Consider the following 55,000-nt stretch of genomic DNA (forward strand, 5'->3'; position numbering starts at 1 on the left):
GAGAGTATCCCTGGGGATAGGGGAGAAAGAATACTTCCCACGCATTCCTCGCGTGTCGTAGAAGGCGACTAGAGGGGACGGGAGCGGGAGGCCAGAAATCCTCCCCTCCTTGCATTTTAAATTTCTAAAATGGGAAACAGAAGAAGGAGTCACGCGGGGAGTGCTCATCCTCCTCGTAGGCTCAGATTGGGGTGTCTAAATGTGTGTGGATGTAACCAAGATGTGAAGAAAGGAGAGATAGGTAGTATGTTTGAGGAAAGGAACCTGGATGTTTTGGCTCTGAGTGAAACGAAGCTCTATGGTAAAGGGGAAGAGTGGTTTGGGAATGTCTTGGGAGTAAAGTCAGGGGTTAGTGAGAGGACAAGAGCAAGGGAAAGAGTAGCACTACTCCTGAATCAGGAGTTGTGAGAGTATGTGATAGAGTATAAGAAAGTAAATTCTAGATTAATATGGGTAAAACTGAAAGTTGATGGAGAGAGATGGGTGATTATTGGTGCATATACACCTGGGCATGAGAAGAAAGATCATGAGAGGCAAGTGTTTTGGGAGCAGCTGAATGAGTGTGTTAGTGGTTTTGATGCACGAGACCGGGTTATAGTTATGGGTGATTTGAATGCAAAGGTGAGTAAGGTCGCAGTTGAGGGAATAATTGGTATACATGGGGTGTCCAGTGTTGTAAATGGAAATGGTGAAGAGCTTGTAGATTTATGTGCTGAAAAAGGAGTGGTAATTGGGAATACCTGGTTTAAAAAGCGAGATATACATAAGTATACGTATGTAAGTAGGAGAGATGGCCAGAGAGCGTTATTGGATTACGTGTTAATTGACAGGCGCGCGAAAGAGAGACTTTTGGATGTTAATGTGCTGAGAGGTGCAACTGGACGGATGTCTGATCAATATCTTGTGGAGGCGAAGGTGAAGACTGGTATGGGTTTTCAGAAAAGAAGAGAGAATGTTGGGGTGAAGAGAGTGGTGAGAGTAAGTGAGCTTGGGAAGGAGACTTGTGTCAGGAAGTACCAGGAGAGACTGAGTACAGAATGGAGAAAGGTTAGAACAAAGGAGGTAATGGGAGTGGGGGAGGAATGGATGTATTTAGGGAAGCAGTGATGGCTTACGCAAAAGATGCTTGTAGCATGAGAAGCGTGGGAGGTGGGTTGATTAGAAAGGGTAGTGAGTGGTGGGATGAAGAAGTAAGATTATTAGTGAATGAGAAGCGAAAGGCATTTGGACGATCTTTGCAGGGAAAAAATGCAAATGAGTGGGAGATGTATAAAAGAAAGAGACAGGAGGTGCAAGAGGTGAAACAGAGGGCAAATGAGAGTTGGGGTGACAGAGTATCATTAAATCTTACGGAGAATAAAAAGATGTTCTGGAAGGAGGTTAATAAAGTGCGTAAGACAAGGGAGCAAATGGGAACTTCAGTGAAGGGCGCTAATGGGGAAGTGATAACAAGTAGTGGTGATGTGAGAAGGAGATGGAGTGAGTATTTTGAAGGCTTGTTGAATGTGTTTGATGATAGAGTGGCAGATATAGGTGTGTTGTGGTCGAGGTGGTGTGCAAAGTGAGAGGGTTAGGGAAAATGATTCGGTAAACAGAGAAGAGGTAGTAAAAGCTTTGCGGAAGATGAAAGCCGGCAAGGCAGTGGGTTTGGATGGTATTGCAGTGGAATTTATCAAAAAAGGGGGTGACTGTATTGTTGACTGGTTGGTAAGGTTATTTAATGTATTCATGATTCATGGTAAGGTGCCTGAGGATTGGCGGAATGCGTGCATAGTGCCATTGTATAAAGGCAAAGTGGATAAGAGTGAGTGCTCAAATTACAGAGGTATAAGTTTGTTGAGTATTCCTGGTAAATTATATGGGAGGATATTGATTGAGAGGGTGAAGGCAGGTACAGAGCATCAGATTGGGGAAGAGCAGTGTGGTTTCAGAAGTGGTTGAGGATGTGTGGATCAGGTGTTTGCTTTCAAGAATGTATGTGAAATACTTAGAAAAGCAAATGGATTTGTATGTAGCATTTATGGATCTGGAGAAGGCATATGATAGAGTTGATAGAGATGCTCTGTGGAAGGTACTAAGAATATATGGTGTGGGAGGCAAGTTGTTAGAAGCAGTGAAAAGTTTTTATCGAGGATGTAAGGCATGTGTACGTGTAGGAAGAGAAAGAAAGTGATTGGTTCTCAGTGAATGTGAGCTTACGGCAGGGGTGTGTGATGTCTCAATGGTTGTTTAATTTGTTTATGGATGGGATTGTTAGGGAGGTGAATGCAAGAGTTTTGGAAAGATGTGCAAGTATGCAGTCTGTTGTGGATGAGAGAGCTTGGGAAGTGAGTCAGTTGTTGTTCGCTGATGATACATCGCTGGTGGCTGATTCGGATGAGAAACTGCAGAAGCTGGTGACTGAGTTTGGTAAAGTGTGTGAAAGAAGAAAGTTAAGATTAAATGTGAATAAGAGCAAGGTTATTAGGTACAGTAGGGTTGAGGGACAAGTCAATTGGGAGGTAAGTTTGAATGGAGAATAACTGGAGGAAGTAAAGTGTTTTAGATATCTGGGAGTGGATCTGGAAGCGGATGTAACCTTGGAAGCGGAAGTGAATCATAGGGTGGGGGAGGGGGCGAAAATCCTGGGAGCCTTGAGGAATGTGTGGAAGTCGAGAACATTATCTCCGAAAGCAAAAATGGCTATGTTTGAAGGAATAGTGGTTCCAACAATGTTGTATGGTTGCGAGGCGTGGGCTATGGATAGAGTTGTGCGCAGGAGGGTGGATGTGCTGGAAATGAGATGTTTGAGGACAATATGTGGTGTGAGGTGGTTTGATCGAGTAAGTAACGTAAGGGTAAGAGAGATTTGTGGAAATAGAGAAAAGCGTGGTTGAGAGGGCAGAAGAGGGTGTTTTGAAATGGTTTGGGCACATGGAGAGAATGAGTGAGGAAAGACTGACCAAGAGGATATATGTGTCGGAGGTGGAAGGAACGAGAAGTGGGAGACCAAATTGGAGGTAGAAAGATGGAGTGAAAAAGATTTTGTGTGATCGGGGCCTGAACATGCAGGAGGGTGAAAGGCGGGCAAGGAATAGAGTGAATTAGATCGATGTGGTATACCGGGGTCGACGTGCTGTCAATGGATTGAATCAGGGCATGTGAAGCGTCTGGGGTAAACCATGGAAAGTTGTGTGGGGCCTGGATGTGGAAAGGGAGCTGTGGTTTCGGGCATTATTGCATGACAGCTAGAACGAATGGGGCCTTTGTTGTCTTTTCCTAGCGCTACCTCGCACACATGAGGGGGAAGGAGGGTGTTATTCCATGTGTGGCGAGGTGGCGATGGAAATGAATGAAGGCAGACAGTGTGAATTGTGTGCATGTGTATATATGTATATGTCTGTGTGTGTATATATATGTGTACACTGAGATGTATGGCTATGTATATTTGCGTGTGGGGACGTGTATGTATATACATATGTATGGGGGTGGGTTGGGCCATTTCTTTCGTCTGTTTCCTTGCGCTACCTTACAAACGCGGGAGACAGCGACAAAGCAAAATAAATAATAAATATATATATATATATATATATATATATATATATATATATATATATATATATATATATATATATATATATATATATATATATATATATATATATACATATATATATATATATATATATATATATATATATATATATATATATATATATATATATATATATATATATATATATATATATATATATATATATATATATATCCATAGAGTGTAAGAAAGTAAACTCTAGATTGATATGGGTAAAACTGAAAGTGGATGGAGAGAGGTGGGTGGTTATTGGTGCATATGCACCTGGCCATGAGAAGAAAGATCATGAGAGGCAAGTGATTTGGGAGCAGCTAAGTGAGTGTGTTAGTAGTTTTGATGCACGAGACCAGGTTATAGTGATGGGTGATTTGAATGCAAAGGTGAGTAATGTCGCAGTTGAGGGAAAAATTGGTGTATATGGAGCGTTCAGTGTTGTAAATGGAAATGGTGAAGAGCTTGTAGATTTATGTGCTGAAAAAGGACTGGTAATTGGGAATACCTGGTTTAAAAAGAGATATACATAAGTATACGTATGTAAGTAGGGGAGATGGCCAGAGAGCGTTATTGGATTACGTGTTAATTGACAGGCGCGCGAAAGAGACACTTTTGGATGTTAATGTGCTGAGAGGTGCAACTGGAGGGATATCTAATCACCATTTTGTGGAGGCGAAGGTGAAGATTTGTAGAAGTTTTCAGAAAAGAAGAGAGAATGTTGGGGTGAAGAGAATGGTGAAAGTAAGTGAGCTTGGGAAGGAGATTTGTGTGAGGAAGTACCAAGAGAGACTGAGTACAGAATGGAAAAAGGTGAGAAAAAAAAGACGTCAGGAGAGTGGGGGAGGAATGGGATGTGTTTAGGGAAGCAGTGATGGCTTGCGCAAAAGATGCTTGTGGCATGAGAAGCGTGGGAGGTGGGTTGATTAGAAAGGGTAATGAGTGGTGGGATGAAGAAGTAAGATTGTTATTGAAAGAGAAGAGAGAGGCATTTCGACGATTTTTGCAGGGAAATAATGCAAATGAGTGGGAGATGTATAAAAGAAAGAGGCAGGAGGTTAAGAGAAAGGTGCAAGAGGTGAAAAAGAGGGCAAATGAGAGTTAGGGTGAGAGAATATCATTAAATTTTAGGGAGAATAAAAAGATGTTTTGGAAGGAGGTAAATAAAGTGCGTAAGACAAGGAAATCAATGGGAACTGCAGTGAAGGGGGCTAATGGGGAGGTGATCACAAGTAGGGGTGATGTGAGAAGGAGATGGAGTAAGTATTTTGAAGGTTTGTTGAATGTGTTTGATGATAGAGTGGCAGATATAGGGTGCTTTGGTAAAGGTGGTGTGCAAAGTGAGAGGGTTAGGGAGAATGATTTGGTAAACAGAGAAGAGGTAGTAAAAGCTTTACAGAAGATGAAAGCCGGCAAGGCAGCGGGTTTGTATGGTATTGCAGTGGAATTTATTAAAAAAGGGGGTGACAGTATTTTTAAGTGGTTGGTAAGATTATTTAATGTATGTATGACTCATGGTGAGGTGCCTGAAGACTGGCGGAATGCTTGCATTGTGCCATTGTACAAAGGCAAAGGGGATAAAAGTGAGTGCTCAAATTACAGAGGTATAAGTTTGCTGAGTATTCCTGGGAAATTATATGGGAGGGTATTGATCAAGAGGGTGAAGGAATGTACAGAGCATCAGATTGGGGAAGAGCAGCGTGGTTTCTGAAGTTGTAGAGGATGAGTGGATCAGGTGTTTGCTTTGAAGAATGTATGTGAGAAATACTTAGAAAAGCAAATGGATTTGTATGAAGCATTTATGGATTTGGAGAAGGCATACAATAGAGTTGATGGAGATGCGCTGTGAAGGCATTAAGAATATATGGTGTGGGAGGCAAGTTGTTAGAAGCAGTGAAAAGTTTTTATCGAGGATGTAAGGCATGTGTACGTGTAGGAAGAGAAGAAAGTGATTGGTTCTCAGTGAATGTAGGCTTACGGCAGGGGTGTGTGATGTCTCAATGGTTGTTTAATTTGTTTATGGATGGGATTGTTAGGGAGGTGAATGCAAGAGTTTTGGAAAGATTTGCAAGTATGCAGTCTGTTGTGGATGAGAGAGCTTGGGAAGTGAGTCAGTTGTTGTTCGCTGATGATACAGCGCTGGTGGCTGATTCGTGTGAGAAGCTGCAGAAGCTGGTGACTGAGTTTGGTAAAGTGTGTGAAAGAAGAAAGCTGAGAGTAAATGTGAATAAGAGCAAGGTTATTAGGTACAGTAGTGTTGAGGGACAAGTCAATTGGGAGGTAAGTTTGAATGGAGAAAAACTGGAGGAAGTGAAGTGTTTTAGATATCTGGCAGTGGATTTGGTAGCGGATGGAACCATGGAAGCGGAAGTGAATCATAGGGTGGGGGAGGGGGCGAAAGTTCTGGGAGCGTTGAAGAATGTGTGAAAGTCGAGAACATTATCTCGGAAAGCAAAAATGGGTATGTTTGAAGGAATAGTGGTTCCAGTAATGTTATATGGTTGCGAGTCGTGGGCTATAGATAGAGTTGTGTGCAGGAGGGTGGATGTGCTGGAAATAAGATGTTTGAGGACAATATGTGGTGTGAGGTGGTTTGATCGAGTAAGTAATAATAGGGTAAGAGGGATGTGTGGTAATACAAAGAGTGTAGTTGAGTGAGCAGAAGAGGGTATATATATATATATATATATATATATATATATATATATATATATATATATATATATATATATATATATATATATATATATATATATATATATATATATATATATATATATATATTTTTCTTTTTTTTTTTTCTTTCAAACTATTCGCCATTTCCCGCGTTAGCAAGGAAGCGTTAAGAACAGAGGACTGGGCCTCTGAGGGAATATCCTAACCTGGCCCCCTTCTCCGTTCCTTCTTTTGGAAAACTAAAAAAAAAAACAAGAGGGGAGGATTTCCAGCCCCCCGCTCCCTCCCCTTTTAGTTGCCTTCTACGACACGCAGGGAATACGTGGGAAGTATTCTTTCTCCCCTATCCCCAGGGATAATATATACGTGTATATATATATATATATATATATATATATATATATTGTTACGGACTCAACACTTATTATCGCAAGGTCGCCAGTAACATATATATGTTACAAATACTCTACTGGTCCTCGCCTTTGCAAGGACGGTAGATTTGTAATATAGCACAACTCAGGATAACGCTATCTTAACGTTATAGGGTTAAAACAAACACCAAGGTTAGAATTACTTATAATGAAAAGAATTCAAATGTACAAGGTGAACACATAAATCAGGCACGAATCATTTACGTTAACACTGAACATGAGTTTAACATTGAACATATGTTAACATTCCAGATAAGATTTCAAACCAGGAGATCTCTTTCCGTTGACACTGTTCGATAGCATTACATTCAGTTAGATTCTGACGTGACACAGTAAACATAGTCGTTGCACTTAGCTAACCTGACGCAACACAGTAACATCATTGTTATGCTTAGTTAAGGTTGACTTGACACAGTAACATATCATTACACATAGTTAAGCTTGGAATGACACATCGTCGTTACACTTAGTTAAACTTGACTTGACACAGTAAACATCTTACAACCTAGTTAAACTTGACGGGACACAGTAACATCTTACAACCTAGGGCAGCGGTGGCTACGGGGTTCGAGACAGGGAAAGCCTACATTACCTTGCTGGGCGCGAGACTGGTGAAGGAATCAAGGTCTCAGACGATCGTCTGAGCTTTTATCTGAATGACCAGCAAGGCAAGAACAGCTGGCCACGCCTCGACCCGCCACCTAGTTCTACTATAGGTCACAATGACACAATTGCCCTTGATAGGTCAAGAGACTGGCTGACACGCCCTCTTCTCGACTTGATTGGCCGAAGGAGGCCTAAGGTCCGGCCTACATATGTGGCGTGCATCCAAAATCCTCTGTTCCTTTGTCCACGCCGGCAGCGAGCGCACGTGACGACATACCGTAGCAGTTCCCATGGTTGGACCTGACGCCGTTGACCTAACGTTTGGGTGCTAGAGGTCCGGTCAAGATCTGGGTCAAAACATGATTACTAAGGCAATCAACACGGTCAGGGAGGGTGAGATCCGAGATGATAGTAGCCGCTCCCTACACCCAGGCACGCCATACACAGAGATACACCAAGACACATATACGAACATGTGGACACAAACACACGTGTTCGTAACACCCCCCTCCTTAAAGTAGAAAATTCCTAGAAGAGGAATTTTCTAGCGTTAAGAGCGGGATAAACAATCAGCCAACACATTATGTGCGCCAGCAATATGGTGAATGTCTAAACTGTACTCTTGAAAAAGAAAAACAAGGCCCACCTGATTAATATCTGACTCCGATCCCATAACTTAACATTTTGAAAGAGGTTGGTAGTCAGTACACTCTAAACTGATTGCCTGAAGGACACAAATACATAAAGTGTTATAACATAAATAACAGACAAAGGTTCCTTCTCCATGGTGGCTATCTGCTTGGGCTCAACCCTCTCTCTGTCCTCCTGCATGAGGACCTCACCAGCGTCAGCATCGCTGGCATTCACAGCTAATCTGGTTGGAGCCTACAAAATATAACAGTTAAAAAAAGTAGTGTTCCTAATTGATGAGAGAGACTGTCTCACACTGCTCATTCCAAACATCAATAACTCTGTCAGAGGGGTTGCGAGTGTTGCAAAATTTACAATGACATCCTACAGTACCCAACCATATCCGAGTAACACTTCAGTTCTCTAACGCCTCCGCCCGGGTCCCAGGTCTCCGAGACACTCGCAGCTACGTCGTCGACTTCCTCACACACGGCGGCCGCTGGACGTAAGATGATGCAGACTGGCACCGTCGGTTCCAAGGGGAGAGGTTCACGACTGAAACATGGCTCAGGCATGTTGATGTGGCATAATCTCCAACCTCTGCGCCTGTCGGGGATAGAGACAAGGTAATTTGAGTGTCCTACACTCCAGATAATGGTGTAGGAACCCTGAACACGGGCAACCAAGGGTTGACCTGGCTGCGGTAGTTGAAGTAACACCTCGTCGCCCGCCTCAAACCTTCTCAAACGAGATCGTTTGTCAGGCCATGTTGTCCTCCGTTTCTGAGTCTCCCCTGAATGGGTGCGAGACAAATCCTCAGTCTCATCCACTGATTTTTGCACAGACTCAGAACCAGCACGGGAGGTGTCACACATCTTCTCGTCACTCATTTCATCCTCAGGGAGAATCTTCTCTCTTGAATGGGAGCGAGACAAGTCCTCAGTCTTACCCACTGAATCTCGTTCGGGCTCGAAACTAGCACAGGAGGTATCACACATCTTCTCACTAATTTTGTCCTCAAGGAGAATCTTCTCTCTTGAATGGGAGCGAGACAAACTCTCAGTCTCACCTATCGAATCTCGTTCGGGCTCGAAACTAGCACAGGAGGCATCACACAGCTTCTCCTCACTAATTTCATCCTCATGGAGAGTCTTCTCTCTTGAATGGGAGCGAGACAAATTCTTATTCTCAACGGAGTCTACACCAGGGGAGAGAGTATCACTCAGCTCCCTCTCACTAGACTCACTCGTAGGGAGAGACTTCAATTCCTCCGTCTTAACGAAGTCTACACCAGGGGAGAGGGTGTCACACAGCTTCTTCTCGCTGGCCTCACTCTCATGAAGAGTCTTTAGGTCCCCTGTCTCAACGGAGGCTAAACCAGGGGAGAGGGTATCACACAACTTCCTCTCGCTGGCCTCACTCTCATGAAGAGTCTTTAAGTCCGCTGTCTCAACGGAAGCTACACCAGGGGAGAGGGTATCACACAGCTTCTTCTCGCTGGCCTCACTCTCATGAAGAGTCTTTAGGTCCCCTGTCTCAACGGAGGCTACACCAGGAGAGAGCGTATCACACAGCTTCCTCTTGCTGGCCTCACTCTCATGAAGAGTCTTTAAGTCCGCCGTCTCAACGGAGTCTACACCAGGGGAGAGGGTATCACACAGCTTCCTCTCACTGGCCTCACTCGCATGCAGAGTCTTTAGGTCCCCTGTCTCAACGGAGGCTATACCAGGAGAGAGGGTATCACACAGCTTCTCACTGATTTTACTCGCATGAAGAGTCTTTAAATCCACTGTCTTAACAGAGTCTACAACAGGGGAGAGGGTATCACACATCTTCCTCTCGCTGGCCTCACTCGCATGCAGAGTCTTTAAGTCTGCTGTCTCAACGGAATCTACACCAGGGGTGAGGGTATCACACAGCTTCCTCTCACTGGCCTCACTCTCGGGCAGTGACTGTAGTTTTCGCACCTCACGCTCTGTCTCCTGGGGCTTGCAACTTGCTTTCGTAGCGGACATGGACTGGGTAACTGCGCACACGGGGAATAGGTCTGGTACCTCTTCCTCAAGTTGCACTGCCTCCGTGGACTCCACCGGGCCCGTAGGCAACACCGGCACTGGGTTCATCTTCCCACCCGCTAGGTCACTGCCTAACACAACGTCCACGTCTAAGACAGGTAACTTATCTACAGTCCCTACAAGGGCATGGTCCGTAAAGAGATCTGTTCCTACTCTCACATCAACTAGTGGAGCTTCCTTGGAACCCGACTGTCCATCTGGCAAGACTCGGTCTCCAAACTCTTCTCGCGGCACCAAGCCATCCAACATCGAGGACTGCAGCGCACCAGAATCCCGTAATACGGTCACTTTTCGTCGTACACCACATCTACTGACACAACCCTCAGACAGGAACGCATTGTAGTTCCCACAGGACGGATCTTTAACTACTTGATTAACACTCTCGCAACCCCTTACTTTCCTAAGAGCAGGGACAGCCTTACCTACTTTATTAAGTAGGCCTAAAGCCGAGAAGAGACTTATCGGCCTACCTTTGGTAAAGTCTCTGGATTCCTTCGCTCGAGCCCAGCAATCCCTCACCTGGTGCCCAGCCTTGCCACAATAATAACAACTCTTAACTCTGTTGGAGTATTTCCCCTGACTTCTATGAGTTACCGGCAAGGTAGCAGATTCAGGTGGGATTACATTATCATTGGTCCTCCCTCTGTCGTCAAACCCCTTTGAACGTCTGTCCACGTCAAGTTTACTGACCTTTGGTACGAGATTAAGTTACCCAATTGGGACGACTCTGGTCCTGATTGTGAAGCGTTAAGTCCAAGTCTTTCACGTTCGCGAGCGATCCACTCCCTTTGCTTTTGTGCATTGATCTTAGCTATCTCTAGCTGCTTTCGCCAATAATTGAGATCAAACCACCTCACACCACATATTGTCCTCAGACATCTCATTTTCAGCACATCCACCCTCCTGCGCACACCTCTATCCATAGCCCACGCCTCGCAACCATACAACATTGTTGGAACCACTATTCCTTCAAACATACCCATTTTTGCTTTCCGAGATAATGTTCTCGACTTCCAAACATTCTTCAAGGCTCCCAGAATTTTCGCCCCCTCCCCCACCCTATGATTCACCTCCGCTTCCATGGTTCCATCCGCTGCCAGATCCACTCTAGCCCAGCGAGGTAAGTGGTCCACCCCTGCTGTAAGTCCTGCTGTGTTGTAAGCCTGTAAGCCCTGCTGTGTTATAAGCCCGTTACCTGAGAGTTGTGCTGTAAGCCCGTTATAATTATCAGTGTAATGTTATCGAAGAACTGTCATAGAGGAAAGAGAACTCCTGGCTTGAAATCTTATCTGGAATGTTATCTTATGTTCAATGTTACCTCATGTTCAATGTTAACTCTTATGTTCAGTGTTAACGTAATGTTTCATGCTTGATTTATGTGCCTATCTTTGTACACTTGAATTCTTTCATTATAAGTAGATTTAATGTAATGCTGGTCTTTAATTCAATCCCATAACTTTATTATTGTGTTATCCTGAGTTGTGCAACTTAACAAATCTATAACGTCCTTGCAAGACAAGGAACAGTAGTATTTGTAACATATGTTACTGGCGACCTTGCCTGAATAAGTGTTGAGGTTGTAACATATAAATTGACGACCTTGCCAGGATATTTCTTGCCTTAACGGAATCTCTTTCCTTTTCGTTAATCATGCCGTTGACCAGCAACGCTGACGTTGACCAGTTTTGTCGATCTGAGCCCTCTCACGAGGACATCACATCTTTAACAAAGCATGAGTTGAAGCTTATTGCAAATAGGTTAAAACTGAACTATGACCGGAAAGCTAGTAAAGTACAGTTGGAGACCTTAGTCATAAATCATTTTGCTAGTGAACAGATAGTAGATGCTGCGCCTGATGATGAAATTAGTGTCGACAATACCGCTCCATCAGTGACGTCGGCCGAAGCCTCGATCCCTCCCAATATCCCTAGTGATGTTAATGTTGATCCCGAGTACTGGCGAATTCAACTAGAGATAGCTAAGATCAATGCACAAGTACAGAAGGAGCAGACTGAACAAGCTAGGTTAGCCCTCGAACGTGAACAACTTAGACTTAACGCTTCACCATCAGAACCAGTGTCGTCTCGGTTGGGAGACTTACATCTCGTACCTAAGTTCGATGAAGATAACGTGGCTTCCTTTTTCCTTAAATTTGAACAGACTGCCCGTGACTGCTCTTGGCCGAAGTCAGCCTGGGTGACAGTTTTGCGGCCCCTTCTTTTTGGCAAAGCTGAATCCACATACACCGCGTTGAACGATGACCAGTGTGGTGATTATGAGGTCGTTAAGCAGGCAGTGATAAATTCTTATCATTTAAGTCCGGAAGCACACCGACCCAGATTTCGAACTAAGCATAAGCGCCCTGATCAAACCTACCTAGATCACTTTTGTGAGAAGTACAAGTTAGGCGCGCGGTGGGTACGTTCCGCGGGAGCTTATATAGATGCTGAATCGGTCCTGAAACTATTTGTGTTCGAGAAATGTAAGGACGGTCTACCCCGTGATGTACGGCAGTACGTAATAACTAAATCAGCGAAGGATTTTGAGGAGGCTGGGAAACTAGCAGATGAGTACATGTTAGATGTCAAACTTGACGCGGGCAGGCATTCAAAGGGCTACGACGGCAGAGGGAGGACCAATGATTATGTAATCCCACCTGAATCTGCTACCTTGTCGGTAACTCATGAAAGTAAGGGGAAATACTCCAACAGAGTCAAGAGTTGTTTTTATTGTGGCAAGGCTGGGCACCAGGTGAGGGATTGCTGGGCTCGAGAGAAGGAATTCAGAGATTCTACCAAGAGTAGACCGGTGAATCTCGTCTCAACTTTAGGGCCACTTAGTAAAGTAGGTGAGGCTGTCCCTGCTCTTAGGAAAAAGAGGGGTTGCGAGAGTGTAGTTAAGGATCCGTTCTGTGGGAACTACAATGCGTTACTGTCTGAGGGCTATGTTAGTAGATGTGGTGTACGACGAAAAGTGACCGTATTCCGGGATTCTGGTTCTCTGCAGTCCCTGATGTTGGATGGCTTGGTGCCGCGAGGAGAGTTTGGAGACCGAGTCTTGCTAGATGGACTGTCAGGTCCCAAGGAAGCTCCACTAGTCGATGTGAGGGTAGAAACAGATCTCTTCACGAGCCATGCTCTCATAGGGGTTGTAGATAGGTTACCTGTCTCAGGTGTGGACTTTGTGTTAGGAAATGACCTAGCGGGTGGGAAGATGAACCCAGTGCTGGTGTTGCCAACGGGCCCGGTGGAGTCCACGGAGGCAGTGCAGCTTGATGAAGAAGTACCAGAGTCTCCAACCACGATGATGCCAGGTCTATGACAGCTGGCACGGCAGGCCGTGTGCCTGAGGACATAGCCGTTGAAACGGAGGAAGTGAAGACCAGCGAGAGGAGGCTGTGTGATACCCTCTCCCCTGGTATAGACTGCGTTGAAACGCAGGAAGTTAAGACTCTCCCCCCGACTGAGACCAGCGAGAGGAAACTGTGTGTTACCCTCTCCCCTGGTGTAGCCTCCGTTGAGACAGTGGACTTAAAGACGCTTCATGAGAGTGAGGCCAGCGAGAAGAGGCTGTGTGTTACCCTCTCCCCTGGTGTAACCTCAGTTGAGACAGTGGACTTAAAGACGCTTCATGAGAGTGAGGCCAGACTCGTTAAGACGGAGGAAGTTAAGTCTCTCCCTACGAGTGAGTCTAGTGAGAGGAAGCTGTGTGATACCCTCTCCCCTGGTGTAGACTCCGTTGAGACTGAGGGTTTGTCTCATGCCCATTCAAGAGAGAAGACTCTCCCTGAGGATGAAATTAGTGAAGAGAAGCTGTGTGATACCTCCTGTGCTGTTTACGAGTCCGCACAAGAGTCAGTGGGTGAGACTGAGGATTTGTCTCGCGCCCATTCAAGAGAGACTCAGGAAGGAAGGACCGTATGGTATGACAAACGATCTCGTTCAAGAAGGTTTGAGGCGGACGACGAGGTGTTGCTTCTACTACAGCAGTCAGGTCAACCCTTGGCTGTCCGTTCTCAGGGTTCCTGCACCATTATCTGGAGTATAGGAGACTCATATTACCTTGTCTCTACCCCCGATAGGCGCAGAGGTCGGAGATTATGCCACGTCAACATGCCTAAGCCATATTTCAGTCGTGATCCTCCACCCTTGGAACCGACGGTGCCAGTCTGCATCATCTTACGTCCAGCAGTAGCCGTGTGTGACGAAGTCGACGACGTAGCTGCGTGTGCCTCGAGGACTTGGGACCCGGGCGGAGGCGTAAGGGAACTGAAGTGTTCCTTGTATATAGTTGGGTACTATACGATGTTCATTGTAAATTTTGCAACAGTCGTAACCCCTCTGACAGATTTATTGAAGAATATCAGATGTTTGGAATGAGCAGTGTGAGACAGTCTCTCTTAATAGTTAGGAACCCTACTTTTCAACTGTTTTATTTTGCAGGCTCTAACCAGATTAGCTGTGAATGCCGCCAGTGTTGTAAAGGCTGGTGAGGTCCCCATGCAGGAGGACAGAGAGAACCATGTTGAGCCCAAACAGACAGCCCCATCATGAAGAGGGATCTTTTGTTTTGCTATTTGTATTGTAGCACTTGGTGTATGTGTTCTTCAGGCAATCACTAGAAGTGACCTTTGTTTTCCTATTTGTATTATAACACTGTATATTTGTATTCTTCAGCCAATCAGTTTAGAGTGTACTGACTACCAAACCTTTCAAAATGTTCACAAGTTATGGGAACGGAGTCAGAAATTAAATAGGTGGGCCTTGTTATATTATGGATAATTTTTACGTTACATTATTTTCAGCACATCTCATGTGTTAACAGATTGTGTTAGCTGATTGTTTATCCCGCTCTTAAGAAAATTCCTCTTCCAGGAATTTTCTCCTTTAAGGAGGGGGGTGTTACGGGACACGTGTGTTTGTGCTCACATGTTCGTGTATATAACGTGTGTGTGTCCTTGTGTATGTTATTTCTTATCAGGACGAGGATTAAGGCCTCCCTCTGAGACGTCCTCCGAGCTTCAGTTCACACCAAGCATTAGGCGTAATAATTTAATTTTAATTTAATTTTGAAACCAGATGGTCATTTGTCCTTGAGCACCCCGACCCTTCTCCGAGGCGGGGGGGGGGATTAAGTTGTCATCAGCTGCGGAATACTTCACCACCGTACTGGACATGTCATCCCTGTAGGCTTACCAGAGGGAGGGTGATCTACGCAGTTTGTGTAACTGTTCCTCCAACCAATCAGAATGTAACTGAAGCTCATAGCCAATCAAAATGTAAGGTTGTATAGCTAGCAGGGAACGCTTATATACCCATGACACCCGCTGAGTCTCGCTCTTTCTAGCCCAGCGAGGTAAGTGGTCCACCCCTTGCTGTAAGTCCTGCTGTGTTGTAAGCCTGTAAGCCCTGCTGTGTAATAAGCCCATTACCCAAGTGTTGTGCTGTAAGCCCGTTATAATTATTAGTATAATGTTATCGAAGAACTGCCATAGAGGAAAGAGAACTCCTGGCTTGAAATCTTATCTGGAATGTTAAGTCATGTACAAATGTTATCCTATGTTCAATGTTAACTCTAATGTTCAGTGTTAACGTAATGTTTCATGCTTGATTTATGTGCCTATCTTTGTACACTTGAATTCTTTCATTATAAGTAGATTTAGTGTAATGCTGGTCTTTAATTCAATCCCATAACTTTATTATTGTGTTATCCTGAGTTGTGCAACTTAACAAATCTATAACGTCCTTGCAAGACAAGGAACAGTAGTATTTGTAACATATGTTACTAGCGACCTTGCCTGAATAAGTATTGAGGTTGTAACATATAAATTGGCGACCTTGCCAGGATATTTCTTGCCTTAACGGAATCTCTTTCCTTTTCGTTAATCATGCCGTTGACCAGCAACGCTGACGTTGACCAGTTCTGTCGATCTGAGCCCTCTCACGAGGACATCAAATCTTTAACAAAGCATGAGTTGAAGCTTATTGCAAATAGGTTAAAACTGAACTATGACCGGAAAGCTAGTAAAGTACAGTTGGAGACCTTAGTCATAAATCCTTTTGCTAGTGAACAGATAGTAGATGCTGCGCCTGATGATGAAATTAGTGTCGACAATACCGCTCCATCAGTGACGTCGGCCGAAGCCTCGATCCCTCCCAATATCCCTAGTGATGTTAATGTTGATCCCGAATACTGGCGAATTCAACTAGAGATAGCTAAGATCAATGCACAAGTACAGAAGGAGCAGACTGAACAAGCTCGGTTAGCCCTCGAACGTGAACAACTTAGACTTAACGCTTCACCATCAGGACCAGTGTCGTCTCGGTTGGGAGACTTACATCTCGTACCTAAGTTCGATGAAGATAATGTGGCTTCCTTTTTCCTTAAATTTGAACAGACTGCCCGTGACTGCTCTTGGCCGAAGTCAGCCTGGGTGACAGTTTTGCGGCCCCTTCTTTTTGGCCAAGCTGAATCCACATACACCGCGTTGAACGATGACCAGTGTGGTGATTATGAGGTCGTTAAGCAGGCAGTGATAAATTCTTATCATTTAAGTCCGGAAGCACACCGACTCAGATTTCGAGCTAAGCATAAGCGCCCTGATCAAACCTACCTAGATCACTTTTGTGAGAAGTACAAGTTAGGCGCGCAGTGGGTACGTTCCGCGGGAGCTTATATAGATGCTGAATCGGTCCTGAAACTATTTGTGTTCGAGAAATGTAAGGACGGTCTACCCCGTGATGTACGGCAGTACGTAATAACTAAATCAACGAAGGATTTTGAGGAGGCTGGGAAACTAGCAGATGAGTACATGTTAGATGTCAAACTTGACGCGGGCAGGCATTCAAAGGGCTACGACGGCAGAGGGAGGACCAATGATTATGTAATCCCACCTGAATCTGCTACCTTGTCGGTAACTCATGAAAGTAAGGGGAAATACTCCAACAGAGTTAAGAGTTGTTTTTATTGTGGCAAGGCTGGGCACCAGGTGAGGGATTGCTGGGCTCGAGAGAAGGAATCCAGAGATTCTACCATGAGTAGACCGGTGAATCTCGTCTCAACTTTAGGGCCACTTAGTAAAGTAGGTGAGGCTGTCCCTGCTCTTAGGAAAAAGAGGGGTTGCGAGAGTGTAGTTAAGGATCCGTTCTGTGGGAACTACAATGCGTTCCTGTCTGAGGGCTATGTTAGTAGATGTGGTGTACGACGAAAAGTGACCGTATTACGGGATTCTGGTTCTCTGCAGTCCCTGATGTTGGATGGCTTGGTGCCGCGAGGAGAGTTTGGAGACCGAGTCTTGCTAGATGGACTGTCAGGTCCCAAGGAAGCTCCACTAGTCGATGTGAGGGTAGAAACAGATCTCTTCACGAGCCATGCTCTCATAGGGGTTGTAGACACGTTACCTGTCTCAGGTGTGGACTTTGTGTTAGGAAATGACCTAGCGGGTGGGAAGATGAACCCAGTGCTGGTGTTGCCAACGGGCCCGGTGGAGTCCACGGAGGCAGTGCAGCTTGATGAAGAAGTACCAGAGTTAGTCTCCAACCACGATGATGCCAGGTCTATGACAGCTGGCACGGCAGGCCGTGTGCCTGAGGACATAGCCGTTGAAACGGAGGAAGTGAAGACCAGCGAGAGGAGGCTGTGTGATACCCTCTCCCCTGGTATAGACTGCGTTGAAACGCAGGAAGTTAAGACTCTCCCCCCGACTGAGACCAGCGAGAGGAAGCTGTGTGATACCCTCTCCCCTGGTGTAACCTCAGTTGAGACAGTGGACTTAAAGACGCTTCATGAGAGTGAAGCCAGCGAGAAGAGGCTGTGTGATACCCTCTCCCCTGGTGTAGACTTCGTTAAGACGGAGGAAGTTAAGTCTCTCCCTACGAGTGAGTCTAGTGAGAGGAAGCTGTGTGATACCCTCTCCCCTGGTGTAGACTCCGTTGAGACTGAGGGTTTGTCTCATGCCCATTCAAGAGAGAAGACTCTCCCTGAGGATGAAATTAGTGAAGAGAAGCTGTGTGATACCTCCTGTGCTGTTTACGAGTCCGAACTAGAGTCAGTGGGTGAGACTGAGGATTTGTCTCGCGCCCGTTCAAGAGAGACTCAGGAAGGAAGGACCGTATGGTATGACAAACGATCTCGTTCAAGAAGGTTTGAGGCGGGCGACGAGGTGTTGCTTCTACTACAGCAGTCAGGTCAACCCTTGGCTGTCCGTTCTCAGGGTTCCTGCACCATTATCTGGAGTGTAGGAGACTCATATTACCTTGTCTCTACCCCCGATAGGCGCAGAGGTCAGAGATTATGCCACGTCAACATGCCTAAGCCATATTTCAGTCGTGATCCTCCCCCTTGGAACCGACGGTGCCAGTCTGCATCATCTTACGTCCAGCAGTAGCCGTGTGTGACGAAGTCGACGACGTAGCTTCGTGTGCCTCGAAGACTTGGGACCCGGGCGGAGGCGTAAGGGAACTGAAGTGTTGCTTGTATATAGTTGGGTACTATACGATGTTCATTGTAAATTTTGCAACAGTCGTAACCCCTCTGACAGATTTATTGAAGAATATCAGATGTTTGGAGTGAGCAGTGTGAGACAGTCTCTCTTAATAGTTAGGAACCCTACTTTTCAACTGTTTTATTTTGCAGGCTCTAACCAGATTAGCTGTGAATGCCGCCAGTGTTGTAAAGGCTGGTGAGGTCCCCATGCAGGAGGACAGAGAGAACCATGTTGAGCCCAAACAGAAAGCCCCACCATGAAGAGGGATCTTTTGTTTTGCTATTTGTATTGTAGCACTTGGTGTATGTGTTCTTCAGGCAATCACTAGAAGTAACCTTTGTTTTCCTATTTGTATTATAACACTGTATATTTGTGTTCTTCAGCCAATCAGTTTAGAGTGTACTGACTACCAAACCTTTCAAAATGTTCACAAGTTATGGGAACGGAGTCAGAAATTAAATAGGTGGGCCTTGTTATATTATGGATAATTTTTACGTTACATTATTTTCAGCACATCTCATGTGTTAACAGATTGTGTTAGCTGATTGTTTATCCCGCTCTTAAGAAAATTCCTCTTCCAGGAATTTTCTCCTTTAAGGAGGGGGGTGTTACGGAACACGTGTGTTTGTGCTCACATGTTCGTGTATATAACGTGTGTGTCCTTGTGTATGTTATTTCTTATCAGGACGAGGATTAAGGCCTCCCTCTGAGACGTCCTCCGAGCTTCAGTTCACACCAAGCATTAGGCGTAATAATTTAATTTTGATTTAATTTTGAAACCAGATGGTCATTTGTCCTTGAGCACCCCGATCCTTCTCCGAGGCGGGGGGATCAAGTTGTCATCAGCTGCGGAATACTTCACCACCGTACTGGACATGTCATCCCTGTAGGCTTACAAGAGGGAGGGTGATCTACGCAGTTTTGTGTGACTGTCCCTCCAACCAATCAGAATATTTATGAGTCCCATAGCCAATCAAAATGTAAGGTTGTATAGCTAGCAGGGAACGCTTGTCTTGACTGTAATATATACACATGACACCCGCTGAGTTCTCTCTCTTTCTAGCCCAGCGAGGTAAGTGGTCCACCCCTGCTGTAAGTCCTGCTGTGTTGTAAGCCTGTAAGCCCTGCTGTGTTATAAGCCCGTTACCTGAGAGTTGTGCTGTAAGCCCGTTATAATTATCAGTGTAATGTTATCGAAGAACTGTCATAGAGGAAAGAGAACTCTTGGCTTGAAATGTTATCTGGAATGTTATCTTATGTTCAATGTTATCTCAAGTTCAATGTTAACTCTTATGTTCAGTGTTAACGTAATGTTTCATGCTTGATTTATGTGCCTATCTTTGTACACTTGAATTCTTTCATTATAAGTAGATTTAATGTAATGCTGGTCTTTAATTCAGTCCCATAACTTTATTATTGTGTTATCCTGAGTTGTGCAACTTAACAAATCTATAACGTCCTTGCAAGACAAGGAACAGTAGTATTTGTAACATATGTTACTGGCGACCTTGCCTGAATAAGTACTGAGATTGTAACAATATATATATATATATATATATATATATATATATATATATATATATATATATATATATATATATATATATATATATATGTGTGTGTGTGTGTGTGTGTGTGTGTGTGTGTGTAATAGGGGAAAGAGTTGCACGAGGAGAGATCTGATTGTGTGTACAGTTATCTGGTGCCCACGCCTCTAGCGGGCAGAAAGATAAGCTGCCATGGAATAAACAAGGGAGCGGATGGTTACCACTGTTCTCATTTGTGTCTAACTTGTATGATTGTTTAGTATTATTGACATACAGTTGTTATAAGTTATATTGAGAATATTATTACTTGCAAGTAAGCATATAGTATACAGTATCACATGTGCTGTTAAATGGGGGAAGCTACTGATTGTACCAGCCCTGTAGGGTCACGAGTGGTAAGGAGGGACGTGCTGTCATGCGCGAGGCTGACACCCACCCTGAAAACCCCACACTCACATCACTCCCACTTGGGGGAAGGGTGGGGGATAGATGACAATGACGTGTACTCTTGTACTCTTGTTTATCTAGTAAGGAGAGAATTATCATATTGTAAGAATAATGTAAGGAATTAGTACGTAAAAACTTGTTTACAGTTGTGTCCTAGCTACGTCTCTTCGTTGTACATCAACTGACTGTTATATTTCTCTCTTCTGTCTCCCCTGATGATGTGATTATTAAACGAAAGTGCACTTGGGAACTTATCGTGTTCATTTTTCCCCGTTTGTGTCACGGTTATCATTAGTGAACGGAGTGCAACACGTCATCTCTTGACTTGACCAAGGTCCGTGACTGTGATGTTTTGTGAGCAACATTGAAAACATTGAGAATAATTTGTAACAGTCAGTTCGCAGGTATTTGATGAGGAACAGGATTGGGCATACAGATGTGGATGATAATTGCATTGCCATTTATAATAATAATAATAATGTAGGCTTGTGAACACTGTTCATTCCACAAACAACAAAAATATGTCTTAATAACATCCAAAGGCTTGAAGGTAAACTTTTGGCATGAGTCAAACGTGAATCCAAGTGACAAACTAAGGTGTACATTTCTTGCATCACTTGACTGTGAATGATGACGATGATGGTGATAGATATATAAAAACAAGATAGTGGTTGAAGTGGCTTGTCCCGCTTAACAGTGAGAGACGATACGTGTTATCAGATGTGTTGTAATATAATTTATGAGTGTGTGTAAATATACATTTGGGTAAGTATGTACGTATGTCGCAAGGGTTAATACTTACACAAAGCCAGACAAGAGAGATGGACGGGGGAGATAGAGGAAGGTCAGTGTGCGTGTGTGTGTGTGTGGGGGGGGGGGGGGTAGAGGCTGTTTTGTGTGTGTGTGTGTGTGTGAGGTGGACCAGCATTGTCGCTGCCCACCTGACATATCCATCACGACTTCCCACACTCACGCCACAGTGAGGAACAGTGGATTACCGCCGTGCAGGTCTGTTTGTACGTGAGAGAATGATGACCCCCTCCCCAGGATGCGCCTGGGTATGTGAGGGTTGGGGGCGTCAGCTGAGGGGAACAGCGGCAACAAACAGGCCGGAGGACTGGACCAGATTGCAAGGGTTAACGAGCGTCGGTCGGTTTAACTTATGTGTGTAGTTTCTTCGTTTAGCATTTCACTTGGCAATAAACGTATGATTATCACTGATGTTTATTATGGAAATGAACGTTAGGGCAGCAGTTATTCATGACCGATCCCATTTTCTACAATGCAAATGTCACGGTGTAAATTGTCTACCGAATCTTGTTGCTCGTCGAATTCGACTACCATAATTCCATGCAGGTTTCTCATTGTCTTGATGTAGTAAGCTCAGCGTCAACATGCAGTTATAAGTGACGTCATACCTCTTGCTGAATAGATCTTATTTCACACATATATGATAACCGATCTCCTACGTCATCGCTCATGCTAGCGATAGTAATGCCTTTTGATTAGGACGTAACATTGGTTCTTCGCCTTACCGACAGAGGGAACCACAAACGGTTTGTGTGGTACATATATGTACATATTTAACAAGTGAGACAAGAGTTGACCAATCATGTGTCAGGATCTGCCAAGAATCAGGTGTTCTGTGCAGCGCATTTGCGGCGCTGATCCCCGTCTGTATTGATAGCCAGGCACAGTCAGCCAGACGCCGCTGTTGGCACAGTGGCCGCCAGGGTGTAAACCCCGCCCTCTGCTATAAGGAACGCCTCTTGGGACAACGTCGAAATGACCGACGATAGATGATTCAACCGTACGACAGCCAAGACCTGATCGATCGCCCGTGGCAGGTGGATGATGTCACTCATGCGATGCTCAGGAAGTTCCCGGGGCAGCCTAGCACTCCCAAAATAACCCGAGGGTTGGCGCTTCCCACGAACTTTGGCCAGTGCTGACTGACTGCACGATAGCAGGTGCCGTTGTGGGTAGTGAGCAAACGTCTCCTGCCAACCAGAGGACATGTTTAACCCGAAGGAGGGACGGTGCGTAAGGGAGAGCTCTGCTGTCTGTTCCGGAGGTGGGTCGCCATGCAGGCAGACCCAAGTCTTGGCCCACGAACCTCAGGATTGCTGCTACGGTAATACGTGCCGTCTGCTGCGGCAGACACCTCCCTCCTCACCCTTCATCCCGGAACCCCCACTCAGCGTGCGGCTGACCCCAGACCAAGTCCGGAGGCTATACAGCAGCCAGCAGGAGTGTTCCAGTACCTCGCAGCTCACCTCTGAACCCCCACTCACCGTCCAGCTGACCCCAGACCAAGTCCGGAGCCTGTACAGCAGCCAGCAACCAAGGATCGAGCCAAGGGGTCCACTGGAGGTAGCCCCACTGACCCCAGACTCATCCTTAAGCCGCTCACCAACCTACGGCAGCCACGTCCTTCAGCCCCACCGTCAGCAGTGGGATCCGTCGTCTGTCAGCGGGAGTGAGGGATACCGTGGAGAGGAGGTGGGTCCGCTGGTGCCGACGATGGACGACACTCCTCCCTCTTATGACTCGTTGTTCCCCAGGGATAATCCGGCTGGGAATCCGCCCCGGCCTTTATCATGGGGTTATGTCAATCGCGACCATCCGAACGAACCCGAACGCCAGTGAAGTATCACACGGAAGCCAACCAGAGCAACGCCACAGGCGTCCATGATAAGAACGTGTCATGCCGGGAAGATAAGGTGGCTGAGATCGAGATTAATGAAAAGACGAAGAGAACAGGTGAGGCCTCGTGCAGGAGACCAGTGGTTGACACAGACGTAGTCTTAGGTGACCCTAGTGGCTGGTGGGTGTACTACACTGTTCAATACATAACATGGAATGGATATAATGCTGGTGTTATTCGTCCTCATATCTCGTGGAGACTCCATTGTTGGTGGCTACTTTAGGGTTATCAGCCGTGCAATCATCCTATTGTGTCCTTATCATACACACACACACACACACACACACACTCTCTCTCTCTCTCTCTCTCTCTCTCTCTCTCTCTCTCTCTCTCTCTCTCTCTCTCTCTCTGGGGTGGGGTGGGGGGGGGGGGGGGAGTGTGTGTCCTGGAGTCAGTTGGAGAGAAAAAACATAATAACGCTCGTGAGCTCGAGCACCTGCACTGCCCTGCTACTGGCGGCAGAGCTGCTCTCCTGCAGTTGTATAACTAAGTTCTGAGATGGAAGATCTGATGGAACGTGGAACTCGAGTTAAGATAAAGAAAACGGAAAAAAAAAAAAAAATCCTTGTGGAGCGCTGGTATGTGGCCTGGTGGTGGGACCTGTGGCGGGTGCTACCGTCCAGATAGTGATGCTTCTGTCTTCGCCAAACGCACAGCAGTGGTTATCGTTGCGGTAATGGAAGCATTTATCCCCTCTTCCCCCAAGGCGACCTCTTCCTCCAGTCCCTGATTCAACCGCCCCTGTTCTGAGGCCACTCAGGCAAGGGATCAGGCATATCAGGCTGGAAAAACTCTCCTTCCTCTGGCTCCTAATCAGTATTTATCACTGCCAGTAATCATTACAAGCACGTTATCCGTGTGATAACCTCTCCTCGTCATCGACTGATAGGTATTTCTGGTCTTTAGCTAAGGGCATCTCGAACAACTTCTGTCGCTCTACCTTTCCTTCACTTTTCCGTTCTGACGGTCCTATGGCTGTCTCTCCCGTAGACAAAGCAATCCTCTTTGGTTTCCGTTTCTCTTCTAACTCCACCTTTTATGATTCTAACATTCCTTCACCCCTGATGCTCCTCTTACTAATCCTATGTTCCTTCTTGTAATCTCTTTTCGGACTGTCCAAAAAGTAAATCTTTCTCTGGACACAAGCAAAGCTTACGGCCCTGATGGTTTCCATCCCCGTGTGCTGAGTGTGTCATTTCTGTGTAAAAAACAAAACTTTTACTTCTGGAATTGATACATCCCATCCCTAAGATGGGCGACCGTTAATACCCCTCTAACTATCGTCCTACTGCTTTGACATCTACCATTTCCAAACTCTTTGAATCCCTCCTCAACTCCCATATCCTTAAACACCTCCAAAACCACAGTCTTCTCTCTGATAACCAGTATGGCTTGTGTGAGGCGAGATCCACTGGTGATATTCTTTCCTACTTTACTAATGTCTGGTCATCATCCCTGAAAGATTTTGGGGAGTCTTGTGTATTTGCCCTTGACATATCTAAGGCTTTTGACGGGATGTGGCATCGGGGTCTCATCTCTAAGCTGCTAAGTCTGCCTCTAAGAAAGTGGGTGTCCTGTTCAGAAGTCGAAACTTCTCTTCAGTGACATATTTTCCTCGCAACCGAGATCGTTTCCCCCCCATGTGTATTATATAATAATTGTTCTTTGGATTCAGTATCATTAGCATGTGAGGTGGTTGGGTCTGGATGCCCAGCATGTGAGGTGGTTGGGTCTGGGTGGCCAGCATGTTGAGGTGGCTGGGTCTGGATGCCCAACATGTGAGGTGGCTGGGTCGGGGTGCCCAGCATGTGAGGTGGCTGGGTCTGGGTGCCCACATGTGAGATGGCTGGGTCTGGATGCCCAGCATGTGAGGTGGTTGGGTCTGGATGCCCAGCATGTGACGTGGCTGGGTCTGGGTGCCCTAATGTACGGAAGGTTATTCATTGTATGTATGGTTCATGGTGAAGTGCCTGAGGATTGGCGGAATGCCTTGCATAGTGCCATTGTACAAAGGAAAAGGGGATAAAGGTGAGTGCTCAAGTTACAGAGGTATAAGTTTGTTGAGTATTCCTGGGAAATTATATGGGAGGGTATTGATTGAGAGGGTGAAGGCGAAGGCATGTACTGAACATCAGATTTGGGACGAACAATGTGGTTTCAGAAGTGGTAGAGGATGTGTGGATCAGGTGTTTGCTTTGAAGAATGTTATATTGTCAGAAACAGTGAAACCAATCCACCTAAAAACCAAATGCAAACCGGCACTTCATCAACACGGTGAACCATAGTACCCACAGCGACCAACTCTGGTGCACAAGAAAGAAGAACCACACTTTTCCCAGCGAACCAGTTCATATCATGCGTTGGTCTAGTCACACCCTGCATATCCTATGCGGCTTTAGTTGGTATTACAGGAAGGACGAAGATAAATTTGCGTAATGAAGAGCTGCCAGAAATATGCAAACTCTACAAGGAACTGATCTTGTTTTGTATAGAAAACGAAGATTTAAGAGCGATCTTATACAGGTTTTTGAGTCAAAGATAATTTGAATAGTCAATCATGATTCTTTCAACTACAAAAGCACAAGGGAACCAGAAATATCTTTTTTGAAATTACGGGAAAAAAAAAAGATTCAGTACAGAACTGGGAAGAAGTTAAGTCGTTAACTGAACACAGGAATAAATCATCCCATAATATGATTGATGTAAACACAGTTCAAACGTTCGGAAGAGACTGGAAGATCTATTGCGAAGAAAAAAATCGGGTGTGGTATGATGGAAAGAAATATATTTACCTCCCGACACACAGATGAGGAATCTTTCCCGAGGTAACCATGTTGTACAGTAACAGGTGTCCTACTGCCATTTCTTCCCATGTAACCCCCTCTCCCCACCCACCCCTAATATACCACCGCTACTGAGAGAGAAAAAAGAAATGAGACAGTGAGGGAGAAAAAATTGAATGAGTGGCACTTGAAGTTGAAGCCTCGATTGCTACACTGTCAAAAAAATACTTTCGATTCATCTCAGGATGTACAACATACAACTCAGTATCCCTTAAAGTCTCTCAGAGACGACGACCAGACATGAGACTGATGATTGTAGGTGTTGTAGGTGGATGCCATCTTGTGAAAGCTACGCTCTTGAGCGAAGAGAAAGACGGGACGAGTCTCTAGACACGTTAAGAACTATGACTTTCGGAGGTGGTGGGTAGGTACTTGGAAGGGTTAGAAGGGCCATTACTTCTTTTTTTGTATCTCTATCAGTATATGAATACAAGTAGAGAATTTTGGTTTACAGACAAACGCAAAACAGATGAACAAGTACAGGCGTACTTGCTCACTCCTTCCAAAAATGAGGATGGATGGCGCAGTCTGGTCAGAAAGCTTAGCTTATGACCAAGGAGAGAAGTGTCTTGTGGACTGCGCGGAGACATTATTGTGGGGAGGTACATATGGTTAATGATGATAGGCGCTTCACGACGTGTGTGTGGGAGTGTAAGAGTCATCCAAGATGGAGGAGAAAAGAGAGTTGTAAGTTGTTCTTTTGTCCAATGGAAAGGCGGCTATGAATCCATAGAGCAGATTGATCGTGCGAAACTTGTTGAGAAACAATCATTCATAAACCAGAAAGACTTGATAAGGAAAGGAAGGCGTTATACGTTTTGGATGAAGGAACATTTCGCTCAGGTCTGATGTCCCGAGACTTTGAGTCGAACTGCCACAAGACAAGAATGGTTGAACTATGGATTGGAAGACACAGACCTACAGTCTTGTCTTAACACACAGTCCACTGTTCTCCTCCTCTTTAAGGTCCATTCCTCTCCCTGTCTTAACTTGTATATCGATGATAAGATACGTCCTTCAGAGACCTGGTCAGTAGGTACGGCTGTTCAGCCATCATCAGGTCAGTAAGTACGGCTGTTGAGCTGGCAAGAACCACCACCACATCAACAAGTACATGTAAATCAACTACGATGAACAACACACTGAAGATGTCCACATGGTAAAACCTACTCTGGTCAAAGGCAACGCCAGGTCAGTAAATCAGGATACAGGATGCAGCATAACAACAGCAGCAGCAGCAGGTCAACCCCCCCCCCTAAAGATAGGTCACTCCTACCTAGAGATCCCCTCCATCCCCTGCATTACCCTTGCTGAGAACAGATATGGCATCATTTACCAGTCTTGAGCCACCCGGTCTGGCACGAAAGAGCCTTGTAAGACTGCCTCTCTGGTGCCCCGTTGGAAGGAGGTAAACACACGGTACACAGACATAACGAATGCGATGAAGGCTAGCCAATTATCTACATCGTATCTCACGGTCTTAGACACGGCGTTTCATCAAAAACATACAGGAAGCAGGTTTACTGATCAATGCCTTCGATGCTCTTACAACCAAAAAATGCACAAAATGTACGAAAAAACTCCAACTTTCGCCAGCGAATGATGCCTGTCTACCACTTCAACACACGCACTATCACACACACACACACACACACACACACAATCATGTATCACTTGTGAGACACCATTAAACTCACCTTCACTACTCACTCGATAACCCTGAATTCACTTAATCATGAAAAATAAAGAGATCTACTCTCTTAGTAAGTCAGTCATCACATTGCCCTCGTCTCCACTACATCTGTATTTTCACAACGAATTTATGTTCCCAGAGCCATCTTCATCATTCCCTTATCTTTCCTACACTTTCATCTTCACTAATTCCACATCTCCACTACTCCCTCATCTATGCTACATCATCATCTTTACTACAACCTTGACAACATCCTCATCTTTGTCTTGCTCTCATCTTCACTACAACCTCATCCTCACTATACTCTCATCTTCACTACAGCCTCTTCAAGGACAAGTCAAACTCATCATTGAAGGAAGGATAATATACAAGAAACAGCAAACAAAAGTCATATATTTTCTTGAGATATAGTGAAGATGGTGATGACCAGGCACACACACACACACACACATGACTGATCCTATTATAAGAAAAGTATGGTAATTCTAGCAGATTTAGTTCTAGTAATAGCACAGGTAGCAGAAATGGTAGCAGTAGCAGTGGCAACAAAGGTACCAGAAGTGGCTGACAGCAGAATTAGCAGCACATATCTTCGTCACTGTTGCATCTTTATCCACCAGTGTGACTTACAGTAATCCCTAAAACCATTAACACATTCCAAAACCATTCTTCCCCGTTACACTTGAGCTTTGCTTCACCTAAAGCTAGAACATCCAGGTTCCTTACCTCAAACATACTGCCTATATCTCCTTCTTCTCATCTTGCCTACATCCACACACACTCACACACCTTAACTTGAGCGCTTGAGGAGGATGGTCATGTTGACGGTTCCTTTTTCTGTTACGACCGGAGGTCGTAGGTCATGTTGACTGTGCGTTTCTAGTTGCGACTGATCAAAAAGTCAACTTTCATTCATCCTCCTGTATCACAACTATTCATAATGATCTCCTCAAACTGACTCCTGAAGATGGGCAAAGAGCAATCACCTTCACCTCCTCCGCCACCACCAACCTACAGACCAAATTTCTGGGTCGTCTCCAACCCACTCTTTCCTTCCGAAAGTTTTAGTTTTCTTCCCTCTTATTGGACTGATTTATTTAATTGTAATTGAGAATGTCGATTATTAAAAGATATTGTTGTGTAGTACTTGTGTGCATCGTGCTGATCGTGACAGGCTTCGGGATCCTCAACAGCGCCCTCCTGAGGAAGGAGGCACAGCTTCTCTCCACCCTGGAGGACAGACACGTCCAGGCGCACACCCTCCACCTCCCTGTCTTCGGACTGGTGCAGGTGCAGGCCTTCACCCCACCGGTGGAGGCGGCGGCAAACATGCCTGTGACCGACATATGGAGGTTTATCTTCCTTGTCAAGAACTTGCTAACTCTTGGGCAGCTCGTGGCCCAGCCTGTGGAGAAGGTGACGTACGTCAGCCTCATCCAGGCCTTCTACATGCAGTTCACTTGCGTGGTCCTAATGGCCGCGGTGGTTATCTGTTCAGTAGGTAATATAGTGCGGCGCGTTCATGCTAGTCGGGCAACTGCACCTCCAGCCCAGGTGGGTACGGAGGGTGTAGCCAAGAAGAAGAAACAGAGACAAATAAAGGCTGACCGGCCAGCCCAGGTGCCTACGGAAGTTGTATCCGCAAAGGTTGTCCAACCAGCCCAGGTGGCTAAGGATGGTGTAGCCAAGAAGAAGAAAAAGGAGCAACCGAAGGATGACCGGCCACACCAAGTGGCTACGGAGGTTGTACCTATGGAAACGAAGGCTACTCCACCAGCCCCGGTTGTATCCATGGAAACGAAGGCTACTCCACCAGCCCAAGTTGTATCCATGGAAACGAAGGCTACTCCACCAGCCCAGGTTGTATCCATGGAAGAAACAATGGCTGTCCCACCAGCCCAGGTGGCTAAGGATGGTGTAGCCAAGAAGAAGAAGAAAAAGAAGCAACCGAAGGCTAACCGGCCAGACCAAGTGGCTACGGAGGTTGTACCTAAGGAAACGAAGGCTACTCCACCAGCCCAGGTTGTATCCATGGAAGAAACAATGGCTGTCCCACCAGCCCAGGTGGCTAAGGATGGTGTAGCCAAGAAGAAGAAAAAGAAGAAGCAACCGAAGGCTGACCGGCCAGCCCAAGAGGCTACGGAGGTTGTACCTATGGAAACGAAGGCTACTCCACCAGCCCAGGTGGCTAAGGAGGTTGTATCCATGAACGAAACGGACCCACCAGCAGACCCATTCGATTGGCAGCTTGTATCCAAGAAGAGAAAAAAGAAGGCTACCCTACCAGCCGAGGTGTCTAAGAAGGATGTTGGAAAGAAGCAAAAGAAGGCTGCCCAACCAACCTGGCAGGTAGTAAGGAAGGCTGCTCCACAACCCCGGGTCGTTAGGCAGGCTGTAGCCATGGAAGAAACAAAGGCTGCTCCACCATCACCAGCCCAGGTACCGAGTAAGAGTGTAGCTATGCTGGCTGACCCACCAGCCCAGGTGGCTAGCTACGCCCAGATGGCTATGTCGGGTGCAGCAAAGAAACAAACCCCACAACTAGCCCACGAGGTTTGGAAGCCTGCACCCAAGAAGGTGAAGTAGAAGAAGGAGACGGCTGCCACACTACCCAATGTACCACCACATGTCCAGAGAGAAAAAAGATGGACAGAATGGCTGGAGGTGCCACTCAAACAACAAAATCACCTTAGGAGCCACGTTTCATCCATACAGAAGGAATTCAGTGTCAACATTACGTACCCCAATAAAAAGTATATCGTCATAACAGGGGAACGTGAAAAGGTCACTCTCGCCTGTTTCCAAATACAGAGAGTGGTCGACCTATCTAAAGTCACTAATGTGGACCTTGTCTCGCTCTCCTCCAAGGTCAACCACAAGGATCGTCCCTCTAGATTATGGTCATCTGGACATGTACTGGATAGGGTATACGTGGACACAAGTTTGCATGGCAAAATTATTGGTCAGGCAGGAGTCACAGTTGACGCTATAAGAAAGAAATATGGTGTCACCATCCACATCCCTCACAAAACCGAAGAGTATAAGGTTATAGACGTTCTTGGACACCAAGGAGACGTCAAGAGGGCTGTGGATCATATACAGCAGCTCGTTCGACCCAGATCATATCCTCCAACCACTGATACCCGATACAATAACGCACAACGACCAACTAACATCCCCGGATTAAATCTTCAACGCAAATCAAACCATACCCCCACATCAAATCGTACCGCCAACATTAACCGATACAGCAACGTACAACGAGCAGCTAACATCCCTACACCAGCATGATCACGAGGACTGAGGTCTGAGGCTGATTCTGGTGACCCCTGCCACCACTGAGGGTAGCGTTTTTCTCTTTATCATTTACTTATTAATAATATTCTGCTTAACGTATATAGTGTGAAGTATAAACGCAAGTCGACTCTTTCCTCCACATTCTCTTTCTCCCTCCGTTTCTTAAGGTCAATCCATCAAGGGTTCCTTATGGCTCATAATTGTCTTTACTAAACCCAAGTTAACTGCTATAATCTTAGTGTAATATTAGGTCCCATCATTACCTGGTGAACTAAGGTAGTTAGTAAGATTACCTGCCATTACTTCCTTAGTGTAATTACTAGTGTTGGGGGGAGGGGGTTTACCCAGCCCTCATCCACCACTACCAACCACCTCCTCTGCCACACTATCATTACCACCATCATCACCACCACTACCACACTGGTATCACCGTCTCGACCGTCAATACCAATCAACCAACCACTACCACTACCATAACCAGCAACGTCTCTACCACCAACACCTCACCATCGCCACCACCAGGGGTGGAGGGGTGGGGCGAAGGACTGAATTGACAAAATGTAAACAATTGATAAAAACTTAATTAGTGGTTGTCTCTGTTGCTCCCTGGCCCGACCCTGTCTTACCTGTGCCGACACAAACACCCCTGCCAACCGGCCCGACCCTGTTTCGTGTGTGCCAACACCATCGTCCCTGCCCAATGGCAGGACCCTCACCAATCCCTCTCTACTGAGAGACCCAACACACACACACAGACATACATACACAGCTGGATATCTGGGAATGCTACATCGATGTATGTTTACCAATGATCTCACTACATCTAGCATAGAATGCCGTTATGTAGCGCTGACATCGCTACCTCGACCACAGAATGCTATTATGTACCAGTGAGAGAGAGATTAGAAAGTAGAGAGACAGAGAGAGAAATATAGATAAAGGTAAATAGGTCATGATCAGTTCATGGTCCTTGCAGATATTTCACAAGAAATAAGCAGTTTTATACAAAATACTGATACAAATAACCAGTTATAGTGTTGAGAGAGTAAATTGGAAGAAACACACACACACACACACACACAATCATGTATCACTTGTGAGACACCATTAAACTCATCTTCAATACACACTCGATAACCCTGAATTCACTTAATCATGAAAAATAAAGAGATCTACTCTCTTAGTAAGTCAGTCATCACATTGCCCCCGTCACCACTACATCTGTATTTTCACAACGAATTTATGTTCCCAGAGCCATCTTCATCATTCCCTTATCTTTCCTACACTTTCATCTTCACTAATTCCACATCTCCACTACTCCCTCATCTATGCTACATCATCATCTTTACTACAACCTTGACAACATCCTCATCTTTGTCTTGCTCTCATCTTCACTACAACCTCATCCTCACTATACTCTCATCTTCACTACAGCCTCTTCAAGGAGAAGTCAAACTCATCATTGCAGGAAGGATAATATACAAGAAACAGCAAACAAAAGTCATATATTTTCTTGAGATATAGTGAAGATGGTGATGACCAGGCACACACACACACACACACATGACTGATCCTATTATAAGAAAAGTATGGTAATTCTAGCAGATTTAGTTCTAGTAATAGCACAGGTAGCAGAAATGGTAGCAGTAGCAGTGGCAACAAAGGTACCAGAAGTGGCTGACAGCAGAATTAGCAGCACATATCTTCGTCACTGTTGCATCTTTATCCACCAGTGTGACTTACAGTAATCCCTAAAACCATTAACACATTCCAAAACCATTCTTCCCCGTTACACTTGAGCTTTGCTTCACCTAAAGCTAGAACATCCAGGTTCCTTACCTCAAACATACTGCCTATATCTCCTTCTTCTCATCTTGCCTACATCCACACACACTCACACACCTTAACTTGAGCGCTTGAGGAGGATGGTCATGTTGACGGTTCCTTTTTCTGTTACGACAGGAGGTCGTAGGTCATGTTGACTGTGCGTTTCTAGTTGCAACAGATCAAAAAGTCAACTTTCATTCATCCTCATATATCACAACTAGTCGTCATAATGATCTCCTCAAACTGACTCCTGAAGATGGGCAAAGAGCAATCACCTTCACCACCTCCGCCACCACCAACCTACAGACCAAATTTCTGGGTCGTCTCCAACCCACTCTTTCCTTCCGAAAGTTTTAGTTTTCTTCCCTCTTATTGGACTGATTTATTTAATTGTAATTGAGAATGTCGATTATTAAAAGATATTGTTGTGTAGTACTTGTGTGCATCGTGCTGATCGTGACAGGCTTCGGGATCCTCAACAGCGCCCTCCTGAGGAAGGAGGCACAGCTTCTCTCCACCCTGGAGGACAGACACGTCCAGGCGCACACCCTCCACCTCCCTGTCTTCGGACTGGTGCAGGTGCAGGCCTTCACCCCACCGGTGGAGGCGGCGGCAAACATGCCTGTGACCGACATATGGAGGTTTATCTTCCTTGTCAAGAACTTGCTAACTCTTGGGCAGCTCGTGGCCCAGCCTGTGGAGAAGGTGACGTACGTCAGCCTCATCCAGGCCTTCTACATGCAGTTCACTTGCGTGGTCCTAATGGCCGCGGTGGTTATCTGTTCAGTAGGTAATATAGTGCGGCGCGTTCATGCTAGTCGGGCAACTGCACCTCCAGCCCAGGTGGGTACGGAGGGTGTAGCCAAGAAGAAGAAACAGAGACAAATAAAGGCTGACCGGCCAGCCCAGGTGCCTACGGAAGTTGTATCCGCAAATGTTGTCCAACCAGCCCAGGTGGCTAAGGATGGTGTAGCCAAGAAGAAGAAAAAGGAGCAACCGAAGGATGACCGGCCACACCAAGTGGCTACGGAGGTTGTACCTATGGAAACGAAGGCTACTCCACCAGCCCCGGTTGTATCCATGGAAACGAAGGCTACTCCACCAGCCCAGGTTGTATCCATGGAAACGAAGGCTACTCCAACAGCCCAGGTTGTATCCATGGAAGAAACAAAGGCTATCCCACCAGCCCAGGTGGCTAAGGATGGTGTAGCCAAGTAGAAGAAAAAGAAGAAGCAACCGAAGGCTAACCGGCCAGACCAAGTGGCTACGGAGGTTGTACCTAAGGAAACGAAGGCTACTCCACCAGCCCAGGTGGTATCCATGGAAGAAACAATGGCTGTCCCACCAGCCCAGGTGGCTAAGGATGGTGTAGCCAAGAAGAAGAAAAAGAAGAAGCAACCGAAGGCTGACCGGTCAGCCCAAGAGGCTACGGAGGTTGTACCTATGGAAACGAAGGCTACTCCACCAGCCCAGGTGGCTAAGGAGGTTGTATCCATGAACGAAACGGACCCACCAGCAGACCCATTCGATTGGCAGCTTGTATCCAAGAAGAGAAAAAAGAAGGCTACCCTACCAGCCCAGGTGTCTAAGAAGGATGTTGGAAAGAAGCAAAAGAAGGCTGCCCAACCAACCTGGCAGGTAGTGAGGAAGGCTGCTCCACAACCCCGGGTCGTTAGGCAGGCTGTAGCCATGGAAGAAACAAAGGCTGCTCCACCATCACCAGCCCAGGTACCGAGTAAGAGTGTAGCTATGCTGGCTGACCCACCAGCCCAGGTGGCTAGCTACGCCCAGATGGCTATGTCGGGTGCAGCAAAGAAACAAACCCCACAACTAGCCCACGAGGTTTGGAAGCCTGCACCCAAGAAGGTGAAGAAGAAGAAGGAGACGGCTGCCACACTACCCAATGTACCACCACATGTCCAGAGAGAAAAAAGATGGACAGAATGGCTGGAGGTGCCACTCAAACAACAAAATCACCTTAGGAGCCACGTTTCATCCATACAGAAGGAATTCAGTGTCAACATTACGTACCCCAATAAGAAGTATATCGTCATAACAGGGGAACGTGAAAAGGTCACTCTCGCCTGTTTCCAAATACAGAGAGTGGTCGACCTTTCTAAAGTCACTAATGTGGACCTTGTCTCGCTCTCCTCCAAGGTCAACCACAAGGATCGTCCCTCTAGATTATGGTCATCTGGACATGTACTGGATAGGGTATACGTGGACACAAGTTTGCATGGCAAAATTATTGGTCAGGCAGGAGTCACAGTTGACGCTATAAGAAAGGAATATGGTGTCACCATCCACATCCCTCACAAAACCGAAGAGTATAAGGTTATAGACGTTCTTGGACACCAAGGAGACGTCAAGAGGGCTGTGGATCATATACAGCAGCTCGTTCGACCCAGATCATATCCTCCAAACACTGATACCCGATACAATAACGCACAACGACCAACTAACATCCCCGGATTAAATCTTCAACGCAAATCAAACCATACCCCCACATCAAACCGTACCCCCACATCAAATCGTACCGCCAACATTAACCGATACAGCAACGTACAACGAGCAGCTAACATCCCTACACCAGCATGAACACAAGGACTGAGGTCTGAGGCTGATTCTGGTGACCCCTGCCACCACTGAGGGTAGCGTTTTTCTCTTTATCATTTACTTATTCATAATATTCTGCTTAACGTATATAGTGTGAAGTATAAACGCAAGTCGACTCTTTCCTCCACATTCTCTTTCTCCCTCCGTTTCTTAAGGTCAATCCATCAAGGGTTCCTTATGGCTCATAATTGTCTTTACTAAACCCAAGTTAACTGGTATAATCTTAGTGTAATATTAGGTCCCATCATTACCTGGTGAACTAAGGTAGTTAGTGAGATTACCTGCCATTACTTCCTTAGTGTAATTACTAGTGTTGGGGGGAGGGGGTTTACCCAGCCCTCGTCCACCACTACCAACCACTACCTCTGCCACACTATCATTACCACCATCATCACCACCACTACCACATTGGTATCACCGTCTCGACCGTCAATACCAATCAACCAACCACTACCACGACCATAACCAGCAACGTCTCTACCACCAACACCTCACCATCGCCACCACCAGGGGTGGAGGGGTGGGGCGAAGGACTGAATTGACAAAATGTAAACAATTGATAAAAAGATAATTAGTGGTTGTCCATGTTGCTCCCTGGCCCGACCCTGTCTTACTGGTGCCGACACAAACACCCCTGCCAACCGGCCCGACCCTGTTTCGTGTGTGCCAACACTATGGTCCCTGCCAAATGGCACGACCCTCACCAATCCCTCTCTACTGAGAGACCCAACACACACACACACACACACATATATACACAGCTGGATATCTGGGGATGCTACATCGATGTATGTTTACCAATGATCTCACTACATCTAGCATAGAATGCCGTTATGTAGCGTTGACATCGCTACCTCGACCACAGAATGCTATTATGTACCAGTGAGAGAGAGATTAGAAAGTAGAGAGACAGAGAGAGAAATATAGATAAAGGTAAATAGGTCATGATCAGTTCATGGTCCTTGCAGATATTTCACAAGAAATAAGCAGTTTTATACAAAATACTGACACAAATAACCAGTTATAGTGTTGAGAGAGTAAATTGGAAGAAACACACACACACACACACACAATCATGTATCACTTGTGAGACACCATTAAACTCATCTTCACTACACACTCGATAACCCTGAATTCACTTAATCATGAAAAATAAAGAGATCTACTCTCTTAGTAAGTCAGTCATCACATTGCCCCCGTCACCACTACATCTGTATTTTCACAACGAATTTATGATCCCAGAGCCATCTTCATCATTCCCTTATCTTTCCTACACTTTCATCTTCACTAATTCCACATCTCCACTACTCCCTCATCTATGCTACATCATCATCTTTACTACAACCTTGACAACATCCTCATCTTTGTCTTGCTCTCATCTTCACTACAACCTCATCCTCACTATACTCTCATCTTCACTACAGCCTCTTCAAGGAGAAGTCAAACTCATCATTGCAGGAAGGATAATATACAAGAAACAGCAAACAAAAGTCATATATTTTCTTGAGATATAGTGAAGATGGTGATGACCAGGCACACACACACACACACACACATGACTGATCCTATTATAAGAAAAGTATGGTAATTCTAGCAGATTTAGTTCTAGTAATAGCACAGGTAGCAGAAATGGTAGCAGTAGCAGTGGCAACAAAGGTACCAGAAGTGGCTGACAGCAGAATTAGCAGGACATATCTTCGTCACTGTTGCATCTTTATCCACCAGTGTGACTTACAGTAATCCCTAAAACCATTAACACATTCCAAAACCATTCTTCCCCGTTACACTTGAGCTTTGCTTCACCTAAAGCTAGAACATCCAGGTTCCTTACCTCAAACATACTGCCTATATCTCCTTCTTCTCATCTTGCCTACATCCACACACACTCACACACCTTAACTTGAGCGCTTGAGGAGGATGGTCATGTTGACGGTTCCTTTTTCTGTTACGACAGGAGGTCGTAGGTCATGTTGACTGTGCGTTTCTAGTTGCAACAGATCAAAAAGTCAACTTTCATTCATCCTCATATATCACAACTAGTCGTCATAATGATCTCCTCAAACTGACTCCTGAAGATGGGCAAAGAGCAATCACCTTCACCACCTCCGCCACCACCAACCTACAGACCAAATTTCTGGGTCGTCTCCAACCCACTCTTTCCTTCCGAAAGTTTTAGTTTTCTTCCCTCTTATTGGACTGATTTATTTAATTGTAATTGAGAATGTCGATTATTAAAAGATATTGTTGTGTAGTACTTGTGTGCATCGTGCTGATCGTGACAGGCTTCGGGATCCTCAACAGCGCCCTCCTGAGGAAGGAGGCACAGCTTCTCTCCACCCTGGAGGACAGACACGTCCAGGCGCACACCCTCCACCTCCCTGTCTTCGGACTGGTGCAGGTGCAGGCCTTCACCCCACCGGTGGAGGCGGCGGCAAACATGCCTGTGACCGACATATGGAGGTTTATCTTCCTTGTCAAGAACTTGCTAACTCTTGGGCAGCTCGTGGCCCAGCCTGTGGAGAAGGTGACGTACGTCAGCCTCATCCAGGCCTTCTACATGCAGTTCACTTGCGTGGTCCTAATGGCCGCGGTGGTTATCTGTTCAGTAGGTAATATAGTGCGGCGCGTTCATGCTAGTCGGGCAACTGCACCTCCAGCCCAGGTGGGTACGGAGGGTGTAGCCAAGAAGAAGAAACAGAGACAAATAAAGGCTGACCGGCCAGCCCAGGTGCCTACAGAAGTTGTATCCGCAAATGTTGTCCAACCAGCCCAGGTGGCTAAGGATGGTGTAGCCAAGAAGAAGAAAAAGGAGCAACCGAAGGATGACCGGCCACACCAAGTGGCTACGGAGGTTGTACCTATGGAAACGAAGGCTACTCCACCAGCCCCGGTTGTATCCATGGAAACGAAGGCTACTCCACCAGCCCAGGTTGTATCCATGGAAACGAAGGCTACTCCAACAGCCCAGGTTGTATCCATGGAAGAAACAAAGGCTATCCCACCAGCCCAGGTGGCTAAGGATGGTGTAGCCAAGTAGAAGAAAAAGAAGAAGCAACCGAAGGCTAACCGGCCAGACCAAGTGGCTACGGAGGTTGTACCTAAGGAAACGAAGGCTACTCCACCAGCCCAGGTGGTATCCATGGAAGAAACAATGGCTGTCCCACCAGCCCAGGTGGCTAAGGATGGTGTAGCCAAGAAGAAGAAAAAGAAGAAGCAACCGAAGGCTGACCGGCCAGCCCAAGAGGCTACGGAGGTTGTACCTATGGAAACGAAGGCTACTCCACCAGCCCAGGTGGCTAAGGAGGATGTATCCATGAACGAAACGGACCCACCAGCAGACCCATTCGATTGGCAGCTTGTATCCAAGAAGAGAAAAAAGAAGGCTACCCTACCAGGCCAGGTGTCTAAGAAGGATGTTGGAAAGAAGCAAAAGAAGGCTGCCCAACCAACCTGGCAGGTAGTGAGGAAGGCTGCTCCACAACCCCGGGTCGTTAGGCAGGCTGTAGCCATGGAAGAAACAAAGGCTGCTCCACCATCACCAGCCCAGGTACCGAGTAAGAGTGTAGCTATGCTGGCTGACCCACCAGCCCAGGTGGCTAGCTACGCCCAGATGGCTATGTCGGGTGCAGCAAAGAAACAAACCCCACAACTAGCCCACGAGGTTTGGAAGCCTGCACCCAAGAAGGTGAAGTAGAAGAAGGAGACGGCTGCCACACTACCCAATGTACCACCACATGTCCAGAGAGAAAAAAGATGGACAGAATGGCTGGAGGTGCCACTCAAACAACAAAATCACCTTAGGAGCCACGTTTCATCCATACAGAAGGAATTCAGTGTCAACATTACGTACCCCAATAAGAAGTATATCGTCATAACAGGGGAACGTGAAAAGGTCACTCTCGCCTGTTTCCAAATACAGAGAGTGGTCGACCTTTCTAAAGTCACTAATGTGGACCTTGTCTCGCTCTCCTCCAAGGTCAACCACAAGGATCGTCCCTCTAGATTATGGTCATCTGGACATGTACTGGATAGGGTATACGTGGACACAAGTTTGCATGGCAAAATTATTGGTCAGGCAGGAGTCACAGTTGACGCTATAAGAAAGAAATATGGTGTCACCATCCACATCCCTCACAAAACCGAAGAGTATAAGGTTATAGACGTTCTTGGACACCAAGGAGACGTCAAGAGGGCTGTGGATCATATACAGCAGCTCGTTCGACCCAGATCATATCCTCCAACCACTGATACCCGATACAATAACGCACAACGACCAACTAACATCCCCGGATTAAATCTTCAACGCAAATCAAACCATACCCCCACATCAAACCGTACCGCCAACATTAACCGATACAGCAACGTACAACGAGCAGCTAACATCCCTACACCAGCATGATCACGAGGACTGAGGTCTGAGGCTGATTCTGGTGACCCCTGCCACCACTGAGGGTAGCGTTTTTCTCTTTATCATTTACTTATTCATAATATTCTGCTTAACGTATATAGTGTGAAGTATAAACGCAAGTCGACTCTTTCCTCCACATTCTCTTTCTCCCTCCGTTTCTTAAGGTCAATCCATCAAGGGTTCCTTATGGCTCATAATTGTCTTTACTAAACCTAAGTTAACTGGTATAATCTTAGTGTAATATTAGGTCCCATCATTACCTGATGAACTAAGGTAGTTAGTAAGATTACCTGCCATTACTTCCTTAGTGTAATTACTAGTGGTGGGGGGAGGGGGTTTACCCAGCACTCGTCCACCACTACCAACCACCTCCTCTGCCACACTATCATTACCACCATCATCACCACCACTACCACACTGGTATCACCGTCTCGACCGTCAATACCAATCAACCAACCACTACCACGACCATAACCAGCAACGTCTCTACCACCAACACCTCACCATCGCCACCACCAGGGGTGGAGGGGTGGGGCGAAGGACTGAATTGACAAAATGTAAACAACAGATTAAAAGATAATTAGTGGTCGTCCCTGTTGCTCCCTGGCCCGACCCTGTCTTACTGGTGCCGACACAAACACCCCTGCCAACCGGCCCGACCCTGTTTCGTGTGTGCCAACACCTATGGTCCCTGCCAAATGGCAGGACCCTCACCAATCCCTCTCTACTGAGAGACCCAACACACACACACACACATACATACACAGCTGGATATCTGGGGATGCTACTTCGATGTATGTTTACCAATGATCTCACTACATCTAGCATAGAATGCCGTTATGTAGCGTTGACATCGCTACCTCGACCACAGAATGCTATTATGTACCAGTGAGAGAGAGATTAGAAAGTAGAGAGACAGAGAGAGAAATATAGATAAAGGTAAATAGGTCATGATCAGTTCATGGTCCTTGCAGATATTTCACAAGAAATAAGCAGTTTTATACAAAATACTGACACAAATAACCAGTTATAGTGTTGAGAGAGTAAATTGGAACAAACACACACACACACACAATCATGTATCACTTGTGAGACACCATTAAACTCACCTTCACTACACACTCGATAACCCTGAATTCACTTAATCCTGAAAAATAAAGAGATCTACTCTCTTAGTAAGTCAGTCTTTACATTACCCTCGTCTTCACTACATTTGTATTTCCACAACGAATTTATGTTCCCAGAGCCATCTTCAGCATTCCCTTATCTTTCCTACACTCTATATATACGCGTGTCGTACAAGACGACTAATAGGGGAGGGAGCGGGGGGCTGGAAATCCCTGGAAATCTCCTCGTTCCCTCCACCTCCGACACATATATCCTCTTGGTCAATCTTTCCTCACTCATTCTCTCCATGTGCCCAAACCATTTCAAAACACCCTCTTCTGCTCTCTCAACCACACTCTTTTTATTTCCACACATCTCTCTTACCCTTACATTACTTACTCGATCAAACCACCTCACACCACACATTGTCCTCAAACATCTCATTTCCAGCACATCCACCCTCCTTCGCACAACTCTATCCATAGCCCACGCCTCGCAACCATACAACATTGTTGGAAACACTATTCCTTCAAACATACCCATTTTTGCTTTCCTAGATAATGTTCTCGATTTCCACACATTCTTCAAGGCTCTCAGGATTTTCGCCCCCTCCCCCACCCTATGATTCACTTCCGCTTCCATGGTTCCATCCGCTGCCAGATCCACTCCCAGATATCTAAAACACTTTACTTCCTCCAGTATATATATATATATATATATATATATATATATATATATATATATATATATATATATATATATATATAGTTACAAATATGTATGTAAACACGGATTTTGATGCGTACGCAAAAAGTTATCTTGATCTGTACTGCATTAATTTCTTTTAATATTCAGTTTATTTGTACATATCATGAGTTTTAATGATTTCATGTACATTGTTAAGATTACAAACTTAGTTATACATTTTTTCATATTGTTAGCAGCTCTACAGGTGGATGACATTCCAGTGCAGTGTTGTTGAATATCAATTATCTTCATATGAGCTCAAACATATGATAAATAGAAGATAAACTTTAGGCAGCGTATGGTCAGTAAACACGTTAGCTGTCAGGTGGATGGTCATCCTGTTTAGGTCTGTCAACCTTTAGGGTCATAAAGGCTGTCAACGTCAAGTTATAACGATGAAAGTGGTTAAGATTTTCTAATACCATACAGAGTGTGTTTCTTCAGTAGTGAAGAGAGCGGAGGTAGTGAAGGTCTTTCGCAAAATGAAGTGCGGCAAAGTTCCGGGAGAGGATGGGATCGCTGTTGAAGTTCTCAAATAATTGGATGTCAGTGTTGCTAACTGTTTAGTTAAGATCTTTAATATATGCATGGATCATTGTGAGGTGCGTGAAGACCGGTGGTAAGCCTGTATGGACTGTATAAAGGCAAGGTCGATTAATGTTCAGATTACAGAGGTACAAGTTCAAGTGTACTTGGTTAGTTGTATGGGAGGATGGCGACTGAGAAGGTGAAGGAATGTACAAAGCATCAGGCTGGGGAGGAACAATGTGGCTTCCGGAATTTTCTGATGAGTTTTTGATCAAGATACTCTTTAAAGTATTGTTATTGCTGAAGGCAACATTTACATTAAAGGATTTAAGTAACCTTGGAAGCAATATGAAATTATCGCTAAAAAGGAGAACTGAAAAGTTTTTGGTATCAAGGGGAGGTTTGGGTTTAGTTCTATAAAATGATTTCTTTGCCAGCTTAAGGGATTTATCAATGAAAGATCTATGATACTTTAACTTGGATCTAAGAGGATATATCTTCTCAAATTCATCATCAATAAATTCCGGACTGCATATACGTAATGCCCTAATGAACATAGACTGGAATGATGATAATTTAACTTATGTTGAGTAATAATGGATATATGAACATACATTGGTGGGTTTTCTGCATATGCTAAACTTAAACGATTTTATCTCTGTGAATCATGCAATCTAAAAATGATAACGTACAATTATTGTCCACTTCCACAGTAAATTTGATGGGGCGTACTAATTGTTAAGCAAAGGCAGAAATGTTTGTAAATTTTCGTTTGTTGGCCAAACATCTACATACCTAAACCAAATTGTCTTAGAGGGTAAGATGTCCCTCAGTAATTTTGTTTCAAAAATTCTAAGTAAAGCTTACTTAATACTGGTGAAAGAGGGTTATCGCCACAACAAATTTCTGAACATAATATTCTCCATTAAACTGAAATACACAGTCTTTTATACACAATCTTATCAATTCATTAAACACAGAATTTGAAACAGGTAAATCAATATTATCCAAGACATCAATCAAATATTCTAAGAAACTTCGTGGGTATTCAATCCTTATTCACTTTTATGAATACGGATGAAACATCAAAGATAACCAGTTAGAAGTCAGAATCAACATAGATATCATTAAGCTTGTTAACTAAATCTACATTGTTCATGATATTAGAATCTGATACCTTACCCACTAAAGGGCTTAATAAAGAAACTAACCATTTTGACCATTTGTATGTGATGGAGCTTACTGAACTCATTATGGATATTTTTGGAAAGTTTAGCTTATGTGTTTTGATAAGTTCATAGATATATGGCAGTGAAGAAGACAATGAAAATCTTTTGATGAGAGAATCATTTCTTTTCAACAACTTTAGCTTTTTATGAGAATGAGAATTAACTGCGTCTAGGGGATTTCTGCTGAGTTTAGAGTATGTTGTGTCATATAAAAGATCATTCATTTTTGATAAGTAATTAACTTTGTCCATAATCACAACTGTGTTAACCTTATCTGCTTTAGTAGTAATATGTATATCAGTATCTGTTTTAAAATTGTTAATAGCACTGATAAATCTTTTTGGACAACTTGGAGCATCTGGATTCGACATACTGGCATACACTTCACCTTTACAAATGTTTACTTTATCCGAAGATAATTTATTGTACTTTTCCAAATTACAAGATGATCTTGCAATATCAACACAGATAACGTCTTTGTTAGAGCAAACAAAACTTTAAACCATAGCCTGGGAAACTGTGTTAGAGGAAACAATACCATAGTCTAGGTAATTATGTAACTAGGTAACTATGCCTAGGGCACACAAAGACTCCTTGTCCAGTTGTTTACTGGGCAGGTTCATCACAAAGGAACGGTTTGTGTTCTTAGTCCAATCACTGTTTTCAGTGAGATGGTTTAACTTACAGTTCAGTGTCCTTTGAAGCCTATTCCGTTCACTTATTAAAATGTTATAGCAATAGTCCGTATGTTGGACTATTATTATAACAGGTTAAGAAGTGAACGGAATAGTCTTCAAAGGAAAATGAATTGTAAGTTAGACCATCTTTACTTAACAATTTAGTACCTTCCGTTAACTTTACTGTGGAAATGGAAAATAACTGTACGTTTCCATTTTTAAACTGCATGATCCATAGGGATGGAAACAAGTTTAGATTTTAGCATATACAGAAAACCCACCAGTGTATGCTCATATATCCTTTATTACTCATCTCAGCATGACAGAGTTAGATTATCATCATTCCAATCTATGCTCGTTAAGGCATTACGTATATGCAGTCCAGAGTTTATTGATGATGAGTTTGAGAAGATGTATTCTATTGGATCCAAGTCAAAGTATCGTAGATCTTTCATTGATAAATCCTTTAAGTTGGCAAAGAAATCATTTTAGAGTTAAACCTAAACCTCTCCTTGATACCAAGAATCTTTTAGTTCTCTCATTTGGTGATAATTTTACATTGCTTCCGAGGTTACTTAAATCCTTTAATGCAAATGTTGCCTTCAGCAGTAACAGTACTATGAAGAATATCTTGATCAAAAGGCTTGCCAGAAAATTCTGCGGGCTGTGTTTACAGAATACCTTGTGATATTTGTAATATGTTTTATGTTGGGCAGAGTGGCGAGGATCTTTCTGTTAGACTTAAGCAACATTAATAGAGTACAAGAATAGGACAAGAATCAAATGCCTTGTTTAATTACGTTAAAAAAATTGTGATCATTGTACCACGAGACATATCATCGAATCTTCTATTATTAGATACACAAAGAATTGTAACATTAATTTTGTGAAGGTCTCTATAAATTGAATAACTTTGTCGTAGGAAAAATTGGTAAACAGTTCCCTTTCTTGTTCACATACTTGAAATTTGATGACAAAGATGATGCCAGACCTGAACAACACTAACCCGAACACCCAAGAGTTACCAACTTAGCGATTTTGGCGCTAGATCTAGCGCCTAAGTTTCGTATTTAGCGCCTTAGCGTGTTTTCGACGCCCTTTCTTTTATACTAGGTGCCAAATTTAGCGTTATTTTTAGTATATGAGGAAATTCAAACGTTGATTGAATTTAATGTGATTTAGGAAGTTTAATCGAAATCTATCAAAATGATAAGGAAAACAATACAAATATATCTCACGTAATTAATTCTTTATCGAAATGAACATGTTCGAAATCTTTTTTGAACCGGTTCAGTTCGGGTGTATTCCGCGGGCTCCCCTCCTCAACATCGCAGGTTCAGACGTTACTCACCTTTCGCTCTGGAGGGAGAGTTTCACCAGCAGCGGCTGTCTAAGCTTTGCACCATGATGTGTGGGGCAAGTGGTGGGCAGAAACATGAGGAGATTTCGGCTAAGCAAGAAAAGATTGTGCTAATAAACTGCAGAGACGACGACATGCAGCTCTCAAGTAGCGGTTCAGAAGCAGATGATCTGCAATCGACAACAATAAAGGTGAGAGATAGTTTTCAAAAGGTGATTAGTAAGAAGGAAAAGTAGAGGAGGCGAGAGCTAGAGAAGCAAAGTGAAGGAAGTGATAGTGACGAGACCCAGGGAACGACGGGAAGGAAAAAAAAAAAAGATTGAATACGTAGAAGAAAGAAGAATTCAACTGGGAACCGAACGCAGAAGCAGGTTGGACGAATGAATCCTGGTGACAGAACCAATATGACGACCAGCGACCCGGGTGGAGGAAACAGCTCAGGCAGGAGGAGGTTGAGCTCTCCGAGTGACTTTACGCATAACATTCTATGAGCGTTTGCTGTGGTCTGCTAAGCTGGACCGGCAGCATAAAAAGTTTGAATCTTTACTTTAAGAAAGGTCGTAATAATTCCTATCTGACTGTAGCTGGGGATGAAGCAGTAAAGTTACTGACGACGACATGGTTTGAGGAGGTGATATTAACGATACCCTAAGACACAGAACAACACACCAAGGTGATTGTACTCATGTATCCGGTTATAATGGATCCTGATTTCCTTCTTGATGATACACGTTTCGTGTGGGCAGAGCGACATGAAATCCGGGGTGGAAAGAAGGACCAAGTGGCAGCCTTGATGAAGGGAAACGTTCCGGAGAAGATATTTATCTCTGTAATAAGGTACAGCAGAATTGCAAAGTTCATTGAACAGCCTGTTTTGTGTTGCTAGTGCAGTAGAAGGGGGCCATATTGCCTGGAAATGCCGAAGTGAATATCGTTGTTGTTACAGTGAAAAAAAGAGCTATTATTCAATGGGATGTGGAAATAAAGTCAAGTCTGGGCAAGGTGTTGTGCCGTCCTGTTGCAATTGTGGCGGTGCGCATAATGCTGGGTTACTAATCTGCAGTAGCAGACCACAGGTGCGCGGCGCCCGGTGGCTGACAATGGAGGAAGTGCAGCAGCGGGAGAGGGAGGATGGACAAGGAGTTACAGAAAAGAAACGCTACCTTCCACAGTGAGAACGTGTGGCTGAAGAGAATGGAAGCGAATGGCACGCTGAAGGTGACATGAAATGATACACCGAAAACTACTCCAGAAGGTAAGGTAAATATTGACAAACTCAGTGATGTATGTGGTGTTCAACTCCGGCAGGATATTCAGGCCCTTAGGAAAAAAAAGGTAGAGGACAATCGGAATGTAATTGCCGATCTTGGTGAACACAGAAAGGTGGATGCGGGGGGGGGGGGGGGGGGGGGGGGGGAGCCTGAAAGTAATACACTGATAAATACCGACCAACCATCGCCGCTCTGGAGGAGCGGAAATGTGAACATTGGGAAAGAGATTTTCCGCCTGTAGGCTGATAGCCCGGAAGTATTTACATGGTAAGATATCAACCCAAGTGTAAGATGTGATGGAACAATTTGTGAATGAGAGAGTAGGGTTAGTGTCAGGTTTAAATAGGGAAAATGGAAGACCGAAAATTAAGTATCCTTTCATGGAATGTAAATAGCGTACGTACTAGGACCACAGTTGTCCATGCTTATTGGCTGTTGTACAAGATGGATGTTATTGCTCTACAAGAAACGGGCCCAGAGGAGGATGGTAGTTTAATGAATTTGCGTGATTAAAAATGTTTCTGTTCACCAGCTGAAAAAAAGAAATAATACAAGAGGACTGTTAACTTATAGTGGGAAAAATGTGCCAGTTGAATTGGTGTTAGCTAACAAGTAGAATGGGGTTGAAAGTTTGTGTTAAAGGAAGATCTATATCTATTGTTTTAAGTACATCTTTTTTTAACAGTATTTAAGTACATCTTCAAAGTTTGGATATTGAGGAAATGCCAGAGTGTTTATTTACTAATAGCTGTGTCTTGGTGATATTAATGCAAGACATGAAGTGTTGGGTACTGTAGGACCCAGCAATATTAATAGTAGAAGATGGTTACATTTTTGTGGGGAGTTTGATGATGTTAAAATATTGGTTAACGATGAGCCTATATGTGGAGGAAGATTGGAGTAGGCGGCAATCTTCAACACAGGTGAAATGAGGACGAGTGCCGAGATAGTTGGCGATTTGGTCAGTGATCACTTTGCTTTACGAGTCACACTGTACATATCAATAAATACAGAAAATCATGGAGCGTAAAAGGTATTGCTGCTTGTTGGATGACAAAAAAGGAGGAAGTGATCACTACTGTACACGATTGGTAAACAGGTTATGAACCAAGACATGTAGATAGATAGGTATTATTGATTCTGTGCTGATGATCAAAAATTGTAGGAGATATAAAGGATAGATGAATAATGGGAAACATAATGTGTATTTTAAAGACAAGTTAGTACAGGGTTGGAGTAAAATATTAGGAAGGCGCATAAAGACTGTAGTACAAATCCTAATGATAATGAAATTTAGAAAGCGCTGAAAGAGACAACTATAATGTGCACCGAGGTAAAGCAAAAAACAAGAAATAAATATTAGATGAACTTTTTGTGGAGAATTGGTAAACATAAGAGCTTGAGTGACGTCCGGAGGGAAGTAAAAGTACGAGGTGCTAGCAAGCAAGGGCAACATCACGCTCATCCTCAAGCCAGGGCCAATCAACTCATAAATGAGTTGAAGCGACCAGTTTTGCAGTTGGCACCTGTAGTGCAAGGATCATTACAAAGTAAAATTAGGTTTAGGAGAGAACTAGTACTGAGTCAGCGTACGCTGGAAGGTGATACATGTGTCCCAGTAACGAGAGGCGAATTATTGTATGCGATTAAGAATGGGAAATCTACTGCACCATTTCAGAAAAGAGAGAGACATGGAGTTGGGAACTCCACAGAAAGGTGTCCTTTGCCCTACTCTTATTAACATACTGATGAATATAACTTCTCAGCATGAATTTCCCGGAGATATCCAGGTCATGATATACACTGATGATATCCTGTTACAATGTACAGTTATGGGTAACATGCAACACGTTAGACACTTTGAGCATACTTTGCTGTAGAATGGTTATTGTAATTTATGGTGAGAAAACTAAGTATCAGGTTAAGAATTTGGAACATAGGGATTTATTCTTGAATGGAATAAAGTTAGAAAAAGTTGACCTTGGTATAAACATGAGTACATAGGCTGCAGTAGAGTACGGGAGATACAGTATCTGGAGACTGAATGCAAAGGGCGTTTAAGACCGCTCAGAGCTTTAGCGTGGGGTGGAAATGGCGTTGGCATCTCAGTTTTAAGGATGGTGTACATCAGCACAGTACGATCAGTTACTGATTATGCAGCACCTATTCTCATTACGTACAGTAAGAGGGATATTCACAAACTTGAAGTCATACAAAATGAGCCCCTGGGAATAGTATTAGGTCGTCAAGGAAACACGAGTACAGGTCATGAGAATGGAATGAACTTGACCAAATATTGAACATAGGTTAAAGGAACTTGCTGTAGCTGCTGCTCTCGGATCCATTAGGAGAAATGCAGATGATAGACTGTCTCGTGCAGTGATGTATCTGAGTGACAGAAGAAATCTTAGTAATGTTTCCAAGTATACAAGGACTTTGTATGATGCTATGAGGGAGTTGATAAACATTGTGTTTCCTTGCCAACTCACATAAAGTTTAGACTATGGCCAGAAGGATGCATAGCAGTAGATGTCTCTGCTTGAGTGGAGAAAAGGTGATTGCCATCCCAGTCACTTTTGAAATGTTTTTTTAGGAGAAAATATTTAGCTTCCCCGGACGTAATTATGCTCAAATTACAGAGGTATAAGTTTGTTGAGTATTCCTGGTAAATTATATGGGAGGATATTGATTGAGAGGGTGAAGGCATGTACAGAGCATCAGATTGGGGAAGAGCAGTGTGGTTTCAGAAGTGGTAGAGGATGTGTGGATCAGGTGTTTGCTTTGAAGAATGTATGTGAGAAATACTTAGAAAAGCAAATGGATTTGCATGTAGCATTTATGGATCTGGAGAAGGCATATGATAGAGTTGATAGAGATGCTCTGTGGAAGGTATTAAGAATATATGGTGTAGGAGGCAAGTTGTTAGAAGCAGTGAAAAGTTTTTATCAAGGATGTAAGGCATGTGTAAGTGTAGGAAGAGAGGAAAGTGATTGGTTCTCAGTGAATGTAGGTTTGCGGCAGGGGTGTGTGATGTCTCCATGGTTGTTTAATTTGTTTATGGATAGGGTTGTTAGGGAGGTGAATGCAAGAGTTTTGGAAAGAGGGGCAAGTATGAAGTCTGTTGGGGATGAGAGAGCTTGGGAAGTGAGTCAGTTGTTGTTCGCTGATGATACAGCGCTGGTGGCTGATTCATGTGAGAAACTGCAGAAGCTGATGACTGAGTTTGGTAAAGTGTGTGAAAGAAGAAAGTTAAGAGTAAATGTGAATAAGAGCAAGGTTATTAAGTACAGTAGGGTTGAGGGTCAAGTCAATTGGGAGGTGAGTTTGAATGGAGAAAAACTGGAGGAAGTGAAGTGTTTTAGATATCTGGGAGTGGATCTGGCAGCGGATGGAACCATGGAAGCGGAAGTGGATCATAGGGTGGGGGAGGGGGCGAAAATTCTGGGAGCCTTGAAGAATGTGTGGAAGTCGAGAACATTATCTCGGAAAGCAAAAATGGGTATGTTTGAAGGAATAGTGGTTCCAACAATGTTGTATGGTTGCGAGACGTGGGCTATGGATAGAGTTGTGCGCAGGAGGATGGATGTGCTGGAAATGAGATGTTTGAGGACAATATGTGGTGTGAGGTGGTTTGATCGAGTAAGTAACGTAAGGGTAAGAGAGATGTGTGGAAATAAAAAGAGCGTGGTTGAGAGAGCAGAAGAGGGTGTTTTGAAATGGTTCGGGCACATGGAGAGAATGAGTGAGGAAAGATTGACCAAGGGAATATATGTGTCGGAGGTGGAGGGAACGAGGAGAAGAGGGAGACCAAGTTGGAGGTGGAAAGATGGAGTGAAAAAGATTTTGTGTGATCGGGGCCTGAACATGCAGGAGGGTGAAAGGAGGGCAAGGAATAGAGTGAATTGGAGCGATGTGGTATATTGGGGTTGACGTGCTGTCAGTGGATTGAATCAAGGCATGTGAGGCGTCTGGGGTAAACCATGGAAAGCTGTGTAGGTATGTATATTTGCGTGTGTGGACGTATGTATATACATGTGTATGGGGGTGGGTTGGGCCATTTCTTTCGTCTGTTTCCTTGCGCTACCTCGCAAACGCGGGAGACAGCGACAAAGCAAAAAAAAAAAAAAAAAAATACTGATGGAACATAATGGCCGAGCGGGATGCGGTGTTTTTATTAGGGAATTTTTTAGTAATGAATGTTTGGAAGATGAAACAATTAGTAAAACGATTAGTGATAACACCTCATCCACTCTGGCTGAGTTACATGCAGTTTGTGAGCGTCTTCAGATTGCTATAGAGAAATGTGAAGATACGTATTTCTTTGTGGACAGTAAAAGTGCACTGAAGGCCTTGCAGAGTAAGCAGCCATGTGACGACCATATTGTTGACAGTTGTAAACATCTGGTTATAGTACTACGTGAGATGAAATGTGATGTACAGTTTATATGGATCCCATCACATGTAGGGAGTCATTATAATGAAGTGGCTGATGGGTTGGCCAGAAAAGCCACAGAAAAGATGTAAATAAATATTATTAGATATAAGAGTATTTGAGTATTTTGAGTATTTCTTTTTTTTAATTTTCCAAAAGAAGGCACGGAGAAGGGGGCCAGGTGAGGATATTCCCTCAAAGGCCCAATCCTCTGTTCTTAACGCTACCTCGCTAATGCGGGAAATGGCAAATAGTATAAAAAAAGAGTAGAGGAATGGTAAAGAATGAAATGAAAAGAATAAGAGAAAAATGGGACAAGGTAAGTATAGGTGTAATTGCTGAACATAATATGACTTTAAACATTATTGTATGTGTTAAACAGCACCAATGTAGCTTATGAGGCAAACCTTACATGTGTGAATAATGTGTTAATGAGACTATATTGGCAGTTAAGTGGAGGGACTGATCGACCCTGTCAACTTTGCCAGATGAGGGATGGGCATACATTAGAACATTATGTATTACGTTGTATAAAAAAAAAGTTCAGCCACACAGAAACAATGAAACTAGTAATTTAAGAGAACAAGTTTGATGATTAGTTATGGTATGATTAAAAATTTTTACACCAAGGATGTAACATCCTTGCAATGAGTTCTTGCACTGTCAACGTCTTCACAAAAGCTATGATTGTAAATATTTTTCTTGTAAATCCCACAAAGGGGATGACGAAGATCAGGGGGGGGGGGGGTAGTATACTAACCCATCCCTTTGATGTGAATGTCAATGAATATTTCAATTCAGTTTCAGTCTCCCTCCTGAAGTCCCCCATGCAATTTAGGTTTTCAGTCGGACTCTCGGTGGTGACAGAACTATTGCTGGTTATGTGTGTGTGTGTGTGTGTGTGTGTGTGTGTGTGTACAGGCCATTACACTGAACGAACACAACAATGAGTAAAAAATATGCTCAACATTCTAGAGCAGAGTGGTTGAAAGGCACAGCAAAACAGCGAAACACAAAACAGCTGAAGAACGATTCACTAACCAGAGACAAACCACAATGCAGTATGAAAAAGTCAGTCATGACGCACGGAAGACCGAAGGAAATGTATTACTATTCATTGCAGAACATTGTTCATCACGTGTTGTTCATCATCTCAGATATTCATTACGTGTTCATCTAAGGTGTTCATTACGTGTTGTTCATCATCTCAGCTGTTCATTACGGTGAGCTGTGCAAAGCACGATTTGCAGACAGTAAAGGATGCAAGAATTTCAAGTTAAAGATGTCGAAGTGTCGTACTGTTGTGTACAATGTGATTGTCCCGCATTTTAACAGACTTCCAATGTGATGTAGACAATCAGAAGTTTAGCCTCTTAATTGATGAGAGTAACGGTGACGACACTATTGGGTATTGCTATCCAGTTCTATTGTGAAAGTATGAAGATTGTAGCGACTTTCTTGGACCTTGTTGAGCTGACTGACTGTAATGATAATGGGATATGCGATGCCATCAAGAAGTCCCTGAAAAATAATGGGTTGGGGTTACAAAACCTTGTTGCAATTGGCACCGACAATGCTTCTGTGATGGCAGGTGTTAACAGTGAAGTGTATGTTAAACTCAGGTTAGAGGTCCCTCATCTGATCCTGATCAGGTGTGTGTTGTGTGTGTGTCATTCTCTACAGCTAATTGTGTCTCATGCTGCAGCAGAGTGTCTCCCTAGGAACCTGGATTTTATGATTAGAGAGACCTAGAACCAATCATAATTGGTTCTCCCACTCTGCCGTTCGCCAAGCAAAGTACAAAGAGGTCTTTCCTTTGATCAATGATGGTCAAGCCTCATCGAAATTAATACAGCTAAGCCAGACTCGATGTCTGTCAATTGAATCAGCACTTGTCACAATACTGCAGCAGTAGGTTGAACTTAAGACTCACTTCGAAATGGCAAGAAATGGTGAAAGGTGTTACACAGCTCATATTCTCTATGACAGGTTTTGTGACGAAAAACTATGCCTTCCTTATATTCCTGAAGCATATCCTTTGAGAAGTACAACGTGTAGATGAAAAATTTGAAGCGGAGGTACAGGATCCAAACTAACTGCTAAGTAATCTTATTCAACTTATTGATTCCATAAATTCTAAGGTCCTCATCCCAGGCAGAAAACTAAAGGAATTAGATTCAGAAGAGAACTACTTTAGAACCACATCCGTTCTTGGGGTACGAGTTGGAAAAGATGACAGTGTAAGTTTTCTGATGAAAAGGATATTCGAGGAAGATGCAGACAGTTTGTAGTGGAGTTGGTAAAACAGCTTCGTCAACGTTTGCCTCATGTCACTGAGTGTAGGTGAATGCAAAGATAACGATAACTTCCTGTTTGAAGTTATACCGCGAATTTAAAATGTCATCAATGACGAAGCTGGATATTCGTCTATAGACGAAATTAAGTACAGCCTCATCAAAGAAATCGCTTCAGGAGAGCCCACCATGTTCCTGCTACCGAGTGTAGCGCAGCACTGGACCTTAAGTAGCCCCTGGATGGGGGTATCCTTGGGATAAGTCCCCGGGATCCCCCTTGTGGGTATCTCAGCAATGGGCAAACGATTTTTAAAAAACCTTCCAGTTAACTTAGCGATGCCTCACATTATGCTTCTCTACTCCGGAATGACGTTCTTTGGGGAAGTAGGCATATCTGAATCTATTTCTCAACAGTAGAAGATATATTAAATGGACAGGATGACATTTTAACAACCTGCTCGTGGAACCTGTGATAACCATCTGCTTTCCCTATCTCACTCTGGTGTTGGGTACGATAACTCCACAGGCACGCCGGCAACATGACGGCATGAATCAGCTGGACATGGAGTGTATGACGTTATGACTATAAATAACATTGGTAATTTAAGTAACATCGATAATTTATTTATGATAACGGCTTTACTGAAGGAACACATGTAGAACAGGATGAGACATAGCACCACTCATGATAACTGAATGAGAATTTTATATATTGCTTGATTGTGGCGATGTCGGTAACGTAGATTAGATTATAAGAATATTCTAAGAAATTACTTATCATAGGTTGAGAGTTTGTGTCAAGAGTGTCTATAGAACTTGTTAGTTCATCTTAGACATAAACTTCACAAACTCTGTTGGATTTACGCTTTTGCTGTGAAAGTTTCGAATCTACATAAAAACCAATGCCTTTACAGAAGTACAAATTTGAAGACGTACAAACTTACAGTTCATAAGGAAAACGCTAAAACTTAGTCTGTATATATATATATATATATATATATATATATATATATATATATATATATATATATATATATATTCCTATGAGTCCACGGGGAAAATGAAACATGAAAAGTTCCCAAGTGCACTTTTGTGTAATAATCACATCATCAGGGGAGACACAAGAGAGAAATATAACAGTCAGTTGATATACATCGAAGAGACGAAGCTAGGACGCCATTCGGGAAACAAGTATATATATATATATATATATATATATATATATATATATATATATATATATATATATATATATATATATATATATATTTATTTATTTAATTATACTTTGTCGCTGTCTCCCGCGTTTGCGAGGTAGCGCAAGGAAACAGACGAAAGAAATGGCCCCCCCCCCATACACATGTATATACATACGTCCACACACGCAAATATACATACCTACACAGCTTTCCATGGTTTACCCCAGACGCTTCACATGCCCTGCTTCAATCCACTGACAGCACGTCAACCCCGGTATACCACATCGCTCCAATTCACTCTAT

General features: G+C 44.2%; 2 protein-coding genes across 3 annotated transcripts; both read left to right on the top strand.

Annotated features, from left to right (window-relative positions):
• Positions 1 to 28,803: 28,803 nt before the first annotated feature.
• On the top strand, positions 28,804 to 31,087 carry LOC139750370 (uncharacterized). Of its 2 annotated transcripts, none has more exons than XM_071665089.1 (2): positions 28,804 to 29,526; positions 29,566 to 31,087. In XM_071665089.1, exons 1-2 carry the CDS (start codon positions 28,819 to 28,821, stop codon positions 30,289 to 30,291), a joined length of 1,434 nt encoding a protein of 477 aa, XP_071521190.1. In that variant the 5' UTR covers positions 28,804 to 28,818; the 3' UTR covers positions 30,292 to 31,087. The 2 variants fall into 2 exon arrangements, with proteins under 2 accessions (XP_071521190.1, XP_071521191.1); XM_071665090.1 differs by having other exon boundaries at positions 28,804 to 29,487.
• Positions 31,088 to 33,216: 2,129 nt separating this feature from the next.
• LOC139750369 (uncharacterized) lies at positions 33,217 to 35,518 on the top strand. Its single transcript, XM_071665088.1, has 2 exons — positions 33,217 to 33,939; positions 34,141 to 35,518. The coding sequence occupies exons 1-2, from the start codon at positions 33,232 to 33,234 to the stop codon at positions 35,425 to 35,427; spliced, it is 1,995 nt and encodes a 664-aa protein (XP_071521189.1). The 5' UTR covers positions 33,217 to 33,231; the 3' UTR covers positions 35,428 to 35,518.
• Positions 35,519 to 55,000: the final 19,482 nt, after the last annotated feature.

This window comes from Panulirus ornatus, chromosome 9 (assembly GCF_036320965.1).
Source record: "Panulirus ornatus isolate Po-2019 chromosome 9, ASM3632096v1, whole genome shotgun sequence".
In the NCBI taxonomy this organism is placed as follows: domain Eukaryota; kingdom Metazoa; phylum Arthropoda; class Malacostraca; order Decapoda; family Palinuridae; genus Panulirus; species Panulirus ornatus.

Excerpts from the sequence above, each read along its gene's own strand:
- LOC139750370 (XM_071665089.1), top strand. The coding sequence starts at position 28,819 with ATGTCGATTATTAAAAGATATTGTTGTGTAGTACTTGTGTGCATCGTG. Across the intron at positions 29,527-29,565 it reads AGGCTACTCCACCAGCCCAA|GTTGTATCCATGGAAGAAAC; the intron begins GTTGTATCCATG and ends CCACCAGCCCAG.
- LOC139750369 (XM_071665088.1), top strand. The coding sequence starts at position 33,232 with ATGTCGATTATTAAAAGATATTGTTGTGTAGTACTTGTGTGCATCGTG. Across the intron at positions 33,940-34,140 it reads AGGCTACTCCACCAGCCCAG|GTGGTATCCATGGAAGAAAC; the intron begins GTTGTATCCATG and ends CCACCAGCCCAG.